Source organism: Hyperoodon ampullatus (assembly GCF_949752795.1).
Source record: "Hyperoodon ampullatus genome assembly, chromosome: 12".
Lineage (NCBI taxonomy): Eukaryota > Metazoa > Chordata > Mammalia > Artiodactyla > Ziphiidae > Hyperoodon > Hyperoodon ampullatus.
In genome coordinates, this window is record NC_136925.1 from 31,523,840 (window position 1) to 31,595,928 (window position 72,089).

The 72,089-nt window shown below is 40.4% G+C and overlaps 3 protein-coding genes across 4 annotated transcripts in view; 2 read left to right on the forward strand and 1 right to left on the reverse strand.

Annotated features, from left to right (window-relative positions):
• Nucleotides 1–378: 378 nt before the first annotated feature.
• On the forward strand, nucleotides 379–5,035 carry LOC307061383 (thiosulfate sulfurtransferase/rhodanese-like domain-containing protein 3). The gene is made up of 4 exons (XM_079716511.1): nucleotides 379–501; nucleotides 4,041–4,214; nucleotides 4,311–4,470; nucleotides 4,772–5,035. Exons 1-4 carry the CDS (start codon nucleotides 429–431, stop codon nucleotides 4,842–4,844), a joined length of 480 nt encoding a protein of 159 aa, XP_079572637.1. The 5' UTR covers nucleotides 379–428; the 3' UTR covers nucleotides 4,845–5,035.
• Nucleotides 5,036–9,627: 4,592 nt separating this feature from the next.
• Nucleotides 9,628–34,387, reverse strand: CCNC (cyclin C; the record flags this gene model as incomplete). 2 transcript variants are annotated; one of them, XM_079716368.1, is made up of 12 exons in its annotated part: nucleotides 9,628–9,682; nucleotides 11,433–11,551; nucleotides 12,386–12,465; nucleotides 15,265–15,332; nucleotides 16,104–16,195; nucleotides 16,874–16,909; nucleotides 17,807–17,862; nucleotides 24,379–24,430; nucleotides 27,213–27,282; nucleotides 27,484–27,568; nucleotides 28,418–28,524; nucleotides 34,356–34,387. In XM_079716368.1, the coding sequence occupies 12 exons, from the start codon at nucleotides 34,385–34,387 to the stop codon at nucleotides 9,628–9,630; spliced, it is 852 nt and encodes a 283-aa protein (XP_079572494.1). The 2 variants fall into 2 exon arrangements, with proteins under 2 accessions (XP_079572494.1, XP_079572495.1); XM_079716369.1 differs by lacking the exon at nucleotides 9,628–9,682 and adding an exon at nucleotides 10,526–10,577.
• A 36,108-nt stretch (nucleotides 34,388–70,495) lies between these two features.
• The window catches only part of PRDM13 (PR/SET domain 13), a gene marked incomplete at its 3' end in the record, with an annotated part of 7,463 nt that continues 5,869 nt past the window's right edge, over nucleotides 70,496–72,089 (forward strand). Inside the window, exon 1 of the mRNA XM_079716920.1 lies at nucleotides 70,496–70,687. Coding sequence (XP_079573046.1) covers nucleotides 70,544–70,687 — 144 coding nt within the window. The 5' untranslated portion in view covers nucleotides 70,496–70,543. The remainder of the gene's footprint in view (nucleotides 70,688–72,089) is intronic.

Consider the following 72,089-nt stretch of genomic DNA (forward strand, 5'->3'; position numbering starts at 1 on the left):
TCTTAATACTGACATCAGTTGAACCAGCTATGGGAGTGAAGAGCAATTCTTAGAAAAGTGCACATGTGCTTTGCTTTAATTCAATGCATGAGAATCCTGTTATGAAGTAAATTGGATAAATTTATTTACTTTATATATTTAAATATTATCTTTGTTATATTCTCTTTCCACTTTTAAACTTTGTCTCTCCTTAAAAAAATAATAATCATAAACAAAAAAGCAAACCCAACCCTTAGTTTCTTACCAGGCAATTTTAAGTTTTACAGCAGGGCACGTTTCCCTCCGCGATTACTCCTAGTGGCACTACCCGGTTCGGCCGGAGCCTGGCTGGAGGGCGCTCGAGAGCCCGGCGCGGTTCGCCGGGCGGCGGGTGGAGGAGGAGGACCAGGAGGAGGAAGTGGTTAGTAGCCACGAGGTTCGATCCGGAGATGAGGCTGCTGCGACTATTGCACTTGAGTTGGCTCCAGGCGATCCTCGGGTCCGCAGAGACTGCGCTCTGGGGTGAGCTCGGGGTCCCCGGGGAAAGGGAGAACGCCTAACCTCGGGCCCCTGGGAAGGGATGGCGTTGGTGAGGTTGATCGCTTCTTTTTTAAAGGCTTCCAGTTAAAAGTAAGACCCGGGGTTTCCCTGGTGGCGCAGTGGTTGAGAGTCTGCCTGCCGATGCAGGGGACGGCGGGTTCGTGCCCCGGTCTGGGAAGATCCCACATGCCGCGGAGCGGCTACGCCCGTGAGCCATGGCCGCTGAGCCTGCGCGTCCGGAGCCTGTGCTCCGCAACGGGAGAGGCCACAACAGTGGGAGGCCCGCGTACCAGAAAAAAAAAAAAAAAAAAGTTAGACCCAGTACACTTGGCACCTGGAAATGTAACACCTTGTTCCTTCAGATTCTGGGCTACTGGGGTTGCTCTCGGGGTATGCACGGAGAGGGGCAAACATTGCTCCAGGGAGCTCGCGTGGGAAGGCAGTTATAAAGGTATGGGTGCTTGACTGAGCAATGAAGGTCAGTTCGCGACTCAGAGAAGTGAGCTCCAGTTCCTGCCCGGAAGAGTCGCAATGAGCCCAGTCTTGCGAGTTATACTTGTGACCCACTAGAGGGCAGCACTCATGGGCTGATGAAACCTACAGTTACCACGTTAGGGCTGTAATAGTACCACCCCTAATTTTACAGCTGGCGAAACAGAAGCCAGAGAAGCGAAGGTGGTCAGTGGAGGAGGTGGGTCTAGAACCCAGAGCAGGCCTCCAGTCCCTTCTCTTTGCTTTACGTGCTGCCTCTCCTTTAGCAACAACCTTTGTGGATAAAGATACAGGGGCCCCAGCGTAACACTTTCTGCCCCGCCCCCGCCCCAGTTATTCCATTTTAACTCTTGGTACAGCCTTTGTAGTTGAAGAGGTGTCATTCCTGCAAATTATGTTATTTGGTTTTACCTTTAATCAGCAATCATTTATTGAGCTCCTAATCTGCCAGACGTCCTGCTGGGGATACAGTTTACTTTACCATTTTGGGGTTAGACACACACAAACCATCACCACACAGCCCAGTCGAATGAGACTGCAATGGAAAGGACTGAGTTGGAGAAGGTGTTAGAGAAATGGTGCCTGTTTCATTTAAAAAATTCTACTTGTAATACATGATTATATTCTCATTATATTAAAACAAACAATAAAGCACAGCATGAGTCCCCTTTATACACTCTCCCCAGATATGAGTATACATAAATATATGTACACATGAAAATACTACGTATGTTTATATAATAGATTAGCATATATATGAATATCTATAGTATCTATCTCTCTGTATATATACTATATACCATAGATATATATATACTATATACTATAGATATCTATATATAATGTGATCTACACTGTGCTTGCTTTTCTGTAATTTTTTTCTCACCTAGGTATTCAGAAGCTTTCTATGGCAGCACATATAAATCTTTTAACTACTGCATATATCCCCTACTATGAATTACCACAGTTTATTTAACTAGTCCCTTATTGATGGATATTTTGGTTTCCAATTTTTTTGCTATTATAAAAAGTTCTCAATAATTATCATTGTACATGCTTTTTTGTGCATATGTACAAGTATTTTACAAGGATACCTAGAAGTGGAATTGTTGTATCAAAGGGGAGGTGACAAGTGACATTTAACAGGGTCATAAAGGAGACTTAGAGTGCCAGGTAGAGATGAGAGAGAAAGGTATTCCCTTCAGAGGGAACAATGTCCATAAATCATGAAGGAAATGTGAAAATAGATATTTATTGTGCACTGTATAGAGTATTTAAACCTCACAGCAACTCTAAAAGGTTAAATAATATTATTCGATTTTACAAATAAGAAGCTAAGTACCAGAGAGTTTAAGTAATCTGCCCAGGGTCACAGAGCCAAGTGGGCAAGCCAGGATTTGAGCCTAGGTTTATCTGACTCTAAAATCCCTGCTCTTTCCACTATAAAAATGAGATTAGACCACATGTATACTTTTTTTTTAAATTAATTAATTAATTTATTTTTGGCTGTGTTGGGTCTTCGTTTCTGTGCGAGGGCTTTCTCTAGTTGCGGCGAGCGGGGGCCACTCTTCATCGCGGTGTGTGGGCCTCTCACTATCGTGGCCTCTCTTGTTGTGGAGCACAGGCTCCAGACGCGCAGGCTCAGTAGTTGTGGCTCACGGGCCAAGTTGCTCCACAGCATGTGGGATCTTCCCAGACCAGGGCTTGAACCCGTGTCCCCTGCATTAGCAGGCAGATTCTCAACCACTGCGCCACCAGGGAAGCCCACATGTATACTTTTGATGTGGCTGGAGGGTAGGATAATTGGGGCAGAGAAGGAACGAGGAGGAGGTTTGGTAAGTTATATTGGTAAGGGGGGGTTGAAGGACAATATAGAACATACTAAGAAGCTTGGACTGTGAATCCTGTAATGTAGGCTGTAGGGAGTAACCAGGTGAGGTTGGATTTACCAGTGTGGAAACAGCAAAATTGGAGTATATTCAAAGTTTAAGCTCAAAAAGTGAAAATTAGGTATAGCGTGTATTACTCTTGAAAATACCTCAAGAGAACCACACATCATCTCTCAGAGATTCCTAACAGCCAGTTTTTCTTCACTGTAGGAGCAGTTCACTGTTTCTTTGGTTGAGCATCAGATGAAGTGGTTAATTTACAAGTGGAGGCCATGTTGTACAAAAACACACACACACTACAGCTTTAAATAATTTGTGTGGAGTACAGACTCATACCGTGAGAGGCTTGGGGGAGCTGAGACTCATCAAGGGACCATGCTTGGAACTTCCCTGGTGGTCCAGTGGCTAAGACTCTGCGCTCCCAGTGCAGGGGGCTTGGGTTTGATCCCTGGTCAGGGAACTAGATCCCACATACTGCAACTAAAGATCCCGCATGCTGTAACGAAGATCCCACGTGCCGCAACTAAAAAAAGATTCTGCATGCCGCAGTGAAGATCCCGCAGGTGGCAATGAAGATTCTGCCTGCCGCAACTAAGACCCGGTGCAGCCAAATGAATAAATATTTTTTAAAAAAGGGACCATGCTTGCTTCAGGCTTTTGCTTACCAAGTGGAAAGACAGGAAATCCAGTCTTACTGATTACTCTTCCTGTTCTCCACACCTCCTCCCCACCCCACTCCTTGCTGAATCAGAGAAAGTTAAACGTCGGTTTAATATGACTCTACTATACAAGAAAAACTTAGATTAGGGTAAGATTTACAAACTATTTGCAAAATTCAGTTACCAAAAGTTGAATGTGTATTTATAAACTCTCCCCCCAATTAAAGGGCTTGGAGAGAGTAGAATATTGGAGGTGGCCCAAGACCAGCCATAAGTATGCAGGGCAGGAGGATAGGGCTGCATCTTACTGTTCAGTCAGGCTGTATGCAAAATATATACATCGATTATACAGTTTAGTAAAGTCAAAAGATCAATATGGTTAGCTGACTGGAACAATGGGGAAAATTCCTTTGACCTACCCTTTCCAGATATTAATAGAGATGTCATTTTGAAAGTACCTAAATTATTTTATTCTTTCCAGGTTTGAAGTCAATAAAAGGAAGCTGCAACAATTTTTGTACTGCTGTTTGTAAAGATGTCACTTATATGGAACTTAAAAACCTCTTGAAGTCCAAAAAAATTATGTTGATTGATGTTAGAGAACCATGGGAAATTCTTGAGTATGGAAAAATCCCCGGGTCTGTCAATATACCATGTAAGTGACATGTGTCTTAACTGATTCATTAGAAATATATATCCAGTAACTGACTGTATCTAAAATTTAACTGAAATTCTTAACATTCTCTTTCAGTGGATAACGTAGATGAAGCTCTACAGATGAACGCAAAAGACTTCAAAGAGAAGTACAATGAAGTAAAGCCATCCAAATCTGACAGTCTAGTGTTTTCTTGTTTAGCTGGAGTGAGAAGCAAGAAGGCTATGGACACAGCAATATCTCTGGGCTTTAACAGGTGTGTAGATGAAGGATAAAAATGGGTTTAAGAGTATGTATTGCAGTATTTCATGGGTATATTTTTATTGGCCTACTGAAGAATTTCTTATAATTACTATGTTAGCAATGGCAGGATAGACTATAGACTCTTATAGACTAAGAGTCTCTACTTTTCATCCTACAATCTTTCAAATAGGCTCAAAGTCTAAATAGTATGGTGAGAAGCCATTGCACCTCTAAATCTCTAAATTTATCTCTAAAGTTCCTATGAACCTTGTGCTGTAAAGCAGGAGAACTAATTATTTGATGTATGTTTTTAGTGCTCAACACTATGCTGGAGGATGGAAGGAATGGGCAACCTATGAATTTTCGGAGAAGAAACAAGGAAATTGAATTTTGGGATACAAGCTGGCCCATTCCTTGTGTACGTGCAGCCTAGGATAGTGGAATAAGCGAAAGAATCAAAATGTAGCCCTGGGACCACTGGTTAATGGGAAGGGGATTTTGTGTAAGTCAATTATTTGTTGAATCTTTTTCTCACCTATAAATTGGGAATACCACTTCCCCCTATTTCCAAAGGCTAATGAGGCTTGCTGTAATGTATGTGACTTGCCATGGAAACATAAGGGTTGGGATTCTAAAAATTAATTTTTAAATAGTTTAGTATAGTTCAATAGTATTCCAAAAGACCTGGCTACTTGTATTACCTAATCATAATGTGTGACCACTTCTGTTAATATAGTGTCTATACTCTTCAAAGAGGCTATGAACTAGACCAGTCAATTAAGACTTAACCTTAAAACACCAAGAATCTGGGGTGCAGAAAAGTAGGTGAAATATGAACAATGAAAATACAACATTAGCAATATCCAAAGACTTATGGCACTGTGACCAGCATGGTAGTGATATAATTTGCAGTTTAAAAACGTAATATGATCTATGGGGAAAGTAATCAGAACAGTGGTTGCTTCTGTTGAAGGAAGGAAATTAACAGGAAAATCAAGGAGGAAACTGTCTAGGGTGGTGGAAGTGCTCTATATCTTGATTGAGGTGTTGGTACTTAGGTATATACACTTACCAAAACTCACTGAACATTTTAAAACTATACATTATCTGTAACTACATCTCAATTAAAAATAATGAAAATAGAAAAAAAGTTTAAATGCAAATGACTCCCACTAGCATATTTCTTTGGAATGTTAAGTCCTACACTTGTTAGTACACTAGTGCACTGGTGAGTGGTAAAACAAATTTGTGCTTTCTTCCATCCATGTCTCTTCGGACCCATCTGTTTTTACTCTCATTTATATAGTCATTCAGAACATGTAAGGCCTGGCAAGTAAACTATAAGGACTTGGTTTTGTCCTAAATGACTTATTAAGCCATTGGAGAATCTGTGGTAGGTATGTGATATTATCACCTTGAACTTCTATTTCTGATATGTCAGTCTAGTTTCTAGCAAACTCCCTACAAGAACTAGAAAAGCTGGAAAATACACATAATACAGACACAGACACAGACACAGACACACACACACACACACACACACATTCAATGTTGGTTCATCCTCTACAGCTTTCCTTCTCCCAGGATCGTGACTCTTCAAATCCTCGCTGCCTTCGTAATTCTTTCATGCCTTTAAACAAATTTTATTTATATATTTATATAAACAAATATTACTAGGGCATATATATTAAGGAAGTGAGGATCCGAAGAGCCACAAGCTCACAGAGAAGAAAAGCTATAGAGAGTGAACCACCACTGAAGTACTGGGCCCAACCAGGAACAGGTAAATACACCAGGGTATAGAGTCTGGGGAAACACACCAGGCTTTTCCAGAAAGACAAAAAATATTCTAAAAGAAAGGAAATACTAAAGAACACAACATTATCTATGTATATGTAATATATACTGAATATGAGTTTAACAAAAATTATGCAATTAAATTGGGAGGATGATGGGAGTATAAGTCCCAGGATAGAACAAGTTTGGGGGCGGGGAGGGGGTGGGAGCTGGAAGTGGAGAACAGGAGGTGTGTGAGAAGGTAAAATCTTCATCTTCCAGAGTAGGAAGTTAAGAGATAATATTTACAAGTGAAAACAAAAAAAAAGCAAAAGCAAAAAAAGGGAAACTGCAGGGAAGCAGAGGAGGAGTACAGTAAAGTGTTTAAGAGCCTGGGACCTGCAGCCCAGATGCCCAGGTTTTAATAAGATATTAATCCAAGCTTTTGTCACTTACTTGTGACTGGGTAAGTTACTTAACCTTCTGTTCCTGAGTTTCCTCATCTCTGAAATGATTGTTCTGAGAATTAAATGACTTCATAATGTAGAGAGCTTGGAATATACTTGTCACATAATAAGTGCTCAATAAATGCTATAGTTATAAGCTTGTTACTTGGAAGTGTGGAAGTAACACAACAGCAGAGAAATGACTAAAAGTTGCTCTGGGGAGCAGGAATAAGAAGCAGGGAAAATGGGACTGGGACCTAACATCTTCCTTATGTCTTATAGCAACACTGTCCAAAAGAATTATGATGCAAGCCATTATGTGATTTTTAGGTTTCTTATACTTAAGTAAAATAGGTGAAATTAATTTTAATAGTGTTTTATTTAGTCCTATATATCTAAAAAATCATCATTTAAAACATGTAATCAATATAAACAAATTAGATATTTTACATTCTTTTGTTTTGTACCAAGTATTGAAATCCAATGTGTGTTTTTACATTTATAGCACATTTCAATTCAGACTAGCCACATTTTTAGTGTTCAGTAGCCACGTGTGGCTAGTGGCTATCTCATTGTCAGTGCAGCCTATGGTAATATTTGATGTTTAGAAAGAACACACATCATCAATGGCTGCTAAATCACAGAAAGAGACAACCAGCCATTATATGCCTCCTGATACGAGATACTTTATACAGTAGTCTATAATGGAAAAAAAAATTTGAGCCTGAACCTGATCAAGCTTTTGCATTCAATTACCAATTAATAGAAATACAGAGAAGAAAAGAACATGTTAAGTAGCACCTCAAGGATACACTCAGCAAAATACATATGGTGGGAAATTCTTAGCAGACAAGCAAACCAAAATGGGGAATTTTTAAAATGAAATAAAGGAGAAATCCATGAGTTTTAAAAGATTTAAAGGATTTATCAATGAATTGCATCTGTGGTCTTTATCTAGATCCTAAGTAGAATTATTTAATAATATTTATGATATTAATGAGATAACTGAAAATGTAAACACTGGATATTTGATATTACAGAATTATTTTGACTAACTCTTTTGGGTACAGTAAGACTTCTTTTGGGTTTTTTGGGGGTTTTGGTTTTGTTTCGTTTTTTAAAGAGCCATTATCTCTTAGGATTACACACTGAAATAATTATGGACAAAATGATATCTTGTATTTGCTTCAAAATAATATGCATGTTGGAGGAAGTGGTGGGAGTTTAGATGAAATGAAATTGGCCATGTGTCAATAATTATTAAAGTTGAGTGATAGGTATATGGAGGTTCATTACAATATTTTATCTACTCTTGTATATGTTGTGTTAAATTTTCTACTTAAATAAAAGGTTGAAAATAAAACTACTAGGCATATGTATTTCCAAAATAAAAATTTTTTAGAAATATAGGTAAGCTTAAAGGAAAAATTAGGGTTAAGTCAATGATTATAATATATAATCACTCTGCCCTTCCAACCCAAGCCCAATCTTAATTCCTTCAGACCTGAGGAGAGCTTTTTTTTCTTATTTCATAAGCCTAGGAGACCTACTTCTGTCATCGGTACTGACTTTATAATCTCTCTTTCCAGCTTATGTGATACTATCTACAAGGAAGCAGAACTCTAAAAGTCTGGTTATAAACCATTTGAAATTAATTACCCACTTGATAAACTATGAAGGCTTTAATACTTATCCAAAGGAAGAAAGAATCAGAAGACAACATAAGGCAGATTCAAAAAGATTAATTCAAGACATTAGTCAATATAGCTGGAGAATTTACTTTTATTCTTGCAGTTTTATACTAGGAAGTCAACATTTAATAATCCATTGTTCACAACTGATTTATAAAAAATTTTAATCCTTAAATTGTACATCAATATCCTATGATTCCAAATCTTATTTATCACTCTCCTTCAAGTCTGAAGAAAATGATCATGTAATTTATTAACTTCCACAGACAGCACAGTCCCACTGATATAACATTTAGTCTGAAGTCCTACACTCATATGAGAATTAAGAATAGCCAGTATCAAACTGGTCTGCAACCTGATTGTGTTCCTGGCTCAGGATACCTGTAGTAAATTTGTAAGTCCACACTAAGACACAAAAATAAACTAGGGTGTGTATGTCATATAAAAAACTTTTCACAGTAGAGTAAAAATAACATTAAAATGTTACCAAATTTCAATCATATTACGGTGTTTTATCCAATTAGCTTTCAAAATGCCTGATTAACTGAATTAAATGCAAATAACTGTATAGGATTTTTTTATGTTTGCCCAGCATTTCAAAATGGTTATGGAATATAACTTTTAAAATGTCAAAATATGCTATACATATTGCACTTTTCTGCTAGGCTGGGCTAGTATCCTCCATGGCAAGATACCAAAACTATTGAATAAAATACGCTTTAAAATCAATAGGTACTTGATTAATTTCCCTGAAATTATCATCATTATCAAAACCTTCCAGGATTTTGTAAGATTTGATTCCTTAAATACAGTTTCAAAGTTTAACTTCAGGAGGGAAAAAAAAAACCCTCATATATTTGACTTTTTATTTCCTGTTTTGGTCGCTCAATGACCAAAGAGAATTTTAAACAAATTATGCTTCATCTTTCCTGTCTTAATAAAAAGCAACAATTTCTATTATCCAAATTAAGAAAAATTATACTAATCAAAAGCTATTAACTTTCAAATGTCTATGTATGTCTGTCTGTAGGTCCCCTTAGAACCTTTCCAAACTTTCATAAACAATAGATTTTAATCAATCATGTACTAGAATCAAATTCGGTAAGGAAAAACTTATTTTGCAAAAATAAAATCACTTCCCAACATGCTTGACAGAAACAAGCTATTCATTTTCATTTGTGTTCCATTGAAGACATTATTGAAATCTGTCCAATGGTTTATTTCCAACTGGTCCACTACAGAATTCTTCGGAATGTTTTAAGATTGGCTGTAGCTAGAGTTCTGACTTCCATTTGGACCCTGCTCTCCTTCACTGTTCAAGTGGGGAAGAAAGAGATTTTACACCAATTAAAAGACTCGTTTTCAACACCCTGATAAACCTACTAATTTTTAAGGTTATTCCGTGTTACAACTCTACAAAACAAAGACGTTCCCAATTATAAGCCACAGATGTGGAAAAATTAAAATCCAGAAGACTAACATTTGGTTTTATGTTTTTATTCTTATGTAACTTAGTGCCCTCACACATAACAAGCATTCTGGAAGTTAGTGTCCATTACACTCAAAAATTTAAATTAGGGTATGGGATTTTGTTGTCATTACAGGTATCACTCAACATAGAGATTCGAGCTTCTTCTAGACAAATTTCCTATAAAATTAAATCGTACATAGAAAATCTTATTCCTACTAATTATGAAAATCAAGAAGTGTTCTTCCGGGCTTCCCTGGTGGCGCAGTGGTTGAGAGTCCGCCTGCCGATGCAGGGGACACGGGTTCATGCCCCGGTCCGGGAAGATCCCACATGCTGCAGAGCAGCTAGGCCCGTGAGCCATGGCCACTGAGCCTGCGCGTCCGGAGCCTGTGCTCCGCAACGGGAGAGGCCACAACAGTGAGAGGCCCGCGTACCACCAAAAACAAACAAACAAACAAACAAACAAAAGAAGTGTTCTTCCAAAAAAAATTATTGTCCAAAGGCAAAAAAATTATTGTCCAAAGGCGTAATAAAACCATACGTTAAGTACAGCAAACCTTTATAATTAAAAGTCAGAAAGAAATATGGTAATTTCCTGGAAAATGCTGAATATTTAAAATAAAAACTAAAACTGAAAATACCAGTAACTGTGGCAATAGGATTATTGCCTTATCTTGTCCATCATCATCTTGCAGCTTCAGGCCCTGCCACTAGTGAAGAATCACTCAGGGAATTTCTGCAAAAAATGCATCCAAAGGCAGCTGTTTGAATGACTGCCTTAAACAGCTCCTTGTATAAGTCAAGTATTAATTTTTTCCAAACGGCAACATTAACATATCAGATCTACAAATCTATCTTAATGTTATATAACTTATTTATTTTTCTTAATAAATGATTAAGATGGGTAGCATTTCTTTGTTTCCCTTCTGACCTTTTTTCCCTACCCCAAACGATCTGATGTACAGTGAGAGCTGAGAACCACTGAACTTAAATGAACAGATCCTATTGAAAAAAACAAAACAAACAGAAAAACACACAAAAAAACCCACCACAACAAAAAACCTTTTTAGAACAAGTGACTCATACTTAGCAAAATTATGTTACTGTTTGCAATGGATCTTTGAGTCACTCAAAAGCCAAAATTATTTATTTACCTTTACAATATCAGATCAATCATCTATGTTTTTTAAAAATGCTACTGAAATTTATAAATAGGATAACAGCCAGTAGTGGGGGGAAAAAGTCAAACTGACATGGAACTACTACAGAATTCTTTATCCCTGAATTTTAGATGAACTTGCCTCTCTCTGTTCTGTTTAAATTTATGTACAGTATATAATCATATGTTGAGGGATACCTGTAATAGACCTGCCATTGCATTAGGAAAGGTTACTTAACAGATGATCAGATTAATGTATTTTTTTAAATGAGACGTTCTCAATCTATCAAGTCACAAATTAAGAAAAAAGAAAAAATATGAAGTTTTGGAAGAAATTTTACAAAAACAAAACAACATAATCTATGAAAAATTATGATAATGCATATGAAATATAGAATTAAATAAAATCAATAACTAAAGTCTACAAAGTACCTGTTTGGAGGAGGTTTTGGTTTTGGCATCTTACTAAGAATAGTTGCCATCTCTTTTCTCTCATCAAAATTCTTCCACTGCTCATACAGTTTTAAAATAACCCTGATTATTTCCAAAATCTAGAAGAAAATATTTGAAAAGTTCTCAATGGCAAATTATCAAGCAACATTTAGTATACAAAGAACACACATCACATCCTAGACATCCCTTAGAAAACAGTGAAAAGATAGTCTCTATCCTTCAGATTAGGTTAGACAGTCCTGATAAATGTGAAAGCATATGTATGCTCAGTGTATCCTCATCCATCTCTGCAGTTGGTTTCCTTCTACCTACTGATATCTTAAACCAAAACAAAATAGTGAGGTACTAGGAATAGAGGTCTAAATCATGAAAGAGTATGCCACTTTAGAGCACACTCCTCTAATACCAATTGTTTCAAACAACTTAGTGGGAGGTAGTGCACAAAAGACTGTTTTGATTCTCTACTAACTACTCTGCACATGAGTTAAGGTGCTCAAAAACCGGCAGCTATACAAATCTGTCAAATCCAGTTTCCAAATTAGCCCTTCTTTTTCATCTGAGTAGACCTAACCTTGGATTGATTCTAGAACATTTCAGCAGAAAAGGTAGAAGGGCAAAAATCACTTTGTCAGGAGATAGTCTGTGTTACAGAAGTTTACAGTAGTCACTAGGTAGCTTTTAAAATAACCCTGGCAATTAGAGGCTACTTTGCAACCAATCAAACATAAATTTACCATTCTGTTTAATCCTAAACTGAAGAGAAATATAACCTAAATGGTCAACATCAGTTCTTCTTGCCAACACATTTCTTAACATTTATTTACCAAAAATATTCTTAGCCTGGCTAAGAATTTTAGGCTCATGGTAAGTAGATATGACATTAACTTTAAAATGTTCAAGTTATATTCAGTTAAGGGAATTTTAAAGATTACCTTCTCCATATCCACAGAAAGCTCAGCAAACCACTGTCTGGCATCTTTCTGCTGTACAACACAGGCTACATGCAGGCAAGCTGGAGAGAAAATGAGAGACAAAGGTCCATGTTTAACTGCAAACATGGAATGTATGGACTCAGAACAAGATATTCACTTAAATTTTTATGTGTATTTTCTTATACTCTTTTAAAAAATTATATAGATTCATATAATAGTTACCACTGACCATCCCATCAACTTAATCTTACAGGGAGGAAAAGTTACTGGGCTACATATGTATTAAGGTCCTTACATCTGCTCTCACTGTGAGCTAGTTATGATGCAGTTGCCTTGAGAAGGCACGTCAGAGAGGAAGAAGTCCACTGAGGAAATCAGAGCAGGGAAAGGATCCCTGCATAGCAGTACACAGTAGTGGTCAAAATGCACCCAAAAGTCAGAGTGACAAAACAAACAAACCAAAAAACCAGCCAATCAATATACTGATAAATTTCAACACTACTGTGTTTTGGTATTTCAATTAAAAGCAGTGTTGCCTCTGCTTTTTAAAGTTATTAGCGAATGATCAAGTTAGGTGAAAACTGGGCACCCTAGTACAGAGTTCAGTGTTGTAATCAAACAGAGCTGAGAGAAAAAAAAAAATGTAATGCACTGCATACAATGTAATTATATACATTACTTACAATATAAACTAACAAAGATAGTGAAAGAGCCCAAAGACAACAGTCTACATCATAAGTTTGACTAATATAATTCCTGCCAAGCAGCCTGCCTACCTTGATCCCACACAAGCTTGTTAAATGTTATATTCCCTGGTCTGGTTACCCATATGACTTTGCTAAGAATGACATTCTAGGCAAACAGCAACTCAAACGTGCACGGACATTCTGGTTGCCCCAAGTTAAAGAAAGCTATTTATAAAGTAGGGCTTAGGTTCAGGAAGGATTGAGAGGCTAAAGGACAAATTATAAAAACAGGTAATAAAAATACAGTGGAAAATGCCATGACAGGGCATACATAGAGCAAATTAGGGAAAGAGACATCCTAAACCCAGACTGAGGTGATGCAGAGAGTGCGGAGTTGGGGACGGTGTCACTAAAGAGATGATATCTGAGCCAAGTCTTTAAAAAAGGTGAGAGTGGGAGCAGAGAATGATATATACATAAATGGTAAAAAGAAGCTGTGGATTTTATCCAGAAATTGGGAGGAGCACTGAAAGATTTTAATTGAAGCACAAATTCTGCATTTTAAAAAGCTCTTTCTAGCTCAGTTTCTCAACCTTAGCACTACTGATATTATGAACTGGACAATTCTTTGAGACTGCCCTCTGCACTGCAGGATGCTTAGCACCATCCCTGGCTTCTACTCACTAGATGCCAGTAGCATCCCACCCCAGCTGTTACAACCAAAACCATCTCCCGACATTGCCAAAAATCCTGTGGGGAACAAAATTATCCCTGGTTGAGAACTGCTAGCCTTGCTCAAGTGTGGAGGATAGACTGGCTCTCTGAGAACAGGGATGCTGGAGGCCAACTAGCCAGGAAGGAGACTGCTGTGATAACCTGGATAAAAATGAGAAGGTGGCTATGAGATTACTAAAAAGTGTGGCACAACAGGTGTTGGTTACCAACTAGATGTAGGTATCGAGGAAGACGAAAGAGCCTAACTACTGGGTTTCCAACTAAGGTAACTAGTGCTATTCACCAACATAGCAAAGACATTAAAAAGAGTATATCTGGGGGCAAACTGATGAGTTCAGTCCTAATCACGAGTCTGAAGGCCAGTGAGATGCCAAAGGAAGCTATCCAAAAGGCAGAGATTGATATACAGGCCAATTTAGGAGCAAGATCTTGGTTAAATAAAGAAATTTAAATGTTTCGACACATAAGAGATAGCAGAAGCCACGGGCCTCAGTGAGACTGCCCGGGAAGAACAAAAATAGCAAGGATGACAAAGATGTGGCACATGGCCTTCCTACCCATGCAGATCCCAGTACTCCTTCCCACTGAACCCAGATGCCACTTCAGAATCCTTCCAGGGAGCCTCCAGTACTACATAAGTATAACCTATTTACCACCCCTCATGTAAGAAGGCGGAGAAACACTAACATTTAAGGGGTAACTGAATAAAGAGAAACCAACAAAAATTAGTCTGGACTGGTAAAAGAATGGGGGGGGAATCAAGAAGACAGAGTCATAGAAATGAATACAAGACAGAAAGGGAACAGAAACTAACAAGTGCCTAACATATGGCAGGCATTATTTAAAAGATAACTCGTTTAATTCTTCTAACAACTCTATACTGAGTTTTTAGGACCCTCCCCCAATTTTACAATTGAGGAAACAAACTCAGAAAGGTTAGATAATTTTCCCACAATTGTAAAGGAAGAAAAGTTTAAACCTAGGACCATCTGTTCTAACTCATGACAGTACTGCCTTTCACAGATAATAGAATGGTGGCTAACTTTCTCTCTAGCAAGGCATCAAGGACCACAAAAGGCTCCTTTACTTGACTGCTGAGGACTTAATTGGGCTCAGGAAATAAAAGAAGACCTAGTTATTTTATATAAGTTACAACTAGTATTAGAAGGCTTAATTCCAAACTTCTCTCGCTAAACAAACAAAAATGTTCTATTCAGACACTGGTTAAAATTATTTTAAACGATTAAAAAAAAAACTTACCAAAAAAGGGGGGTGGGGGGACAATAATCCTGATTTGTGATAGTTGCAGTTCATATTATTGAAAGTTCACATGCAAGGAATAGTCTATTACTTCAAGGAACATAAAAACATAAAGTACAATAGGGTGAAATTTCTTTTAGGATGACCTAAATAGGTATACAACAATTTAGCTACTAAAGGTACACCACATTTACATACCTAAAGCTATCATGAAAGGAGGATACAGTAGGCAAAGATCCGTTCTGTAGGTATCATTCACTATCCTCCTATAGAAATGTAAATCATATTATTACTGAAAGCAGAACTACCTCATATGACTGTACATTACCCTCCACAGAGAGCCAGATTTCCCCTATCTGTATATATTTATATCTCTTTTATATTACCGTAACACAGATACAAAGGTGAACAGCAAAGGAAAAAGGTGGATACATGAATGTGACAATGAATAAGCATATTTTAATGAATAAAATTACAGCTAAATATATTTAAAATTTTAAAACCTCACAATAAATTTTAATATAAGATAAACATTTTTCTAATTTTCCAAAAATTAGAAAATCAGATAGGAAACCAGAAATTATACAACGAATTAATATATATGTTGAATACCACCAAAAATATTCTGATTATTTTAAAGATAACATTTAATTTATTTTACGGAAATATAGTTGAAATCAATGTTGTGTTAATTTCTATTGTACAGCACAGTGATTCAGTTATACATATATATACTTTTTTCACATTCTTTTCCATTATAATTTAAAGATAACAATCTTAATTTTCATGTAAACAGTCTGTTTTTCATAAGAATCAAATTTTATTGGAAATATTCATCAAATAGATAATTTAAAGATCTATCATTTTAGCATTTATACCAGTATAGTTATTAGAATTCAACAAGCAGATATTTCACTCAACATAAAATATCTTGGGGCACTAGTTTAATTACTTTAAAAATACTAAACTTCATATTTAATTGTCAACCTTCCTAGCTAATAACATGTTACACTATGAATAACTTCTGTTCTAATTACCATGCAAGGGGAAGCAACATGTCTTCTTGGCCCATGTCCTGCACATACTGGAGCAAAGGTCTATAAGGATGATACACTATCAAGCAACAATCCTAGAAACAGTTTAAAAAATGTGTATGTATAAAAACAGATTTATTATAACACAAAAACCTTACCATTACCCAACTGATTTTTAATTGTGTATTTCAAAATGTATTTTTCTAACTCATGCTTGCTTCCCTCTTATTCTCTTAAGCAAGCAGTATGGCAGCCCTAAACTCTACTGTAATAGTGAAGGCAGTGCTCTCTCTGAAATATACCTTGGTAAATCGGTTGGCAGTCAGTCAGCATCCATTCCCTTAGAGACTCAAAGTGTCACATCTGCAACACACTGAAACCTCTTATTAGCCTATAAATCCGTAATTCCCAACTGGAGGAGCAGAATTCTGCCAAAGACATAATCTATCTTTAAATAACACCACACACATACACAAATTGTGCAAATAATTTACAGTGGTTTAATGTCCTGACTGGTTTGCTTGTAATCCTCTTAGTATAGTTACTATAGAACAGAAAAAATTTCCCATCCTAAGTAGTATATACAAACTATTTTACAAGCTTCCAAGAGCATATAGGTGATGATGCCACTAGGTACTATGATTTACCATCATCACATATCACTTGGATGGTTTTAAAATGCACCTCCCTACAATTATTTCTTTAAATTTATGACTTCACTAAATTTGAAAGTAAGTTTTACTCTATTAATCACAAGGAAGAAATATACTTACCATTAATTCTAAAAGATAGAATTCACATTCTAATATCTGTTAAAAAAAAGGATTATAAATGTCAACATGAAACCAAATTAGATAAGTCTACTTAGTCTAACATAAGAATGTAATTAGGCATTTATCAAAAATTTTCACTAAAATTGCTTTAAATCAAGAAAACACAATAGCTTATATGAGAATAAACATATGCTATAAACAATTACTTGTTATACAATGCATGCAACTGTGATTATGAAACATTTTAATCCTTGTAAGGAAAAGCCAGCCTCATATAAGTATTCTTATTACTTATTTTTATTTAAAATAATCCTGTATAAGCTTCAGATTTTCCAATATACTTCCCACTCAACAAATGCAAAAATGTAATTATCTCCACTTAACTGTTATTCTTGTTATATTACAAATTAATAATAGAAGAGAATACTGAAAATGAAACAAAAATACAATTTAAATAGAATTAAAAAATCCCTTGCAAGGTGGAAAAAGAAAAACATGCCTATTAAAATGGCAATAGAAATGCATCTTCTAAAATAATGTAAAATTTCAAGTATGGTTTTCATTCTGTTCCATTATAGTAATTCTCAACCCCAGCTGCACATTAGTAGCCACCTGGGAGCTTTAGAAAATATCAGTGTCCAGGTTTCAAGCCTGAAAATTCTGATTTAGTTGATCCAGAGAGGCCCTGACATCAGTATTATTAAAAAAAGCTCCCAACGTGATTTAATGGGCACCCCGGGTTGATAACCACTGCTACAAAGTATTTTTTTTAATGGTAGAAGCACTTTAGCTTTAATTTAGAAATAAAATCCATATTCTCGTAGAATCTGAAACTGCCATTTCTAGGAGACTATTCAGTTTATTTTAATATAAAATGTAGCTAGTTTACATACAGTTTTAACAAGTAGTTTTTATTTTTTACAATATACTTACATGGTTCATCCTATAAGGAAATTCCTTTGGAAAGGCATATGAAAATCTAGTTTTCACTGCAGAAAACAAACAAACAAACAAAACTTAAACTGAGAAAATGGGGAGTGAATAAACACAAAACTTCTTTAATACAATGTAAAATACTAGAGGTAGAGCTAAATCATTTCTAATTTTTAGTAGGAGCTCTTGAATATGCTTAGGGATGCAGATTTTTTTGTTTTCAGGCAAGGTGAAAGACTGAGTGGCAGAAAGCCCTAGGCCCCCATCTATATTACAATTAGAGAGTTTCAATGATATATTTAATATATTAAGAAAGAAGAGTTCTGCTGCTTAAAAACTAAAGGAAATGGAAAAAAAATCACTGGCTTTTATCATTTCTAAAATCTTTCCAGCTCTAGAATGGTATTGCTCTATTTAGTAATTTAGCTTAAAAGGAACATGGGTTATATATGTGTTCACAAGTATATATATATATATATATGTTTATATTTGTAAATATACACAGTTGACCCTTGAACAACACAGGTTTGAACTATGCATGTCCACGCATACACAGATTTTTCCAATAAATAGGTACTACATGAACCAAGGTTGTATATGTAGATTTTCCAACTTTGCAGAGGGTCAGAGGGTCAGCACCTCGAACCCCTATGTTGTTCAAGGGTCAACTATATATATAAATATTGGAAGGATAATACAACCAAAAAATGTTAACAGTAGTTACCTCTGAGATTTACAGATTTTTACTAATCTGAACTTTCTAAACTTTTTATAATAGGTATTTCTTTATCAAAAGACATATTTTAATAAAATCATGAATATATGTGCAAAGGTCTCTAGGACTTTCTTCATACCACACACAAATATATATACACGCACACCCTTAGTCACTAAGAAAGTACAAACGAAAAAACTGTTAATTAATCCTCTATCTCCTCAAAAATGGTAGGAATTAACTATTCTAACAGCTAATTTAGATAGGTAACATTTGCCAAGATTTGAAGCCTAAGCCATTTAAACTTGACATTAGGAAATGTCTACTTAACCTTTCCTTTCCTCTCCTTTTAGTTAATTTAAAAATGTACCCATCAAGGTTACTGAGTTTTACAAATACCCCCCCCCTTTTATAATTTTTTTATTTTTTGGCCATGCCGCGGGGCATCAGGATCTTAGTTCCCCAACCAGGGATCAAACCTGCACCCCTGCAGTGGAAGCACAGAGTCTTAACCACTGGACCACCAGGGAAGTCCCCACAAATCCATTTAATGTAAGCAAGATATGAAGTGTACAAGCAAAACAGGTACTTACATAATGTTAACCAATCAACAAGGTAAAACTATCTCTGTATATAAAGCAAATCTACATCCCTAACCCCTGGACTTTGACACCTAATTTACTGAATTAGATTTTACCTGATGCTGTCAACTTCTCTCCTATTCCATGATAAAATTGCTCTGCGTTTTGATTTTCTACTTCCTAATCCTTTTCTTCTGACCTGGAGGAAAATGCATCTCTCCTCTCTATTGCTACCCCTACCACTTGTGCATTTGCTTTCATCTACTCAACTGAAAGTCAACATTTTTCCTTTGCACCTTTAACTATTCCTCCTCCAATAAATCTGTCCTATCACTTACTAGTATGCTCAAATTTCCCTTAAAAGCAAAACAAATGAAACCTCTACCAAATTATATTCCTCTACTTTTTAAAAGTAAGACTCTTGAGTAGGCTGCCATGTAAGAACTCACTGAGAAGGAGGCTGTCTGGAGGCCAGGAAGCTAATCATGGCCAATCAAGGAACTGATCAAGGCAGGCACTTTGATCTTGGACTTCCCAGCCTCCAGAACTGTGAGAAATAAATGTCTTGTTTAAGCTGCCCGGACTTTGGTATTTTGCTATAGCAGCTGAAGCAGACCAAGACGCCCCCTCACCCAGAATCCTGTTGTGAACACGTTACGTTAGTATGGTACATTTATTATAACTAATGAACTACGATAGATACATTATTACTAACTAAAATCCATAGTTTATTCTGATCTCCTTGTTTGTTTGTTTTTTTGTTTTTTTTGCGGTACGTGGGCCTCTCACCGCTGTGGCCCCTCCCGTTGCGGAGCACAGGCTCCGGATGCGCAGGCTCAGCGGCCATGGCCCAGGGGCCCAGCCGCTCCGCGGCACGTGGGATCCTCCCGGACCGGGGCATGAACCCGTGTCCCCTGCATCGGCAGGCGGACTCTCAACCACTGCACCACCAGGGAAGCCCCTCTCCTTAGTTTTTAACCTAACGTCCTTTATCTGTTTTAGGCTCTCTTCCAGGACGCCACATTACATTTACTTGTCATGTCTCCCTAGGTTCCGTACGCTGTGACAGTTTTCCAGACATAACTTATTTTTGATGACTTTGACAGTTTTTAGGAGAACCAGTCAAGTATTCCGTAGGTTGATTCCCTATTGGAATTTGATGTTTAATGATTAGACCGGGGTTTGGGGATTTCAGAAAGAAGACCACAGAGGTCAAGTGCCATTTCATTATATTACAGCAAAAGTACATACTATTAATGTCATTTATCATTGTTGATACTGACTTCGATCACCTGGCTGAGACAGTGCTTGTCAGGTTTCTCCACTGTAAAATTATACTCCCACCTTCTTTCATAATATACACATTAGAAGAAAAGTCACTATGCATAGCCAACACCTAAGGAGTAGGAATTTATGCTTCCTCTACTTGATGGGGGAGTTAGCTATATAAATTATTTGAAATTCTTCTGTATGGAAGATTTGTCTCCCCCCCATTTATTTATTTACGCTATCATTTATTTATATCAGTATGGGTGCATGAATATTTATTTTATACTTGGGTTATACTTTGGGTTATAATGCAGTATTATTCTTTTTTATTTTGTTGCTCAAATTCTTCCAGCTTTGGCCATTGAAAGCTCTTTCAGTTGGCTCCTATATGTCTTTGACATACCCCCATTAATGAGGGGTTTGGTTTGGGGTTTTTTTTTTTGAGTACTTACTTACTCATTGGTACTATGAGATGCTCTAGGTCCACCTTGTATATTTCCTGCCTGATCACAAACCCAAAGGTCTGGTTTTTTTATTTGGTATACATCTTCTATGCAGCGAAAGACATTATGCAGCTCTCTTTCTTAAAAGGTATCAAGTCTCAAATTTCTATCACTGGCTTCACATTTTTAATAGGATGTTCTACTGATACATTTACACTCAGAATGTTGAAGAGTAAATCTAATTCTTTTCAGAACCCACTCATTCTCCTCTTCCAGCACCACCTTCACCTCCCAATGCCCAGGTATGAAACCTCAAATATCATTTTTGACTCTTCTTAAATCTTTTCTTTTCAAAAGCCCTGCTGACTCTATCATTCAAACCTAGCTTGCTTGTTCTCCTTGCTGGCTACCAAAACATTATTTTAAGGCTTCATTAGTGTTTACCTTATTATTTCAATAACTTAAAAGTTTTTTCCTACCTTAAAATTGTTAGCTTTCCTTCTTACAGCACCCAGTGGTGACAGTACTCACTACAGTTTGCCGTATATATAAAACTATTTCAGAAAGGGTTTTTTTCGTGAGTTTTTTTGTTTGTTTTTTGGGGGGTTTTTTTGGCCATGCCACACGGCTTGCGGGATCTTAGTTCCCCGACCAGGGGTTGAACCCAGGGCCACGGCAATGAAAGCACCAAGTCCTAACCACTGGACCACCGGGGAACTCCCGGTGGTTTTTAAATTGTGGTAAAATATACATTACATGTAATTTACCATCTTTAACCGTTATCTTTTTCTTTTAACATCTTTATTGGAGTAACTGCTTTACAATGGTGTGTTAGTTTCTGCTGTTAACCGTTTTTAAGTATACAGTTCAGTAGTATTAATTACATTCACACTGTTATGTAACTATCACCACCGTCCATCTCCAGAACTCTTTTCCTCTTGCAAAACTGAAACCCTATATTCATTAGGCAACAACTCCCCATTTCCCACTCCCTCCAGCCCCTGACAGCCACCATTCTACTTTCTATGCCTAGTAATTTGATTACTGTAAGTATCTCATATAAGTAGAATCACACAGTATTTACCTTTTTGTGACTGGCTTATTTCACTTATCATAATATCCTCAAGGTTCATCCATGCTGTATCACATGAAAAACTTCAAACTTTGTCTGTCTACTTCGACTCACACTCTCCTCAATTCATTTTACATAATTCTGCCAGAATCATCTTCCTAATACACAACTCTGGCATCACCCTCATGTTGAAAAATAAAGCTTTCATAGGTACCGCCACTGACAACAGAACAAGCTGCAGATTCCTCACTGAAGGCCATCTATTATCTGGCCTTAGCCAGGTAGGGGGGCTATTTCCCACTATTTCCTTACTCACCATTCACTGAATGTAACTCAGTAGCTTTTCCTTATATTGATCAAACTGTTCAGTGCTCCTAGACTACCTTTCCCCTGCATTTCCCCAGGTTCAAATTCTTTCTTCACCAAATTCTATTTAAGCCTTTTTGGATTCATCTAACAAATCAACTTTTCCCACTCAAAACATTCATTACATTCTCTGTTACTCTCTTATGCCACTTAGTTTCTTCTGTATTAATATTTGTATATTGATGTCTTATTTTCTTGTCCTTAAATTCTTTATCACCACTGCATCCAGTATGGTGTTTTCCAGTGATAATGATGCTGTTGTTGATGACAATGATAGTAACCACTACAGTTTACTGAGTATTATGAATTGAATTATCCACCCCCACCCGCCAAATTTACAGGTTGAAGCCCTAACCCCCAATGTGGCTGTTATTTTGAGACAGGGCCTTTAAAGAGGCAATTAAGGTTAAATGAGGTCATAAGCATGGGGCCTTAATTCTACAGGACTGGTATCCTTACAAAGAGAAGAAACACTAGGGATGCACACACACAGAAAAAGGGCCATAAGAGGACGCAGCAGTAAGGCAGCCATCTGCAAGCCAGGGAGAGAGGCCTCAGGAGAAACTTAATTTGTTGACGCCCTGATCTTGGACTTCCAGCTTCCAAAACCATGAGAAAATAAATTGTTGTTGTTTAAACCACACAGGCTCTGGCATTTTGTTATGGCTGCCCTAGCAAACTAACACACTGAACAAAGCACGGTTCTAAGAGCTTTACTGATATTAACTTATTTGATCCTCACAACAACCATATGACATAGATGTTATTAATATCCTCATATAGCAGAGAGATTATATTTTGCTTAATTTGTCATGTCAAAAGCACTGGGGCTGAAATTTGAAAACTAAGCTGTTTGGGTGATATAATACACTGTAAAATTTATGAAATAAGTAAAATAGTCTACTATAAAGTTCCCTATTCATTGGTAAAATGAATATGAGTGTGCCTTTTAGCCTTTGCATGAGAAATAAAAAACAAACCTTGGTAATAGGTATTTTACATTTTCAAAAATATACACCTTCTAAAAAATCTGGAAAAGAGAGACTAAAGTAAGAAGAAAATAAGGCACCTATAATCTACTCAGAGGTGAGCACTGCTAACATTCTGGTACATTTCCTTGAAGTCATTTTTCAATTTTTAAAATAATTTTGATTTTCCAGAAGGCAATTCAATACTTCACCAATGGGATATATTTGACATATTAAATTCTATGGCAAAACTGATTATTACTCTTCTATCCTCAAAATAAGATATGACATGAAAAAAGATTGAATTAGATTATTACACTCCTTTCAGAAAGGAAAATGACCCCCAAAACATGAAATTCTGGCTCAGAAACTTAATACAAAATGCCTCTGCCTCTTCTGTGTAAGATCACAGAAGTAAAAAAAAATAATTTTAATTATCTTTTGTTAGGTGATATCTTTTTGCTTAACCTATGAAGATGGAACACAGCATAATATTATTACCTTGTGTACAATACTTTACGATTGCTACTTTACAATGTTATTTCCTTTAATGCCATGATTCACAGGCACGTAAACCCCATGTTTTTAGGTAAAGAATTAAGGCCAAAAGGTAAAGCAACTTGTTCAAGGTTATACAGCTGCTGCTTAGAGACAGAACTGGTGCTTAGAATCAGCTCTACAAACTAAAGAGTCAGCATATTTTTCTGTGCCACATTTTTCCATAAAGAGTGAAAAAACACAATCCCCATCAAAGACATAATTACAATTGCTAAAGAAATAGTTTATTTCACCCACAAGAATGACACAATTGCTAGTTATTATGAAGCAATGAAGTACAATAAAATTGAAAAATAAAAATTCTTTCTTAACCTTATTATAAAATTAAGAGCCACAGAGTTGATGTTTTTGGCTCAATAGTTACTACCCATTTTTAGCATTAAAAGTAATGTCTTAGAGATAATACTTTAAGTGGTTTAAAAATTTTTTGTATTTTAAAATTTTTAGCCAAATACATTAGGCATAAAGGTGATCTCACCTCAGGAGATTTAATAGACCCAACTAATCTCTCATAGGTCTCATAAACTGAAAAACATCTATGTCCTATGGAGCTTTCTTTAGAATTACAATCTTAAAGCAAGATATATTTTTTGCACTTACATACAGAAGTAGCAGCAGAAATCAATCTTGTATTTGAGACTACTCCAAATTCCTAGAAAAAGAAAAGTAAACGAGATTAGGTACATAGTAACCCAATGAACCTAAGTATATCTGAGGTCTATTCAAAACGGAGCATTTCCTATATTCCTCCGATGTTTGCAGTTATCTACCTACTTGAGGAATGATGTACTTAAATCTCTAAATTTATGACCTTTCCTTAAAATTACTACACTTTAACACAAATGCTTAAATAATTTTATAATTTAATATTATTGGAAGGTACCAAATTAGAAACCAGACCCTGAAGTGACAGTGCCAGCTTTTTGCACTCAAATTAGTTTCCAAGAGTTTTTAGATTCTACACTTAATTGCCGGAATAAGTATTAACTATGCTTCCTTTCAGTTGAACCTGGACTACCAAACAGGTACTTCAGGGAATTTAATAATAAAACAGTTGAATCTCTGAAGAAAATAAACTTTAATATCACCAAAAGAACTCAAAAGACCGTACAAGCAATTATTTTTCTTTTCGGAGCAGGAAGACAAGAATGATTAGCATAAGACTTCGGATGTCAGTTCCCATTTCCTCTTTGAACTTAATATACTGCCACTGTAAAATTAACAAAAATTTATGAGGTGATCCACCTTACATATAGTCTCATTTAATTTGATTAACCTTATAAAGTTATTAAAGGCTTCTTTTTTTTTTTTTGGCCGTGCGGTGTGGTGTGGCCTGTAGGATCTTAGTTCCCTGACCAGGGATCGAACCCAGGTCCTTGGCAGTGAGAGTGTGGAGTCCCAACCACTGAATCACTAGGGATTTCCCCAAAGCCTTCATTTTTAAAGCTGAAAAATCAAGAATTGGTTCCTTAGCCAACAGAAGAAACTAAACTGAATACAGTCTGTTCAAAAACCTTCAACCTGAATCCTTATCTAACTGTGTGTGTTTGGGGAGGGGGGGATATGTATGCCTGTGTATTATTTATATTTGCATTTAAACCTCACACCATAATAACTGATACTGAAAATTAAATGCCTGGGACATCTTCTTAAATGCCATTTCAATACAATTCTCACACAACTGGACAAAACACAGAAAGATTTGGTCATAGTTAAAGATTTTTTAAAATGCTATAACCAAATATGAAAGGATACATCTTTTTCCAGGAATAATTCTTTACCCCAAATTCTTAAAGGAAAAACTTTCACCTAATAAATCAAAAAATAGGTTTCTATTCAGTAAGCCACGTAACAAAAGATATTTAACACACAAGACAAATTAAAACTCCAAGTTAATCTACAAGAGTAGAAGTTTATAAAGATTTTGTCTTGGTTTCTCATACTGGTTGTCCTTCATATACATAAAATTACATGGTAATATTTGGAAAAGCCACCCCATAGTACGGGCCTTTTATAAACACCTTCTTTTCCATTAAAGAACTTAAAAACAACAGCGCTGGTTCTGCCTCCTTAAATTACCACTTACAATTAAATTACATTTAATATTCAGGAATACAATTACTAATCTAAAGACATCATCTAAAAATAGAAACATATACAAAGGATTCATACTACTGAAGATTACATGGATTATTATGAAGACCAGTTAATAATATCTGCTATTATTATCTGGATTTAGCTGAGCTCTCTCAAAAATACTAAAAAGGTAAATAAGGTGAGCAGAGATTTGGTCTCAGCTGCAAGTTGCCATCTCTCTTCTCTCTCCCTCACCTAATTTCCCAGCCCTCACTACCCAAACCATTCCTCGTTAGAATATATACTGCTACAGCCACCTCAATCCTTGCTTTCCCTCTTGCTTTCCCTATGGCTTGTTAGCCAGCCAATCATCAGGAGGCAGGAAGGGAAGACAGCAGAACACAGGAAGCATATGAAGGAGAAGGAAGAACATCCTCAGGTTATAGTAGACAAGCTGTGGCATTCATGGAATACTCCTTAGTGCCAAACAATAAATGTCTCAGAGGCAGAAGAGCAAAGCGGTTAAGAGCATGGGATTAGGAACCAGACTCCCAGGGTTTAAATACTGGCTCTGTCACTTATCAGCTACATGAACTTAATTTCTTTGTGTCTAAGTTTCCTCACTTATAAAATGAGATTACAACTATGTAGCCCATAGTTTGTTATGAGGATTAAGTCATAATTTGTAAGAGGAGTCAGAATAGCACAAGGTACATAGTAAAATGCTACATAAGTGTTTGTTAATTGAATATACAGAGATATGTATATATTTCTTTGATTTTGTATAAATTTCAATATTTTATATAAATCACATTATTTTTACACAGTTAATGTTAAAACTGGGGCAGATTAACCAATACACGTTGACTATACTTTGATAAAGAACAGAAAACTAGGACTTCCCTGGTGGCACAGTGGTTAAGAATCAGCCTGCCAATGCTGGGCACATGGGTTCGAGCCCTGGTCCAGGAAGATCCCATATGCTGTGGAGCAACTAAGCCCATGCGCCACAATGAGTGAGCCTGCGCTCTGGAGCCCATGAGCCACAACTACTGAAGTCTGCACGCCTAGAGCCCGTGCTCCACAACAAGAGAAGCCACCGCAGTGAGAAGCCCATGCGCCACAATGAGTGAGCCTGCACTCTGGAGCCCATGAGCCACAAATACTGAAGTCTGCACGCCTAGAGCCCATGCTCCACAACAAGAGAAGCCACCGCAGTGAGAAGCCCACGCACCACAATGAGGAGTAGCCCCTGCTCACCGCAACTAGAGAAAGTCCACGTGCAGCAACGAAGACCCAACAGAGCCAAAAATTAATTAATTAATTTTTTTAAAAAAAAACAGAAAATTATTTCATACCTCTACTTTGGATGCCAAAAACACACATGTAGGAGCCATTAATACAGGATCTATACTCTTCAGAGAATACCTAAAATATGATTAAACAAAGTTAAATGTCATTCATATAGAAAAACACATATGAAAACAGAATTCATATAGAAAACATTTATATGGAAAAAAATCAGGACAACTCTATGGCAAACACATGATTCACTTATATAAGGCTCATCAACATTAGATAAGAGTTTCAAATAAGCATTAACATATTCCCAAAATAACACAGCCCTACCTGGCATAGAATCTCTTGAAATAGACCGTAGCAGTGGCAATAACTTGTTGTCTTAATTTAAGATGTTCACCTAATGCTTGGATAACTAAAAGAAAAATAATAAAGTTAAATGTATTTCTGAAATCATTATATTAACATTTAACAATAACTTCAATGCAGTTAAATCATGACTATATTCATTTTTAACAAAGAGAAAAACCTACACATGCTATAAAGCTCTACTTGGATCACAGTGGTCTAGTATTAAGATTGCAAATTTGTTAAAAAAAATATATAGGTACGCATAAACAATAACAAAAAAACAGAAACTGCCTCATAATAAAATCTATTCTTGAATCAAGGAGGTTAGATGATAGGTATTTCCCCTCTATCTTCTAAGTATTTTCAATGCTCTTCATATTATTACTCTTATTAGACCCCTATCAGTGTTATAACTACTGCTTAATAAAGTTTATAAAAAACCCAAAATGAATCCTCAAAACAACAGAGAGGTAGGTTTGCATAAAAGTGAACTGAGGGTGAGAAAGATCCTGTGACAAAGTTACCACGTGGCAGAGCAAGGATCTTTTAACTCTAAAACTCTTCCGTCCAAAGCAAACTTGTAAGATAGGAGTGACCAATACAGGATGTCAATCCAAAGAATCATTTATCCTCAAAGTACTTTGCTTTAGCCAATCTTAAATTAGGTTTAATGATGCATTATAAAGCTTAGGGAGATTAATATTTTAAGACCGTCTTGAGTGTCTCTGACATGTAAGATTCACAAAAGACTTTAAATCACTTTAAAAAAAGATACATGTTGTAAGAAGAATACACATGTAAATAAAAATGTAAAGTAGGGACTAAAACAGTTCATCACAAATTACTACAGAAAAACATTTTAATTCACAGGTAACCAACTGTACCAATTCAACCAATTAAAAAAAAACTTTACCATTTGTAAAAAATATCTGTAATTTCCAATACTCTTCTTCTGAGAGAAACTTTAAGTCCTTCTGGCGTTCCTTCAACAGATCTTGTTTATCCAAAATCCACTGCAAACTAAAAAAAGCAAAGATTCAGACATCCTACAGAAAATCAACTAACAAAGTTACAGGAAACATTTTAAGATTGAAGAGGTTGTTAATATTCTGAGAAGTACAAAATACAAGTAACCTTGAAAGACAATATTTTTCACATTTCTTGAAACTTTGACACTGAGAATTACCTCACTAATAAATGTAAATATGCCCTGAAAAAAATCTGCTCTAATCTTTTCTCTCTTCCTTCTCAGTCTACCTCTCCCCACCCCCACCTCTGTCACTATTATAGTGTATTTCATTGATTTTAAGACTGAAATCAAGATGCATCTTCAGTGATGCCTACCATTTTAATGGGCAGTAATGTTTACACTTTCTTAGTGATAAATAATGGTGAAATTGACACTGACTGATGATGCCTTAGATTTGAAGTATATCTTCTCTCAGGTGTTCATGAGTAACTAGAGTAATATTTCTACTTCACAAATTCCAATCATGTTAAAAGCTGCTTCAGAATTTATTTTACCAATAGCCTCCACCTCTTACCTAGTCTAGTCTATTATTTTTTTTTTTTTTGCGCGGTATGGGGGCCTCTCACTGTTGTGGCCTCTCCCGTTGCGGAGCGCAGGCTCAGCGGCCATGGCTCATGGGCCTAGCGGCTCCGCGGCATGTGGGATCTTCCCAGACCGGGGCACGAACCCGTGTCCCCTGCATCGGCAGGCGGACTCTCAACCACTGCGCCACCAGGGAAGCCCTAGTCTAGTCTATTTTTAAACAGACATGTAATTGACGTGATCCTCCAAAATGTTCTGCATCATGCTTTTGTCACTCAGTATGTCCTGGAAGTTTTACATCAATGAATTTTTTATTCAGCATCCTTTTAAATTGCTGCACAGCATTATGGATGGATCATGATTTATTTAGTTAATCCCTGTTGATAGGCATGTAAGTTATCTTTTTCACTATTACAAGTAATGCTTTAATGAACATCTTTGTAATTCACCCTTGTATATTTGATTGATATTTGGAATCATTTCCTAGAACTAATGGGTCAGTTTTGCTAGTAATTTTGATATGCATTGTCAGCTTGCCTTCCACACCAATTTCCATTCAGAGGAGTGACACATGAGGGTGTCTTAAAATACTTAACCCTACAGGTCACTGCCAATCTTTTAAATACTTTACAACTTAAAGGCAAATTAGTATCTCACTATTTTTTTTTTAATTTACTTCTAAGGTTAAACATTTCTCCATGCCTTTATTGGTCAAATATAGTTCTTTGGTACATCGTAACCCTAACATGACCATTTTTCTAATGGGATGGTCATCATTTTATGATTAAGATAATCTTACGATCTAAAATTTGTGTATTATGGATAAAAAAATCATTTCTTTGTCAAATATGCTCTAGACATTCCCCAAGTTTAGCATGATCTCTTGATATTTAATGATTTGCAATGCAGAAATCTGAATCACATATTTATTCAAATCTATAGTTTACTTTGATTTTGTGTTTGTCACACATGGGAAGGCCTTCCCTGATACAAAATGATTTAAAAAAAAATTCCCTCATACTTTCTAATATCCTTAAGGCTTTTTTCTTTCAATTTGTGATCAATCTGGAATTTGATACAGGGTAGAGTAGGGATCCAGCTAAATGTTTTGTTAGATGGTTATCCAAATGTCACCAAAGAATTTCAAGAAGTATAATTCTATCATTATATTTGGATCTTCTTTATAATTTCCTATTTTTAATTTGTTTTTCTTGTTCCTATGCCATCCTTTTTTTTTTTTTTTTTTTAATTTTTATTTGGCTGCACCGGGTCTCAGCTGCCGCACAAGGGATCTTTTGTTGCCGCATGTGAGATCTTCGTTACAGCATGTGGGATCTTTTTAGTTGTGGCATGCAGGATCTAGTTCCCTGACCAGGGATCGAACCCAGCCCCCCTCCATTGGGAGTGTGAAGTCTTAACCACTGGACCACCAGGGAAGTCCCTGAGATGCTATTTTAACACATAAAATTGAGTAATTAAAAACTGGTATGGAAAACCCCCTTGCTACTATTCTTCAGAAGATTTCTGGCAAGTCTAATTCTAATTATTATTCTAAGACCTGAACTTTAGAATCATTATATCAAGTCCCCAAAAAGGAAATTCATCCAAAATTTTCTTTGGGATTGCATTATATTTAAAGATCAATTAGGGAGAAATGGTATCTTTACAATGCTGGAATTCAAACTCCATTTATTAAGATCTTTATGTTCTCCAGAGAATGTAAAAATTTTCTTCCTACAGGTCCTGCACATTTCTGAAGTTTATTCTTGAGTATTTCATATTTTCCACTGCTATTGTAAATTATTTTTTTCCATCAACAGTAAAAGAAAGTTTTCTATTTTTACATGTTGTAACTGCTCATCTTATTAAACCTTTACTATTTCTAATAATTTTTAAATTAACTGAATTTTCTAGTTAATTTTATCTCCATATATTGATAATTTTGTCATTTTTATATCTCATTATCCTATCAATTACATTGAGAGTAGCATATTCGGAACAATGTTAAAGAAGCACCCTAATTTTCCTAATGTGTCACCATTAAATATCTCTTGTTAATGCTCTGATACGTTTTTATGATGTTAAGTAATCATCCTATTACTGTTTTAGTAAGAGCTTTAGTCAAGAATCGATGTCGCATTATATTAAGTGTCTTTTTAATTCCTTTACTGTTTACTAACAGATTTCCCAATATTGACTACATTTCTACAAAATCAATGTCATTTTTTATACTTTTAACATAATGTGGGACTCCGTTTGACAGTAATTTATATTTACATCAATATTTAAAAGTGACTGTTTTTAGTGCTATCTTGGCTAGATTTTATCAGTGTTATTGTGGCTTCATAAAGAGAATTGGAAAACTTTCTGTGTGAACTAGAACAACTTTAATAGCAGATCCTCTTGAAAGTGGGAAAAAAATTACCCATGAAATAATGTGGGCCTGGAGCAATTTTTAAAGAAGTAGCTCTCTGGTAACTTTGTTTTGGCTTTCAAATTTATTTTGAAAATGGAGATAACTCAAAGGTATATCTGCGATTATTTACTTTTCTCATTCCTAATTTTGTATTTCTGTATCATCCCTTTTTTCCGTTATTCAGCTAGCATAGTTTAGTCTACCGTTTTGGTTTTCCCTTCCAAAGAACCAGCTCTTATAATTTCTGACTATTTTTTCCCTTTTAATATATTAATATCAGTGTTAACTTTATTAAGTCTGCCTTCTATAGGTTTATTTCACTGTTCCCTTTTAATACTCTTAAGTAAAATATTTAATTTTTATTCTTTTTCAGTTATTCAAGATGTTTTCTTATAAATTTGGCTTTGCCACCTCCCATAGACATGAATATATATTGATCTCATTATGTTATTTCCTAGATAATATGTAACTGTTTTCAATTTCCTTTGATACAATAAAGTATCGAGTTGCTTTTGTAGTTTTAATTTTTGTTACCTGTTCATTACATCAGTCATCAGTCGACCAGCAAATGTTTAGTGTCCTAGCTTTACTGCATCACGATCAAAGAATGTGTTGTGTTCTACTTTAACTTTCTGGAAAATACTAGGATTCTCTCTGTTCCAGAATTATCAATTTCTTCTCCACAGTCATTTTATGTTTTTAAAAAGATAAATTTCACAAATATTTAAAAATTTTCCTCACAGCATGCAATATGGAAGATAAGCCAATTAACACCACATATCACCAAATTTAAGATTACACTGATTGGGTTTCCCTGGTGGCACAGTGGTTAAGAATCCGCCTGCCAATTCAGGGAACACGGGTTCAAGCCCTGGTCTGGGAAGATCCCAATTGCCGTGGAGCAGCTAAGCCCGTGCACCACAACTACTGACCCTGCCTGCACTCTAGAGCCCGTGCACCACAACTACTGACCCTGCCTGCACTCTAGAGCCCGTGCACCACAACTACTGAAGCCCGCGCGCCTAGAGCCCGTGCTCCGCAACAAGAGAAGCCATCGCAATGAGAAGCCCGTGGACTGCAATGAAGAGTAGCCCCAGCTCGCCACAACTAGAGAAAGCCCTTGCGCAGCAACGAAGACCCAATGCAGCCAAAAATAAATAAGTAAAAAAAATTTATTTAAAAAAAAAGATTACACTGATTGTAAGACTCACCATTATTTCATATGTTACTAAGAAAAAAAATTGTCATGCTGATAGCAGAAATGTTAAAATGGGCAATTTAAAGCCATGAAAACAGCATACTTCATGTCAATTTCCCTCTTTCACCAAAATCACCTAAAACAATGGCTTTCATAATCTTTTTGTTTTTACCGAATTGATTGTCTTGTCTTTCATATTTGTCACCTTTTGCAGATGAGGGACTCCGTGATTCTCAAGGGATCTGAGTAAGACAAAGTGGCTCCTTCCTCCAGGGCTATTTGAATTGGGAGGCAAAGACAGTTTTCCAAAAAAGCACATTTAATATTACAGTATTTTATATTTGAAAAGTGAAAAAACAATTGGTTTTATAAAACAGATCCTGGCCCCCTTTTGATAAGCCGACAGTAAATGAAAGCATAATGAGAATGCTTATCAAAAGGGGGCAGGATCTTTTCTTTTTTTAAGTTGAAAAAGGGCTGTAACTTCTGATAATCAACAGCTAACTACCTGTCAATTCTCTCAGCTTCTTTCAAAGTTTTCCAGAATACCTCTTCTTCACTACAGAAATTTTCCATATTTTAATTTTGCCCAAGCAAATATTTCAGTGAATGAACACAGTGCAAAATAAAAATATGATCAGAAGTAAAGCTTCTATAGCATCACACCTCCACAGAATCACTTATAGCAAGAAGAAAACCTGCTTTTCTGAAAACAGGTTTCAAAGCCCATTGTTTCTTTTTTCTAGTGCAAAAGGCTAAAAAACCGAATGAACAATATAGGAATCCATCTTCTTCGCACTCAAAATTTAGTTACTAATGCTCTCTTAGCATTAAAAATTATTTACACTAAGATATCATATTTATCAGGTTCTGTTCGTCTTTCACGTATACAGTGTACAGCCTACCCAAAGTTAAACAGATGTATTTAGGGAGAAATGTTTTCACTATTACTCTAGCTCTTCCATGGTACTGACAGAAACAAAAATTCATGAAAAAATGTTAAAGACATTGGCAAAGTCCCTGGAAAATACATTTTTAAAACAAAATATGAGACACAGACTAACGAAATGGACAAATGTTGAGAGCACCTGTCCTATACCTTACAAACATAAAACTCCACCTAGGTTTAAGGTAGTGGCAGAAAGCGGTTCATGAGCAGAAACAAGCCTGACTCCCTCCTCTCCTCGGAGTAATATTAAATCCGCACAAGACAGAAGATGAATGACAAAAGATTACGATGCCGACCAACTTTAGAAATACCAGGCAAAAGCGAACCACAACTGTCCTGAAGAGCCAGCCTCACAGTTCTATACTGTGTCACATTTCCCATACCTGTGCCCATCCCATCCCAACCCTCACCGGCTCCGCTCCTCCTCCCCCCGCCCCAACTCCTCGGCCTAGCTAAACCAAGAATCAGAAGTTCAACTCCCGAACCTTCCTTCTCCGGAGACTGAACCCCCTTCCCTCCCCGCAACAGATTTTCCCCCCAACGAAACCCGGCCAGGGGGCGGGGTGAGGGGAGTCGTCCGAGAAAAGCTCATCACGCTTCCGGCCGCCGCCGCTTCCCGGGAGACTCCGCGGCGCTCGGGACATGGGCCGGGATCCAGGCCAAGGGGAGTCGCAGGCCCCGTCCACACAGCACCCTCAAGAGCCAGCCCCGGACAAGAAGACGGAAGATCACTTACTAGTGGGAGCTCTGCCAAAAGTTCCCTGCCATGGAACACAGCTTGCCCTGATAAAAAAGCACCAGCCGGCGGAGCGGCCCGCGGAGCGACCATAGACCCAGCCCTCCCGGTAACCGCGCTCCTCGATCTGATCTGCACGGCTCCGCTCCGCGGCGGCGACGGTGAGAGGAAGAGGAGGGCACCCTATTCTCCTTGACGCCGGCCGGCAACGCTCTACTGTGTAAATCAGTTCCTATGCATAAAAGTTCCGGCCCGCCCCGCGGTAGCGGAGGAAGCCGGCGGGGAGGAGACAGACCTTGGAAGCCCTGAGAAGGGAGACGGGAACTGGCTCCCACGAAGGCTCGCGGCTGTCGGGAGGCTCTCGCGAGAGTTTCGCGTGGATTTTGGCCAGACCCCGCGCGGTTCGGTCTTCTGCTGCAGCTCCAATTCGTCGAGAAGGGATGAAATGGGCAAAGCCGACGCCCTGTTCGGGCTTTCGTTATTGCGTGGTTGCAGGCTTCCAAAGCAGCACAATGGCTTTGTATTAAAATATACGATTTCCCGACTTCAATTCTTCCTCCTGTGTTTGGAAAGAGACATAAAGATTATTTTGGCCTCAAAGACCTACCAAAACCTACCGGCACCAAGCCGAATACGTTCTTAATGGCGTTCTTTTGGAATGAAGCGCAAACTTTTAGAGCAACAATGTTTTCTTTTAATGTTAGAGACTAACAGTTTTGCAGAACAGCCTAAAACATTTTTCCTTTATTACATATATATGTATGTGTGTATATTCACATATGTGTACCAAATGGAGAAACATAGAGCCAAAAATGCAGTAATTTAATTTTACGCGATGAAATCTGTATTTCACATTTCTATTATCGTAACATTGCATTTATTGTAAAGCTGCTAATCTAATAATTTGACACACCTGAAAGTTGTACACAGATGATCAGTGTTCTGAGGTAGCTTAAGAGTATTTTCCACACTGGTGGGGGGGAACCAATTAGGTTGTGAAATTGAGTATGATACGCATTTTACTAAATGAAATAAAATATCAGGTATGTCAGAAATAGCAAGGGTATTATTTGAAAATTTTGATTCAGTTATATATGTATATGTGTACTAGGTCAAGATGTGAAATGCATTTTAGTAGTTTAACATAAAAGTATTTTATGTCACATGTCATTCCCATAAAGTCTGATGTGGATTAGACTGCTCTCATTGTTGGTTCTCCTCCAGATCTTCAAGGATCTAGTATATTTCCATCTTTCAACTACAGTTAATCTTTGAGCAACAGGGCTTTGAATTTCAGGGGTCTGCTTATAGGTGGATTTTTAAAAAAATAAATACAAACTACAGTACTACACGATCTGCGGTTTGTTGAAGCTTCTGATGCAGAACCTGTTTGAGGTTGGTTGAATCCTCAGTTGCAGAACCGAGAATACAGAGGGCCTCCTGTAAAGTTATATGCTGATTTTCAACCGCTGGGCTGGGGGTGGGAGAGCTCTGGGCCGCTAACCCCCGAGTTGTTCAAGGGTCAACAATACTCCATCTTGGATCTTTGATGCCAGGTTTAAAATCTTTCTAGAGAGAGTGCAGAGGACTCTCACTGGGGCTTTTAATCAATGATAAGCGACTTGAACCTGAAACAACGCAGTCACTTGTCTTATGACCTGTTGACCAGAATAGGCACATGCCTCTAACTTAACTTCAAAGTAGGCTGAGAGATGTAGGGAGCGTGTAGCATGACTGATTAACACTACTGTCTGCTACACTGCAAATCATAGTCAAGAAAGTTTGAAAGGCAATAGCTGAAGAAACACCAGGCCACAGGCTACTTACAGAAGTTCAGAATTTCTTCTACTCTCTGAGTTTTTGGTCAGCCTGATGTCTTTCAGAAGATAAGGATACTGCAACAAAGTAGCATTGTTCAGTGATTTTTTTCCTGTGTGCCCCTGTAACACTTAGTTTCTACCACTAGACTAGCATTCTGTTTCATACCTAATTCTGCACTCTTCTTCCCACAAAACTGTGAGCCCCTTCATTTTTGTATCTTCATTAGTTCTGGGCATAACACTTACTAGGCACAGCAGATACTGGTATTTGAACCTGACTTATACAATGGGGGGGTGCTGTGTGCTTAAAGAAAAAAGAATATAATATTATGGACAAAATTAGGTTGAAAAGTGAGTGCAAAAGAATGAAAGAAAAAGAAATCACAACAAAGTACTAGAGGCTTGGAGATTCAGGTTGCTTCCTTTTGTGAACTTATAGGCAATTTACCAGAAATGCTGCATAGAAATGCTTCCTGTGTGCAACTTGGTGTCTGCTTCCTACCCAGAACTCCAAATATCCAGCAGCCTGCAGTGCACACAGTGGCTGTGCAAGTCAGGGGCATGAAGCTTAGGCTTCATTAGTTTCAAAGTAAATCGTCTCTGAGGGACCCTATAAATGTAGGTTGAATTGAATTGACTTGAACCAAAAGCAAATTCATTTTAGGATACCTCTGGTGGAATAGAGCAATTTACAAAGGCTGTTAGAATGCCTAGATACCTCAGCTTACCTGGATGCAAAAGATGATGAGCCATGTTAGTTTGCTTTTTTGTTTTCTGATACTTTTAAAAAAACTTTTCTTTATGATTTTAGGAGTATTATTTCTCAGTCCTCACTACCCATATAATTTAAACTCACTGAAATCAATCAGTCTTGTCCCTTCTAATTTATGCTTTGTGCTTTTCACATAGGGATGTGAACAGTAAATTCTTGGTACTAATACTGATTATCTTGTGACAAGAAAGTATTTATCATTTATCTTGCAGTGCTTTCTCCAGCAGCATGAATACTATTTCTTGGAAACTAGAGCCTAGAAATTTGGCAGCTGTATCAAGCTTACTTAGCTAGTTAGTGTCAAGAACAGCTAGAATACAGTTCTGATTTCCAATGCAATGAGCTTTTCACCCAGCTATACAGCGTCAATAAAACTGTGATGACCAAAAGTACTGTAAACACATTATTCTAGGAGCATCCCTGGTGGCGCAGTGGTTAAGAATCCACCTGCCAAGGCAGGGGACACAGGTTCGAGCTCTGGTCCAGAAAGATCCCACATGCCGCAGAGCAACTAAGCCCGTGCGCCACAACTCCTGAGCCTGCGCTCTACAACCCACGAGCCACAACTACGGAGCCCACGTGCCACAACTACTGAAGCCCACATGCCTAGAGCAGGTGCTCTGCAACAAGAGAAGCCTCCACTTGCTGCAACTAGAGAAAGCCCATGTGCAGCAACGAAGACCCAAAGCAGCCATAAATAAATAAATAAATAAAATTTATATTAAAAAAGACCCACATTATTCCAGGTTCTTAGTAGAGGTTTCCCTTCCCAAACACTATTATTGGAGACTATCCATTCACTTTTAATTAAATTACTATTGTAATTTGCTTGGTACTAACAGTCATCATTGTGAAAATATCCTCTATCTAGTCATTCACTGTGCCTCCCTTTATTTTAATTCATGGATATCTGTATTTGTTGACGATGTCTAAACCTCTAACTTATGGTAAACATACTAGTTAAGAACTCAGTCTCTAAACTAGACTGATTACTTGAACCTTCAAGTAATAACCCTGCCACAAACTAGTTGTGTAACTGTCTTAGCTTTGACTGCTATAACAGATACCATAGATTGGATGGCTTAAACAGAGACATTTATTCCTTATAATTCTGGAGGCTGTGAAGTCCAAGATCAAGCTGCCAATAGATTCAGTTTCTGGTGACAACCACCTTTCTGGCTTGCAGGTGGCCACCTTCTGAGTCCTCCCATAGCAGAGAAAGGACACTGATCCCATCAAGGGGGCCCCACCCTCATGACCTCATCTAAACCTAATTAATTCCACAAAGCCCTTCCGCCAAACACCATCACACTGAAGATTAGGGATTTAACATGTGAATTTGGGGGTGACACATATGTTCAGTCTATAAAAGTAACTACTACTGGTCAAACTACTTAGCCACTCTAACCTCAGTTTCATCATCTGTAAAAATAGGTTTAATTGTAGTTCCTAAGTCATAGGGTTCTGATGAAGTTTAAATGAACCTTAAATGAAACTAGAATAGTGCCTGGTACATGGTAAGAGCTCAATAACTCTTACCCTTTACCTTTTTTTTAAACTCAGTTTTTATTATTTTAAAAAAGTTTAGATTCTACAAGCTGGACTATAAAGAACTTTGTTTACAGAGTTAAGGAAAATAGTGCTACTTTGATGCAAAGAAAGATGTACTCTATCTCTTAACACTAACCTTAACACTTTAATGCATTTGTACTCCACAGGGAAAATAATCGAATGTGCTGATTTACAATGTGCCAGTTTACTCATATCATTAGTCATTTGTTCTGCCCTGTACACTCCTAGGTTTGGAACACCCAAACAATTTGGGGGATTCTGGAATTCAGTTAGTCTGGTTTCGGTTAGTCTGGAATGACTTTTGAGAGAACACAATGTGTCAGTTATAAATGTTAGAGTTAGAGCCCAAATATCCCTATTGTCTGAAAATTCTCAGGACCAGGAAATGGAACATCTCCAAGAAGACTGTCCAGAACAAAAAATGTCCAAATAATTAATAAACATTTTAAGCTCAGTCAAGGTGAACCAACTAGGGAAGCTTGTCTGGATTGTGATTGTAACTAAAAGTTTACACCAAGTTATTGTATCATTTTGCTTAAAAAAGAAGGTATTTAAGGAAGGGAAATTTGTGGAATATATAACTGGAAGTCAGGAAGATCAAATTTGGCAAGGTGTCTGTTTGTTTATTACCATAAACTTAGTGATGTAAATAACAACACAGATTTATTATCTTAGTTCCAGTGGTCAGAAGTCCTAAATTCATGGGTCTCACTGGGTTAAAATCAAGGTGTCACTAGGGCTGTGTTCCTTCCTAAAAGCTCTAGAGGAGAATCTGTTTTTCTTGTCTTTTCCAGCTTCTAGAAGTTGCCCACAATCCTTGGCTCATGGTCCCCTTTCATTTTCAAAGCCAAGAATGGCCAGTTGACTCTCACATAGCATCACTCTGACACTGACTCATCTGCCTCCCTTTTCTACATTTAAGGTACCCTGTGATTACTACACTGGGCCCACCTGGATAAACTAGAATCATCTATTTTATTTATTTTTTAAATAAATTTATTTATTTTTGTCTGTGTTGGGTCTTTGTTGCTGCACTCGGGCTTTCTCTAGTTGTGGCGAGCGGGGGCTACAGTTCGTTGCAGTGCACGGGCTTCTCATTGCGGTGGCTTCTCTTGTTGCGGAATACGGGCTCTAGGTGTGCAGGCTTCAGTAGTTGCAGCGCACGGGCTTAGTTGCTCCGCAGCATGTAGGATCTTCCTGGACCAGGGCTTGAACCCGTGTCCCCTGCGTTGGCAGACGGATTCTTGACCACTGTGCCGCCAGGGAAGTCCCAATCTCTTTATTTTAAATCCAGTTGACTAACAACCTTAACTCTATCTGCAACCTTAACTTCCTTTTGCCATGTAACCTAACCTAATCGCAGGTTCTGGGGATTAGGATGTGGACATCTTTGGAGGGGGTGCATTATTCTGACTTCTGCAGTGCCTTCAGATTGTTCAAAGGCTCTGGCTCACAGAGTTAAATATCTAGGCTCTTCAAGAGGTATGTGATTAGAATAGAAGTGAATGCCTCAGAGTGATATAGCTTGATAGCACTAACTCCTACTGATCTGATTGTATAGTTACCAAGCAATCTTCCAATAATAATTTGGCTTTTCACATGGATTTGCCTATAGAAATATAATCCTCTGAGCAGTGAACAAAGTATCTGGTCAATTTGGTAATTATTATTATCCTCACAGATTAATAAATTTATATTGGCCTATTTTTTTTTTTTTGCGGTATGTGGGCCTTTCACTGTTGTGGCCTCTCCCGTTGCGGAGCACAGGCTCCAGACGCGCAGGCTCGGCGGCCATGGCTCACGGGCCCAGCCGCTCCGCGGCCTGTGGGATCTTCCCGGACCAGGGCACGAACCCGCGTCCCCTGCATCGGCAGGCGGACTCTCAACCACTGCGCCACCAGGGAAGCCCTATATTGGCCTTTTAATATATGAATTTCTGTGTGCTTGATTAGTGTGTGTCCAAACCTAAGAGATGGTCTAGACTTGGTAAGCTGGCAGCTCAGGTTTCTGAATCTGCAAGAATAAAAGGCAGATCCTCAGACCCTGAGGAAATCCATCTGTCTCAGTGGTCTTCCCAAATGATTGAAATCTGACTTTAATATACTTTTCTCTTCAAACTGATACTCAAAGTGGATCTCATTATCTGGCTGTGGACTGAATGCTCTCTTAACTGCTCCCACCACATCCGTTATCCCTGGAACACTGACCAATTTCCTTCCATCTTTTCAGTCATTCTTATTTCAAATCTGTATATTTTAATTAGATGCTTTTGATTGCTAATGTTACTTCCAGAAATTTACAGTTCAATATAAAAAGAAATATGGATTGACACCAGAATTGTAACTAGAAAACTATACAGGATTGAGGCAATTTTTAATTGTCTTTTTGAGCTAAGTTTCATTTTATACTTTTCTTAAATTGAAGTATAGTTGATTTACAATGTTGTGTTAATTTCTGCTGTACAGCAAAGTGATTCGGTTATATATACATATATATATACACACACACATATATATATATGCACATTCTTTTTTAAAAAAATACTTTTTCCATTATGGATATCCATAGGATATTGAATATAGTTCCCTGTGCTATACAGTAGGATCTTGTTGTTTATTCATTCTATATATGATAGCTTACATCTGCTGACCCCAACCTCCCACTCCATCCCTCCCCCAACTCCTCCTCCTTGGCAACCACAAATCTGTTCTCTATGTCCATGAATCTGTTTCTGTTTCATAGATAGGTTCATTTGTGTCATATTTTAGATTCCACATATAAGTGATATCATATGGTATCTGTCTTTTTCTGACTTATTTCACTTAGTATAATAATCTCTAGTTGCATCCATGTTGCTGCAAACGGCATTATTTCATTCTTTTTTATGACTGAGTAGTATTCCACTGCATATATGTACCACATCTTATTTATCCATTCATCTGTTGATGGACATTTAGATTGTTTCCATGTCTTGGCTGTTGTGAGTAGTGCAGCTATGAACATAGGGGTGCATGTATCTTTTTTTTTTGCATGTATCTTTTTGAATTATAGTTTTGTCTGGATATATACCCAGGACTGGGCTTGCTGGATCATATGGTAGTTCTATTTTTAGTTTTCTGAGAAACCTCCATACTGTTCTCCATAGTGGCTGCACCAACTTACATTCCCACCACCAGTGTAGGAGAGTTCCCTTTTCTTCACACCCTCTCCAGCATTTGTTATTTATAGACTTTTTAATGATGGCCATTCTGACTGGTGTTAGGTGGTACCTCATTGTAGTTTTGATTTGCATTTCTCTAATAATAGCAATGTTGAACATATTTTCATGGAGGCATACTTCTCTCTGTATGTTTTCTCTGTTTCCTTGTTCCCAGCTAGCCTGTATTATCTCCCCATTCTGTGTCTACTTCCTAGTCTCTGCTCATTGTAACTTTAATTTTTGTGCTCTTCAGCTTTTCTCTACATCGTGAAGTTTGAGCTTCACTTCCACTCTACTTCATTCTCTATTTCTTTTGTTTATTTGTTTGTTTATATAGATAGAGGTCACACACACAAAATATTTTTCTGGGACTCTACACAGTTAGGGGCAGTCCTGATTAGAATTACCATGATTGGCTTGGAGGATGGTCCTTAATCTTGACTGTATTTTAGAGTTACTTGGGTGGTTTCTAAAACATTGTATTTCTCAAACTTTACTTCCAGACCAAAATCTTCTGTAGAACGAATGTACACATACATGTATTTATATGCCTGTTTGAGCAAGGAGAAAAACATGGAAGAATATGCTTCGACATTAAAATGATACTGGGATTAGTGGGATAGTTAGAACAGGGCCACTGCTAAGATATGGTGTCTTGGGCAAAATTTTTTGTGGGGCCTCTTTCTGTATTAACATTCTGATTAAAAGATGTTCTCCACTGGAAACTGCAAGGTTAAAAACAAAAAGAACTGTAGAAACATTGTACTCTGGTTTGTAAATTGGTTTCTCATAAGAATATAGGTTAACAATTCTGAACCTGCTTTACATGTATGCTGAGGTTGAACAAATAAGTAAATGGATAGTAATAATGGGAGCCAGGTTTCTTACTGTCAGAGAAAGAAGTTACACACAATCAAGGGAGGAAGGCTAGACGGAACTCTATGGTAATGAATGAGAGTCAGAGATCACAGAATTAACTCTGTTTAGCTTATTATATACACAGACATATATATATTTGTACACATGGATTAGTATGCACATATATATTTCCTAGTCTGCCTACTGAGAGAAGCTAAAAGCAGTGACACTCCAATTGCAAAGAGCTCACTCACACCAAATCTTGGTTTCTAAATACTATTCTCCAATAAAAGGAACGCAGGATCCTTGGAGAAATGGCTAATTCTAAGGCTGAGCAGGGGAAATACAAGATGATCCTGAGTCACACTACCAGTAAGGAAGGAAGTGCTCAAAAATACAGAAGGATGGGGGCTTCCCTGGTGGCGCAGTGGTTGAGAGTCCGCCTGCCGATGCAGGGGACACGGGTTCATGCCCCGGTCTGGGAAGATCCCACATGCCGCGGAGCGGCTGGGCCCGTGAGCCATGGCCGCTGAGCCTGCGCGTCCGGAGCCTGTGCTCCGCAACGGGGAGAGGCCACAACAGCGAGAGGCCCACGTACCGCAAAAAAAAAAAAAAAAAAAAAAAAAATACAGAAGGATGAAAATATATCAAAAGGACACAGGAGTCAACCTGAAAAAGACCCCAATAGCCTAAGGTGGAAATATTTGAGCAATAACAACAACAAAATCATGTACTATTATAACCCAAAGAATAAAGTAAATATCCTGAATCCATACTGATACAAATGTTTACTTCAATAAATAAATGGGTAAAAAGAGATGTCTTCCTTAGTGAAGAATGTGTGGCAGGTGTATTATGCTTATGAGGACAAGGCTGTCAGACTGAGAATGACAAAACTAAAAGACAGGGGAAAAACTTGGTTCATTGTGGAATTAACCCACTCTCAAGAACCTGCCTCCAGACTTCTTGTTATGTGGAAATAATAAGTCGCTTCATTGTTTAAACAACTTTCAGTTGCCATTTCTGATATCCACAGACAAGATTATCCTAATTGACACTGAAGGAGAGAGAAGAAGGATTAGGACAAAAAACGTGGTGTGGCTGTAAGCACAGAGTTTCCCAGGGCAGGAGGAAATGGCCAATCTTGTACTGACTCTGAAATCTTATTTGCTCTGGGAAGACCTCCAAAACAAGTTCCAACTGTCGTTCCGGTGCTCAGTTGGGCACTTCCATCACATTAAACTGCACTGATTTTATTTGTTCTACTTCTCAGAAAATAGAATAAAACTTATTTGTGACTTGAAATTAGGAGGCATGGATTATACTTTTTATATATTCTTTGAGGAAACATCTCCAAAACTTTTCTGTTCAAAGACATTTAAAATGCTGAAAAGGAGAAAAAACAGCATGATCTCTTTAAATTTGCAACTTAGAAAAATTGTAGGAACTGAACTTGGAAAATAATTTTTTATGTTAATTATTAAAACAATGGGAGCAGGAAAAAATGGAGAAAGAAAAACATTACCATATTTTTCTTTTCCTTTTTCTTTTTCTAATGTGATAGGAGGGAGGAAATCAAGGAATACAAAGCATAGTGAAAAGCTTTAAATGATCTTATGGAAACTATTTAATAAGAGATGATTAGTGGCAACACTAGAGGCAAGAGATTCAGGCATCCATGGCTAGTAAGAGAAATGCCTTGGGTAAGCTGATTTAAAAGTTTTCCTTGTGTGACTTCCCTGGTGGCGTAGCGGTTGAGAATCCGCCTGCCAATGCAGGGGACACGGGTTCGAGCCCTGGTCCAGGAAGATCCCACATGCCGCCGAGCAACCAAGCCATGTTCCACAAATACTGAGCCTGCACTCTAGAGCCCATGAGCCACAGCTACTGAGCTCATGTGCCACAACTACTGAAGCCCGTGTGCTCTAGCGCCTGCGTGCCTCAACTACTGAGCCCATGTGTTGCAACTACTGAAGCCCTCGCGCCTAGAGCCCATGCTCCGCAACAAGAGAAGCCACCGCAATGAGAAGCCTGCGCACTGCAACGAAGAGTAGCCCCCAATCGCCACAACTAGAGAAAGCCCACACGCAGCAACAAAGACCCAACGCAGCCAAAAAAGAAGTTTTCCTTGTGATAAACCATAATGGAAAAGAATATAAAAAAGATATATACTTATATCTGAATCATTTTGCTATACAGCAGAAATTAACACAGTATTGTAAAATACTTGAATTTGGTGAGCTCATGCTCTATTGCTCTCTCTCCGTGCACATTGTACATTTAATAATGATTAGAAACACTTAATATGAGCAGTCTTTTAAATGCACATTTTTGAAATACAGAAATCCTTATTCAGCTGCTGGGTAATCAATTCTTGATCTTCTATCTCCATAAAATCAAATTCAGCTACCTGAAATAATAGTTAATAATAGTCACATGTACATATTTTACTTAATCCTATTAACATGCCTATTAAGTAAGTATTATTATGCTCTTTTTATGGATGGGAAAACTTGGGCTGAAAGGTTAAACATGAGCCCAGATCTACAAATGTGGTATGTTGGAGCCAGGCAGGATGCAATACCAGTCTGTGAGTCTAGAATGGGTATGACTTCTGTATTATACCAACAGTGCCAAGAAGGAACAAACCAGAATAACAATACCTGCTGGGCCTACTTTCCAATGTTGGGACCACATATGGAGGCGGTCTTTGGAAAACGTGATTTGTTGAACAAATGAAAGTCTTTACAGTCTCAAATTCTAAGTTCAAAGAGGCCCATTTGATAGCGAACCCACTCCTTTGGAAAAGTCAGCTCAACCACTGCTACACAGACTTGATCATGGTGTAAACCAAGCTCAACAGCCCACCATAAGCCTAGCTAATAACTTCACCCCTTCATTGGATTCTACTTCTCTGAACCTATTTCTCCGATTTTTTTATTTGATTCTATCACCCCTCCACACAAACTAATCAGCTTCTTTTCCAAAGTCATTTTCTGGAGCTGAAGAGAAGAAAGTATATTATGACATTTTGACATCTTAAAAAATCTTTCTGGCTGGAGAGAGACTGCCCCTATCAGGGCTAGCCAATTCTTAGAGAATGCAAAGGGTCCGAGGAGATGCATGCCTCTGATATGTAAACGAACGAATACAGAGCCATCATACCTTTGCAATCTGGCCCATACACCCCCAGAGGCAATATTCCTCTGCCTTAATCCTCACAGGGCTAGGTGCCAGGCAACTAGGCACCACCCCTATGATAGGGACAGAGTAAAGGACAAAGTAGTGATTAAATAGTTAATCCCCCTAGGGAATCGTGAGTAAAGAAAAAAGTATGGAAGACCCCTGTAAGTTAATGATCACTCAAGAAAGCAGGTTTGCTTAACAACAAAACCAAGCAGACTTGCTTAGCAACAAAACCTGTGCAGCAGAAGCATGAGACATGCCCCCAAACAATAAAACAGTGGTGGAATGAGACCCCCATCCTGCCCAGCGAGGTCAGTAAGTTAATGATTCCTAGGACATGCTCCTCTGCGCACACTAAAAACAAAAATATAAGGGAAAGGTGACATTATACTGAAATTTGAGATGATTTACCACATTTCAGTATACGTTACCGCCTTTTTGGTCATTTCCATTGTGCCATGACAGTCCCAGTTTGACCACGTAGGGACAAGAAAACTCCCCTGCCCGATGTGGAGGAGGAACTGATGATGGAAGCTTGATGTCTACTCAAGAATGAGGAGGAAGGTGGTCTTCTTCCCCTCCCCACTTTTCCTTTGGTTCTCAGGGCAGCACTCCATTGCCTGCCTGCTTGTAAATCTCACAAGTGTCCTGTACTAACAAACTCTTTCCTTACTTGTCACCCTGCGTCTCGCTGAATTCTTTCTGCACCGACACAGAAGAACCTATGCTCAAGTGAGTCCAGAAACGCATTCTGTGGTTTCAGCTATAGCCTAAAGCTCAAGGAAACTATTCAAACTAGCCAAACCTAAATTGTTCACCCTGCCCTGCCTTACCTTTCTCACAGGAACCCTAATAAAAAGTCTGCCCTGAACATATTGCTCACTCCTGCCTTTGCCTCATGATCAAGATCTGGTGTTGCTTCTGTGGCCCTGTGTGGTGAGCTGTCCCTCTTGTTTCTAGGGAAATCGTGGGTAACATTAAACTTTTCTTTCAGTGGCACTGACCTCTCTGTGGTGTTACTCAGTCCCCTTTATAAATAAGACCTAGGCACAGACCAGCAGGTCTTTTCAAAGCCAGAAGCTAAAGTACCTTAAGAGGAAGAAGAGTACTTAGTATTATCAAATAATGACTTCCACTTCAGGGCAAGGTTATCAGGACATATTTATTTTATGATTCTAATTCCTTTATTTGGCAGATTTTGATCTATGTTAAAAGAAAAAAAAACAGTGCAGAGTTCACATGACTTAAACTCACAATGCTTCTTTGTGAGAAGGGAAAATAGGACTTGATGTTAATTAACCCCAATATTCTTTTCGTTTGTTTCTAATCATTGAACTGCTTGGGTACTCACCACCCCCTTTTATTCACCTTATTTATTAAGTCTTTGTCTTCTTTGGGTGTTCTTCCAAGAGACTAGAATGACAGATTATGTTTAGAACTTAAAAGACAAAGCTCTCTCCTCAGTATGGAAAATATATACTGAACATCTTAGTTCACTTAGGCTGCTGTAACAAAATACCATAAGCTGCATGGCCTAAAAACAACAAACATTTACTTCTCACAGTTCTGGAGCCTGAGAAGTCCAAGATCAAGACTGGGGACAGATTGATGTCTGTTGAGAACCTGTCTCCTGGTTCATAGACAGCAATTTTTCCCTGTGTCTCTCTTCACATGGCAGAAGAGGAAGGGGTCTCTCTGGGGTATCTTTTATAAGAGCACCAATCCCGTTCATGAGGGCTCCACCCTCATGACCTAAGCACTTCCTTAAGGCCCGCCTCCTAATACCATAACATTGGACATTAAGTTTCAACATACTAATTTTGGAAGGATGCAAACATTCAGACCATAGCACTGAATACCATGAGAAAGTAGGTAATTTGCCCATTGAACACATTAAAGAAGATCCCTTCAATCATCCCTAGAGACACAAGAGGGAGGGGATAGTTCTCGTTTTATCTCCCTGGTCCTGTTTTCCTTTCCCGTCCTTTTTCAGATGGTCAATGGGAAGGTTGTTCAGAGGCGCTGCTCTTGATACCTGATTTTTTTTTCATTCATTCAGCCAACTGGAAATAAAAGCTTGCTGAGGCCAGATGCCTCGTTTGTGTTGTTCACTTCTGTATCGGTACCTGGCACATGGGCACATAGTGGGCGCTCAACAAATACCTGTTAAATGAATGAACCATTCATTTTATTGAGCTTCTGTGTGCCGGTACCACTCTAGGAGCTACGAATAGGGAGGTAACGACTACACTGCTATTCCTGTGGAGGCGGGAGCTAGAGAACAAAAACAGACGCGCTAAGTGTTCTGCCTAAAGGAGGGAGAGAACTCCGGGCTGAGACCAGCGCAAGGCGGCGCTCGGTGGCGTGCACGCCTGCAGGGTCTGGCCTGGCGCTCCTCTGGCTCCAGCGGCGCGGACCGATCTGCAGCGCCAGCAACAGACCCGGGAGCTGCTTGAATGCCAGATGATTCCTCCCGACGGACTAGTGCCCGGACGTCCCTCTCTCGCTCCCAGACGCTTCCCGGTGCTCCGGGGTTCGGCAGCACACACCTGTCGTCCCAGCTGCGGCTCAGGCCTGCGGGACTCCAGGGAGCGATGCTCCCCCCATCCCCAGGCTGCGAACCAGAACAGCGGCGGAGCCCCCAACAACCCCCCAAATTCTTCACTGCGACCTCACCTGCTCCGCTTTTCCCAAGCCCGGGGAAGTGCGTGGGGCGCAGCCTAGAGGGCAGCGGCGGCGCTGCACCGCACCGCGCTTCTTCCCGCCGGCCCGCGCCAGGTGCAAGGGGGCGGGGGAGAGGGGGCGGTGGTGTTTCCTAGAGGTGCTTTCACTTCGGTCCGGGCAGGGTCAAATCGCGGCTGTGAGGCTTCCTTTTCCGGCCAGGGTTAGCTGGAGCCAGAGAAACCCTCAGTGCTCAGGGGCCAGTCTCACGGGCGGAGTTCCAGAGTGAACTTGAAATTCCCCTTGTGTCTTAAACCCTCAACAGCTGCAAGAGATCTGGAGGAGGGAGAGCGGCTGCCGCGTCGGAGCTGGCAGGGGGACAGCAACGGCAGTAGCAGCAGCCAAAAGCTGGGCGCTGTGTGCGTCTCCAACCTGCCCGTCCTCGGACACTCGGGAACGTACTAACCATCTTTTAATTAAGCAAAGAGCTCTGAAGCCCTGTTACTTCTGCCTGACACCCCCAAACACTGCCAGCTCTGCCATTGTTGTGTAGTGAATTCGCGTGGGGTGGGGGGTGGGGGGAATGGGAGGGAGGACTACCAGAAGAGTTAAACTCCCACCGGGAATACTTCATCTGTACCCTCCTGCCACTTGTGTCTTACTTAAGGATAATGTTGGACATCACCTGACAATTTCAACATTTTCACCTACAAAATTTTCCAAAAGAAAAGTCTTCCGTCTTGGTAAGCACTCTTTCTTGTGTTTCGTAATATACAGAATCATACTGCCTGCCCACTATGGGCACAGGAAACCAATCACTACCTTTTACAATCACAGTTTCATCAATTTTCTGTATTTTTCCTTAGGATATGAATATTTATATCGACTACAGGTTTATTCAGCTGTAGTTGTAATTCTTTTACTAAATGGACTTAATTTTACATTCAAACTTTTTAAAAAAAGTAAACAACAATCATGACAAAAATAGTGTTTGGAGTCTTCCTGGTCTTCCTCCAGGCAGCACCAAGCGCTTGACTTTGGTCCATTTTTTTCGAAGTATCAAAACCTGGGCCAGGGCTTCCCTGGTGGCGCAGTGGTTGAGGGTCCTCCTGCCGATGCAGGGGACACGGGTTCGTGCCCCGGTCCGGGAAGATCCCACATGCCACGGAGCGGCTAGGCCCGTGAACCATGGCCGCTGATCCTGCGCGTCCGGAGCCTGTGCTCCGCAACAGGAGAGGCCACAACAGTGAGAGGCCCGCGTACTGCAAAAAAAAAAAAAAAAAAAAAAAAAAAAAAAAAAAAAAACCAAACAAAAACAAAAAACCCTGGGCCAGACAGACATGAGCCTGGGACCATGCAAGTGAATTGGACAACATATCTTGTGCGTGATCGTGCCTTTGTAACGGTCACGAAGCTCTCCAGACATCGTGAAAACTGTCTATGTAACAATTACCTTGCAATGCTCCTGAAAACGTGGGGAAAGATGATATTTGACGGGTCTGGGAGGGCTTAGCATGATGCTTGTCAAGCACAAGTAAGCTGCCCCACGGTACGTGCTCATTACAGCATGAGTGGTGCGTGAATTAACCTAGGGTGCTCACACCAAGAGGACGGTTACTCCAACTTTTACAGACAAGTCTGAGCTCCTGCTTCTCTTTTATTATCATTTATGTCTTTATCTGTAAAAAAAAAAAAAAAAAAAAAAGCATTTAAAGGAATTATAAAAGGCTTCCTACCTTGGAAGTCCCTCGCCAGCCCGGTACAGTCATGGCGGTACCTGCCTCGCTCCGATTTTGGTACCCAAGTCCCCCAAACCCGCTCTAACCTTCATGGAGCTGTGCGGCCGCGGGATCCGGAGGCCCGGCTTGCTGCACCCTGCGCTGTACAGGTTAGAGGCGCTCGGGGCTGGGGAGCCTGCGGGGCGCAGGCGCAGAGCAGGATGAGGGGCGCGAGGGCCTGACGGTGATACTGCTCAAGGAGCGGGCGGGGTCCGCAGACCTTCCGCCCAGCTCCGCCCGCCCTCAGCCTGCAGCTCCAGGAATCCGCCCTGAGGCGCGCGGGTACGCGCGCTTCCGCCACTGCTCTGTTGTCGCGCGCGACTTTCCAGGAGCGCGTAGTCCCAGGGCCACCGTGACGCAAGCCGACCACTAAGAAGGCGGCGTGAGACGTCCACGGAAAGAGGCAAAGGTCCAGCGCGGAGGTCTGGGGTGAGCCTTTCCTCTTCGCCTGCACCGGAAAAAAGCCTGGCTCGCCGGCGGGTCCAACCCCAGGAGGAGAGCCGAAGGACTCCGGCGCCCGGTCCTTTCCAAGCCCCGGAGGAGACCAGGGCTCTCCTCCTCCCCGGGGCGCCGGACGTGGGGCAGAAGCCAGACCTCCCGTTCTTCTGCGCCTGAGTCCGGCTGTCGGGTGGAGCCCTTCGGGTCACCAGGGATTGGGGCGTCCCTCTTCGGCGGCCGGGGAGCGGGCCTCGGCCGGACCCGCAAAAATCCCCAGCGTTCCTCCTCCAAAAATCCCTCTGCTTTTCTGCGGATGCCCGAGGTCAGACAGTTTTTCCAGGGGGCTGAAGGACCACATGGGGGAATTGATGGAGTCTAACGTTTCATTCCACTCTCACGTCTGTGTTTGTAAAAGGGCACATGAATAGAGCTTTCTGAACCTGAGCGTCACTTTGACGGAATAAAGTAAAATCTCATGCCTTGAGCAATCAATCATTTCTTGTCGGAGTTGACCCATTTAGTCATTGGAAATCCGGCTAAATGCACTGCTCCAGAAAGAAAAATCTTTTTGAGATTCCAGCATTCACTGTAACATTTGGTATGGCCAGAATGTAGAATCGATTGTTTGAATATATTTTCTAAGAGTTGCAATGTTGTTACAAATTTCTAATTAGTCTTTGAAAGACCAAACAATGCCGAAAGGTAAATTAGTTGCAAGCACAGGAGGGAAACTATTAGTTGGAAAAATTAGTTTAAAAAGCAAATGAAAACTGGTCCCCTTTTAAAAATATTCTCCCATCAATTTTCTTTCTTTTATTTCAATCCCCAGTTTGCAAGAGGAAGAAGAAAAGCGAAATACCCACATCTCACACTTAGATTACAGATACTGGGACTTCCCTGGTGGCGCAGGGGTTAAAAATCCGCCTGCCAATGCAGGGGACACGGGCTCGAGCCCTGGTCGCGGAAGCAACTAAGCCCGTGCGCCACAACTACTGAGCCTGTGCTCTAGAGCCCGCGAACCACAACTACCGAACCCCGCATGCCTCGAGCCCGTGCTCCGTAACAAGAGAAGCCACCGCAATGAGAAGTCCGGGCACGGCAAGAAGAGTAGCCCCTGCTCTCTGCAACTAGAGAAAGCCCGCTCGACCCAACGCAGCCAAAAACAAATAAATTAATTAAAAATTTTTTTGATAGATTACAGATATTGTTGCCAAGTTACTCAAACACCCATTTCTTTTTTTCTTTGATGTGGAGGTCTAATTGCCTAGGCTTAAATAGTTTGGCAGAAACCTTCCTTAGGACAGGACTTTTCAACAGTAGAAACCCCGGTTCGTTAAAATTTATATATCTACGCTAAACCTTCCTTGATTTTCTCAGATGGAACAGATATACCAAGCAAAATAGAACAAATCTACTAAGCCTAATTGGGAATATGTTTTGGAAGGAATAAGTTTATGATGCTGAGAGCAAAAGGTGTTCTTTCCTCTTTAAGGTAACACCATTTTATGCAAATATCTTCTTTTAAAATGAATATTTCAGTTGGCCAGATCTAAATATCTTTAGTCTTTATTTGGTAATAAGTAAATTTATTAATAAATTTGATTATATTCTTTTAAAAAATATTTATTTATTTATTTGGCTGCACCAAGTCTTAGTTACAGCAGGCAGAATATTTTAGTTGCAGCATGCGGATCTAGTTCCCTGACCGGGGATCTAACCAGGCGCCCTGCATTGGGAGCGCAGAATCTTAACCACTGGACCACCAGGGAAGTCCCAATTTGGTATATTCTTTTTTTTTTTTTATTAGTTTCTGCTTTATAAAAAAGTGAATCAGTCATACATATACATCTGTTCCCACATCCCTTCCCTCATGCATCTCCCTCCCTCCCACCCTCCCCATCCCACCCCTCCAGGCGGTCACAAAGCACCGAGCTGATCTCCCTGTGCTCTGCGGCTGCTTCCCACTATCTATCTACCTTACGTTTGGTAGTGTATATATGTCCATGACTCTCTTTCCCTTTGTCACAGCTTACCCTTCCCCCTCCCCATATCCTCAAGTCCATTCTCAAGTAGGTCTGTGTCTTTATTCCTGTTTTACCCCTAGGTTCTTCATGACATTTTTTTTTTAATTCCATATATATGTGTTAGCATACGGTATTTCTCTTTCTGACTTACTTCACTCTGTATGACAGACTCTAGGCCTATCCACCTCATTACAAATAGCTCAGTTTCGTTTCTTTTTATGGCTGAGTAATATTCCATTGTATATATGTGCCACATCTTCTTTATCCATTCATCCGATGATGGACACTTAGGTTGTTTCCAGCTCCGGGCTATTGTGAATAGAGCTGCAATGAACATTTTGGTACATGTCTCTTTTTGAATTATGGTTTTCTCAGGGTATATGCCTAGTAGTGGGATTGCTGGGTCATATGGTAGTTCTATTTTTAGTTTTTTAAGGAACCTCCATACTGTTCTCCATAGTGGCTCTACCAATTCACATTCCCACCAGCAGTGCAAGAGTGTTCCCTTTTCTCCACACCCTCTCCAGCATTTATTGTTTCTAGATTTCTTGATGATGGCCATTCTGACTGGTGTGAGATGATATCTCATTGTAGTTTTGATTTGCATTTCTCTAATGATTTGGTATATTCTTAATTTTCATTTTCTCCCATGTTTATTGTCTTGGGTGCCGAGAATAGGTTAGGGCTTTGAATAAATCACAACCATCTTTAGTTCACAGATTCTTTCCAACTTGGAAGAGGGTGTAACCTTCTTCCTGAGATTAAGCAATATTTACTCTTCTTTTCCATAAGTTATCTCCTTGGCCTTCCATTGTAATAATGGGAAGCCTTGAAAATTCATTCTCCATTATATAGACAGTATGAAAGAAGTAGGAATGGTTTCAGTGGTCAACACACATACTGAATTTACTTTATTTTCCTTGTAACTATTATATGGAGTCTAGTTAATTCTCCGCTCTCATCATCTACATCATGTAAAATAATCAAAATTAGAATTTTGCGGGTAATGCTATCCAACATTTAAAGAATATCAATAATTTAAAAAAAAATTTTGGATAGCTGGTCAATTTAGCCTTGACTGAGTAGCTATGGTTCCTTAAAATTGAATAAAATTCAAGAAAATGTACCTTGTATCTTCAGTATTCTCATTTGTAAACATTTTGTCACATTTTATAACTCTTTAAATATTTCAGTTGTTTTCAAGTTAAGCCTTTAAATTGTTTTTCTCTAAAACACACCAGGATCTTGAGGTGTTTCTATAGAGGGATATTATTGGAAATAATAACCTGCTCTGAATTTATGCCTGTGCTTTGATGACTTTAAAGTGACTTTGCATGGGATTCCCCCCGTTTTTGGTATAACTTGTATGTTGTAATGAGAAAGGAAGTATCTCTCTTTTCTTGGACCATAAAATATCGAGATCAAGGAGGATCAAATGTGCCTAGAGAAGAGGAATGAAGAGGGGAACAGAAGTAAGAACCTGTATCTCTGAGATGGTCACCTGTTCCAGTATCAGTAAGCATAAATTCAAGACGTCCTGTGGGATTTTATTTAATTCAGCAACATAGAACCTAGAAGAGACCTATTTGCTTCTATATACATATGTTTTATTTCATAAAAGTATATGAAGCTTGGGACCTGGAATCTCTAGATGTCCCTTTGGTTCTGAGATCCTTGGCTTCATGAAACACAATACAAATGGCTTTTAGGAGTTGCCTAGTAACTACGTTATGTTAGTGTTTTGGTAAGGCTGTGTTAATGGTTGCGAGTTCAGCAAGGCTTGGGAGAAAAATTAATGATTGCTCAGTTCAAACTAGACCATAAACTCTCTTGGTTTCAGACCCCAGAATCAAAACTCTTTACATGAATGCATCTAAAAGCTCATTTAGATCCTGGTCACCCAAATTGACTGGGGCCCCAGTGCTGCTTGCAGGAGAGCTGATGGGCCATGCTGTCAGCCTCCATCCCTGCAGCAGGGGACTGCAAGGGATAGGGTCAATCCCTCTGACTTCCAAGAGGAGGCATGAGAGGACCAAGATGAAAAGGGATATTGCTTCTCTCACCTCCTCCCTTTTAAATTACACTAGAAGAAGCTTGGTGAGATGGAAAGGGCAGGCTGCACCTCTCATTGGTTATATGGCTTTGAGCAAGTATGGCTACCTCCTATGCCGCAGTTTCCCTTTATAAAATAAAAGAGGTTGGACTAGATGATGGTTAAAGCCTCCAGTTTTGTGATTTGATGAGAGATGAGGAGGAATAGTGTTAGGGATTGAATTGTTGAGCCTGTCTCCCAGTATGCTACAAGTTTTCAGGGATATATTATCAACCATCCTGATCTAACTCTTAATTAACTCAGCAGTTGTCCCCTCCTTTTTCTTGCACCATTAATATTTTCCTCTTTTGTGAATTATTACCATCATTGTACAAGCCTGCTGTAGTATCTACCAACTGTCCCAACTGTTAAAAAGTCTTTGATCCCATATCCTCCTCCAGTTACTACCATATTTCTCTGATTCCCTTTATAGCAAAAATCATTCTAAAAGTAGCTTATAGTCACTGTCCCTGCTTCCTCTTCTCCCATTCTTTTTTGAACCCCACCCTATCAGACTTTCACCCCCACCAGTCCAATGGAAACTTCTGCCAAAATCAGCAGTGACCACCATGTTGCCACATCTAATGGTCAACTCTTAAATCCTCAACTTACCTGATCTCTCAGCAGCATTTGGCAGAGATCATAATTCTTTTTTCTAGAAACTTCACTTGACTTCCAGGACACTACTCTTTTAGTTCTCCTACTTCATTAGTTGTTCCTTCTGTCTTCCGTGCTCACCTCTCTGACTTCTAAAAGTTGAAGTGCCCCATTGCCCAGTCCTTGGATTTTTCATCTCTATATGCACTCATTCCTTTAACAAGCTCATCCATTATCATTATCATGACCTTAAATGCATACTGTACACTGATGACTTCCTCATTGACTTCCCAGTATCTACACTGACAACATCTCTAGCCTGACTGCTTTTCTAAATTCTAAATTTGTATATTCCAACTATCTTCTTAACTTCTCCTCCACTTGGATGCTACTGAACATCTCAAATTTGATAAAAACTCGTGTTTCTCCCCAAGTTTCTGCTCCTTCAGTCTTTTTCATCTTAGTAAATGGCAAATCCATCCTAACCATTTGCTTATGCCAAAAACCTAGGACATACCCTTGGTTTCTCTTTCTTTCACATCCTAACCCAATCTTGGTGGTTCCACCTTAGAAACATCTCCATAAGTTTGCCTCTTCTCATCATCACCACCACCGTGGTCCAAGTCATCATCATCTCCCCTGGATATTGTTAGAGTCTCATAATTGGTCTCTGCTTCCACCTTTGTCCCCTTTAGCTTATTGTCCATATTGCAGCCAGTGTGATACTTCTAAAGTAAAATTCCAGTTGTGTCACACCCCTGTTCAAAATCCTATAATGATTCCCCATATCACCAGAGAAAAATCCACAGTCCCTAACATGACTCAAAAGGCCCTATATGAAATGGCCCCATTATTTTCTCTCTAATCTCATCTCTTACCACTCTTCCCCTCACACACTCTGTTCCAGTCACACCGGCCTCGTTATACCTGGAGGTTACTAGGTACACATCTACCTTAGGGCCTTTGCACATCCCCCAGATACCTCACACGGCCTTCTCCCTCATTTCCTTTGAGTCCCAAACTTCATCTTATCAGACAGACCTTTCCTAGCCATCCGATATAAAATAGCACCTTCCTCCATTAGTCTTTCACCATTTGCTTTGCTTTATTTTTTTTCATAGCACTTATCATCTCAGATATTATTTATTTATCTAAAGGCAGAACTGCTCTAAGATTGGTTAACTCAGTGTCTCAGAATGGCTTAATGATAAGTCTCTGGCCTCCTTACCATGTTGGTTTCTGTCCTCAGGTTTGTTCCCTCATGATTGATTGTAACTATTCTAGGAATCTCATCCTCACACATTCAGAGACAGAACTAATGGGGCTCTTACCTTTTGAACACCCTTTTAAAGATCAAGATACAACTTTCCTATGTATCTCTAGAAAACTTACCCTCTTGTCCTTTTGGCCAGAATTGTTTCACATGCACATTTCTAAACCAATCACAAGCAAGAGAAAAGCGACTGCCATATTTGATGTAAACTAATCTTGACTCCAAGATTTGATGTAAACTAATCCCAGTTCCTGGGATTTGGAGGGACTTAGCATTCTCTAAAGAACTTGACCACTCAGTCTCCCAAGGCATTAGAAATAGGACCAAAAATAAACAAATGGGACCTAATCAAATTTATAAGCATTTGCACAGCAAAGGAAACTGTAAACAAAACAAAAAGACAATCTACGGACTGGGAGACAAACATCGCTAATTATTAGAGAAATGCAAAACTACAGTGAGGTACCACCTTACACTGATCAGAATGGCCATCATTAAAAAGTCTACAAATAACAAGGGCTGGAGAGGGTGTGGAGAAAAGGGAACCCTCCTACAGTGCTGGAGGAAATGTAAATTGATGCAGCCGCTATGGAGAACAGTATGGAGGTTCCTCAAAAAACTAAAAATAGAATTGACATATGATCCAGCAATCCCACTCATGGGCATATATACAGACAAAACTATAATTTGAAAAGATACATGAACCCTATGTTCATAGCAGTACTATTTACAATAGCCAAGACATGGGAGCATTGTAAATGTTCATCGACAGATAAATGCATAAAGAAGATGCGGTATATATATAAAGGAATACTACTCAGCCATAGAAAAGAATGAAATAATGCCATTTGCAGCAACATGGATGGACCTAGAGATGATCATACCAAGTGAAGTAAGTCAGAAAGAGAAAGACAAATACCATATGATATCACTTATATGTGGAATCTAAAATATGACACAAATGAAATTATTTATGAAACAGAAAGAGATTCATGGACATAGAAAACAAACTTATGGTCACCAAAGGGAAAAGGGGGTGGGGGAGGGATAAATTAGGAGTTTGAGATTAGCAGATACAAACTAATATATATACATATATATATAAAATAGACAAACAACAAGATCCTACTGTATAGCACCGGGAACTATACTCAATATCCTGGAATAAACCATAATGGAAAAGAATATATAATACACACACACACACACACACACATATATGTAACTGAATCACTTTGCTGTCCACCAGAAACTAACACAACATTGTAAATCAACTATACTTCAATTTAAAAAAAAGACTGAAAGAATACATTAAAAAAAAGTACTTGACCATTTTTATACTCAAAAGTACTTGACCACTTTTTTTTATTAGCAAAAAAGAAGTAGAGACAACGGCTGTCGGGTGGACATCTTAATAGTGTTTTCCACCCTTGTGATCCACCAAAACCCCCGTTTTCTTGGCCATCTCTTATAGGTTGTGCTCTCACATTTCTAGGCAGCTGATCATTTGACTCAAGGCAGTTTCCCCCCATTTGTCTCTGTTGTATTTAATTGTATTCACTTACAGGATGTTTATCTATTATCTGTTGCTGAATAGCTAACAGCCTTGAAACTTAGTGGCATAGAACAACTGTTTTTTTTTGCTCTCAGTTCTGCAGAATTTGAGCTGGACTTATCTGAATGGATCCTTTGCTGGTGTCACCTAGGCTTATTCAAGTGGCTGTAATCGTCAGTGGGCAGCTAGGGGCTGGGTCTCTCTCTCCACGTGATCTTTCATTTTTAAGGAGACTAGATCAGCTTCTTCACATGGTAATCAACAGTGCACCAAAAGGGCCAGCTCCAGTGTGCAAATACTTACCAAGTTTCTGCTCGTGTCACATTTGCTGATGTCCCATTGAGCAGAGCAAGTCACATGGCCAAACCCAGAGTTTTTGTGAGAGGACACTATTCAAGAGTATGGATACCAGGAGGTTTGGTTCATTGGGGATGATGATGTAACAGTTTAGCACAGGAGATGAACCACTGAAGAGAAAAGAAACATCACTGGAGGAATTGTGAAAATCCAAGAGCCATTCTTTTGGGTCTGCTATACAACTTCTCTCAGCTCTGACTGAGTGAAATGAGAGGGCCAAGTCTGAAGAATAAAACTTTTGCTGTGTATGCTTTATTATATATTTTTTAAATTAATAAGATTTAATTATCTAAAACTGAATTCAAATATGGATGAAGGCAATAGAATCAGGGACAGGATAAAAATGAAGCATCTTCCTAGATATTTTACATGTACAAAAGCAACCAAGCTTTTTCCTAATTTATTCTCTATTGGTTTTATTTTACCCATAATCATTGGGTTGTGAAAATGAAAGTCAAGTCATTGTTAAAACAAAAACCAGAAAGTTGTCTTCAATTTGTCAACTTCATTAATAACCTGGCTACATTTCCTGAAAAGACATGTCCTTTCTGCTCTCGTATAATTATGAGGGAGTAAGTAGCTTCTGATTGCTGTTCTTTTGTTAAACCACTCTTTTTGTGGCCACTGAAATGTCTGTTAAGTCACCATGGAAGAGAAAAATATTTGCTGAATTATATTTTCCTTATGAAGTACTAAATCCAGATGCTGTCTTGGCAGAATCCATCTCTCCCCATGTTTTCAGTCCTGGTAATCAGCACATCATTTCATCTGTCTCTGTTGTTCAAATGTAAAGAATTCTTTCTAACAGCCTTTCTCTCTCCATCCCTCCTTCCCTTCTCTTCCTTTTCCTCTCTCCTGCCCCTTTATCATCTACTTCTCTCTCCTAGTTTCTCTTTGTTATTATTCCTCTCTCTAAAATCAACTCAATTCTTCACATGATTTAAAGTGAAGCAGCTGAAATTAAATAAAGTCCTCTGTTGTCACCATCAGTGGTAAATTGTACAGTTATGTCCTTTGGTTTGATCTTGGAAACTAGTAAGAGTATCTCCTTCACTGTTCATTGATAAGAACCTGTTTTTACATCCTGCACTTAACACAGTTTTGCATTTGTTGCTTTTCCCTGAGAAGCCTAAAATTTGTCACACAACTGTTTGATGTTAGGAATAAATAAGTAAAATTTGAAAAATAAGAAACTGAGGAAGATAGATGCTATGCAAATAGTCAAATGTCTTTTATTAAACAGCTACTAAAATATATTTAAACTTTGGCTCAGCTGACAATGTGCATAATTTATACCATAGACCACAAATCCATGAATGCATGGCAGTGTTGTACTGGATTCAAAGGATGTCTTAATTTAAAAATATTAAGTGGCAGTTTTCAGGAGAATGGTTCCTGTTTTAAAATAATTTGAAGTTTTGTTTTTATTGTCCAGGTATTTTGAGTAAAATAAAATCAATGGTGTTTCAGTTTAAAAGGTTTACTTATTTATATATCTCTTGAATATAAAAATTGACCCACGGGCTTCCCTGGTGGCGCAGTGGTTGAGAATCTGCCTGCTAATGCAGGGGACACGGGTTCGAGCCCTGGTCTGGGAGGATCCCACATGCCGCAGAGCAACTGGGCCCGTGAGCCACAGCTACTGAGCCTGCGCGTCTGGAGCCTGTGCTAGGCAACAAGAGAGGCCACGATAGTGAGAGGCCTGCGCACCGTGATGAAGAGTGGCCCCTGCTTGCCACAACTAGAGAAAGCCCTCGCACAGAAATGAGGACCCAACACAGCAAAAATAAATTAATAAAATTTTAAAAGGCAGTCCCTCTGCAAAAAAAAAAAAAAAAAAATCGACCCAAATTACAAGTAAATCTAAAAAGGCAATTCATTGATAACACACACACACGCACATACACACACACACACAAAGCCAAAGCCCCAAAGGAGACAAACCAACATCTTCCAGTTGTCCGTAGTACCACTGAGGAATTGCTTTCAGCTGTGAGTAATAGGACCCTCTTCCCTTCTCCTCTTCCTCCTCCTCCTCCACACACACCCAAAGTAATGGTTTAAAGACATCAGTGTTCATTTTCACCTAAATGAAGTCCAGACATAGGTAATCCAGGTTTGGTGTGGTGGTCCCATTAAGTCATCTGGGATCCTGCTTCTTCTATGGGCTTTGGTAGCTGTGGCTCGCGGGCTCTAGAGCGCAGGCTCAGTAGTTGTGGCGCATGGGCTCAGTAGTTGTGGCTCGTAGGCTCTAGAGTGCAGCCTCAGTAGTTGTGGCACACGGGCTTAGTTGCTCCGTGGCATGTGGGATCTTCCTGGACCAGAGCTTGAACCTGTGTGCTCTGCATTGGCAGGCGGATTCTTAACCACTGCGCCACCAGGGAAGCCCCTGATTTCTTTTAAGGGAAGGTATTTGTACCAATAGAATGAATGTAGGACATTTATAATTGACTTAAGTGCGGAACACATTTGGTGGTTTCTGTTTCAACTGAGAGTAGGAGTAAGAGTTTTATTTAGTGCCACGGGATTAACATTTTTGACTGTGAGAGCTTTGGACACTGTGCCTGTGGGTTCTTTAGGCCTGGTGGGGCACCACTGTAGCTGTGACGATTCCAGATGGCCATTTAGATCACAGACTCTGCAACTCAACACATTCCCTCTGGCTCATCCCTCGTACAGCTTCTTAAAAGATCATAGAACCAAAGAGCCTATTTTTTTCCCCACGGATTTCAGTGGGCTATTAGCAACATATACATACCCATTGCTTGCCTCTGATCTCCTCTGCCTTACTGTTTTTTTTAAAATTAAATCTTACTTTAAAATAACATTTTATTTTGGAATATTTCCAGCACATACAAAAGTAGAGAGAATAGCATAATGAACCCCATGTTACCATCACTCAAATCCAACAGTTATCAACTTACGGCCAATTTTGTTTCATCTATACCCAGTGGTTCTCCCTGGGGGTAATTTTGACCCTCAGACAATGCCAGACATTTTGGCAATGTCTGGTGTCATAATTAGGAGAAGGATTCTATTGTCATCTAGTAGGTAGAGGCCAGGGATGATGCTAAACATCCTACAATGCACAGGACAGCTCCCACAACAAAGAATTATCAGTCCAGAATGTCAATAGTGCTGAGGTTGAAAAATCCTTATCTATACCTGTACCCGCTGCCCCCAACCTTAGAATTACCTGAAGCAAATCCTAGACATCATATTTAATCTTTAAATATTTTAGTGTGTATTTCTGAAAAATAAGGACTAAAAAATTAAACATACTACAATTACTCCACTTGTAATTAACATTACTCTCTCATGTCATTAAATATTTAGTCAGTTCTAGGATTATCAGGGTGGAATCTGCAATGCCTTTTATGGCCTAGTCTTGAAAATCACACACTGTCACTTCATTACAAACGAGTTACTAAATCTGACTCACGCTCAAGCCTCCACCTTTAGAGGGGAGGATTGTCAAAGAATCTGTGGACATATTTTTAAACCATTATATCCTTTAAGTCTCTTTAAATCTTTTTGATTACCCCTCTCTTTCTTATTTCCCCTTGCAACCTATTTGTGAAAAATAAAAACAGGTCATTTGTCCAGTAGAGTGTTCCACAGTCTGTTTTTCTGACCGTATCCCTGTGGATTTGTTTATCAAGTTCATCTGTCTTCTCTATTTCCTATTATCAGAGAACTCAGATACAGGTTTAATTTTGTTTGCTTGCTTGCTTGTACTGACAAGTCTGTTTCATAGGCAGTGTTGCATATTACCATTTGGAGGCTTGCTCTTTGTGATGCTAGTCATCATTGAAGATCATTGCCTGCATACATTATTCCATGAAGGGTTGCAGAACAATAATATTTGAGTTCTTGAACTCTTCATTTATTAGCTGGAATATGTCTATAAAATGAGGTTTCCCCTCATGCATTATTTGTTGCCCTGAGATATGCATGACTATATCTTATGTGACTGCCTGCCTAAGTGGCCTCTGGTGTCAGAAGTCCTGCTCCATTTAATTTATCATGTACAATTCCCAGCCTAGCAGTACAGTGTCATAAGTATCATTAAAAAATATTACTAACTAACATTCTTGAGTACATCCTCTGTCCTGAGTTCTATGCTAAGCACTTTCCATCAACATCTCATAATCTTCTCAACAACGCTGTGAAGTAGGTCTCCTTATTACTCATATTTTACAGATGAAGAAACTGAAGAATAGAAAGTTTCCTTTTGCTAAAGGTCACACGGTTAGTAAATGTCAGAGGCAGGATTTGAATCCAGGCAGTCTGACTCTAGAGCCCACTCTCTCAATCACTAGGACATCCCATGATAATTTAATGATCCTCATGGAGAAGAGCAGATATGTGAAGTCAGTTACAACTTCTGAATATAATGTGGTCAAGTGAAAATAGACTGGGCTTTGAACTCAGAAGGTGTGGGAGGAGTTCTGTCTATTATTTGTTATGTGACTCTAAGCAAGCTGCTTAACTCCTCTGAACTTTTCTCATTGGTAAAAGATAAATAATAAAATCTACCTCACAGGGCTTCCCTGGTGGCGCAGTGGTTGAGAGTCCGCCTGCCGATGCAGGGGACACGGGTTCGTGCCCCGGTCCGGGAGGATCCCGCATGCCGCGGAGTGGCTGGGCCCTTGAGCCATGGCCGCTGAGCCTGCGCGTCCGGAGCCTGTGCTCCGCAACGGAAGAGACCAAAAGAGTGAGAGGCCCGCGTACCGTAAAAAAAAAAAAAAAAAATCTACCTCATAGTGTTGTTATGATAGTTAAACCTAACAGCCTGTTTTGTGTTGGGCATGTAAAAAGTTATAAAAATGTAAGTGTGCTCAATAATAAAAAGACAACACAGTTAAAATGGGAAAAGGATTTGTATAAACCTTTCTCCAAAGAAGATAAACAAATTGCAAGAAGGACATGAAAAGATGATTGGGCATTAGTCATTTAGTCATTAGGGAAATGCAAACCAAAACAACAATGAGATTTCACTTCACCCCCGCTAAGATGGGTATAGTAAAAAAAGGTAGATAATAGGAAATGTTGGAGGATATGAAGAAACTTGAACCCTCATACACCACTGGTGGGAATGTAAAATGGTGCAGCACTTTGGAAAACAGTTAGACTGTTGTTCAAAGAGTTTAACATAGACCCAGCAATTTCACTCATGGGTACATATCCAAAAAGAAATGAAAACATGTATGCACACAGAAAGCTGTGTGCAAATGTTCATAGTGGCATTATACATAATAGCAAATTAGAAACAACCCTAAGGTCTATCAGCTGATAAATAGATAAATAAAATATGATATATCTATACAATAAAATATTATCCATACATAAGGAATGACATACTGATGCATGCTACAACATAGATGAACCTTGATAAATTATGCTAAGTGAAAGAATTCAGTTGCAAAAGACCACATATCATATAGTTCCATCTATATAAAATGCTTATTCTTACAGCATAAGCAAACCTTTGGAGACAGAAAATGCACTGGTGGTTGCCTATACCTAGGAAATTTGGGAACATATGGGGAGTGATAGCAAATGGGTATGGGCTTTCTTTTGGGGAGGGGATATGAGAATGTTCGAAAATCAGATTGTGGTGATGGTTGCACAATGCTGTGCATATACTAAAAAAAGAAAAACCCACCAACATTGATTTGTACAATTGAATTGATTTGGTTAATTGTATGGTAAGTGAATTATATCTCAATAAAACTGTTTAAGAAAAATGTTTTGTATATATGTATAAAAACGTACCTTTCATAACCTTACTTAATTTTTATGTTGTGATCATATATATATTTGAAAGCTTTTCTGAATATGAATCCCTACCATAAAATGAAGTCCCTACTATAAAATTCAAACATGCTTTCAGGAAACTAAAATGTATCACCATTTGGTCATGGACACAATAACATGAGCATGAATAACACAAGCGATGGCATCGCATTTTCAATCAAACACATAATTCGTGGTGACATTAGGAGAGTACACAGGATCCTACTAGTGAACCTACTAACAGTTATTCAGAGATGCTGGTTATGAACCTGAGTTTGATTTTTAGTTGTGACATTGAGCTGGGCATTTTTATTGTTCTGTTCCTATTGCTATCATAATGACCATTTGATGAACTTCCGTCACTCACAGGTTGTCCTAGGGATTATACAGGTATCTGCTAGGATAGCTTCCTCCCATTATGCACCACTGGATCATGATTAAAGGAAAATTCTGTCTCCTGAACATAGGTTTATGTGTTCGTTCTTCAGGAGGTGGGCTCGCTTGGGGAGAAGGGGTTTTAGGCCTGTGGAGGAACTGAAGAGAGAAAAAATGTTTGACTTATGGCTCACTAATGGGGATTGTTCATCTGTCACATGGTCATCTTCTTGGCCCAGACAGCCTCCTTGTAACTGGAGAACTCACCTTCCCACCAGGCAGGAGGCAGGGAGGGGGAAGTGTCCCTAGAGATATTGAGTTTGGGAACCTAATTTTGAGTAGAAATTTATTACAAAAACCACTGGTTATTATTCCTTCTTCAGGTCCACACATCAACTGTTTTTCTTTTCTCCCTCTTTTTTCTCTTGCCCCACGCAGATTTTAAAAAAAATTAAATCTTAAAATAATTTTTAATTGGAAACACATTCTTTTTTTGGGTGGGTGGGTGGGAGATACATTCTTATGGTACCAAAATGACACCTAAAGTGAGAGGTCCCCATCTGTCCCTGAGCTTAGAAACAAGGAAATTCAGATAATCTGTGCTCCCCTTCACTATTCTTTTGTGTAGTGTTCATCTGTCATTTCTGGCTTCCCTGATCCTCAGGGGCTAAAAGAGGCTGTCACTGCGCTCTTCTTAGACAACTGTCCCAGCCTCAACTCAGAAAAGGCCTAGTCTCCTTCAGCTCAGAAACCCAGCAGCCACCTTGGAGTGGAGATTTACAAGAGAATATACATCTATATACACATCTGAATGTATAAGAATACTTATCATTATGCCTGTGTTTTAACAGTGTGTGTATATTTTACACATACATCAGCAAATATTTTCATTGACTTGTTTGGGTGTGAAGTTCTCTTTAACATACAAAAGAAGATACTTTTGTTTCTTTTGACTCTTCCCCCCCATTCAAATACCAAATTATTCTTATTATTGCCCCAAGAGAGGGTATTTTTTTGGGGGATGGGGATGGGAGGCAGAGATAAAGAGAAAGAAAGCCGAGCTCTTCAAGGGTGGGGGTGGGGGGGAAGGGGGGAAAACCGTCTGGGAATCTCAAGAACATCTTTATTTCGCCTTTTAACTCTCCGCCTTTCTGATTAAAGAGTTCAGACCCGCTCCCCCGCCCGCGTTCAATTATCCGCCAGCATCTTTTCTCAGAAGCTGTCACCACCACTTGCTGAACCACAGCCCCATCCTGAGCCATTAGCCCGGTTCTTTTCCGTTTCGCTTTGCTTTCCTCAGTTTCTCCCTGCAAGCTTTATAAATCTCCTTTGGAGGAGGAGTGTCCAAGCGGGTGGAAGTCTGAACACAATGCAACCTGAGAATTTCTGTCACTCTCTGCATATGCTCCTAAGTGCTTTAATCCCAATTAGGGGCGGCTGACACACGGTCCTATTCATTCCCATCAGCTCTTGAATACATTTGCCTAGAAATGAACTTCACAAATAGAGGCGCTCCTAAATGTGCCCAACAGCAAGGAAAATCGAATTGAGTGCGGGCTCATTCGGCAGCGGCAGGCAGAGGAGCGTTGAATGTGAAGGTGCCCCGAGACATTGCAATTCAGCAACACAGCTCGCTGACTTTTCTTTGCACCATGTCAACCGAAAGAACCAAGAAATAAGTTGGGGAACTCCGGTTAAAAGGCAACTTGAGAGGGACTCTGAATACTTTTATTGAGCCGCTTCCAATGAAGGACTTAAAAAACAACAAAAAAAGGCACCACAAAACCCACCAGGGGCGTCCCGGCTGAGTCCTGGGCGCGCGTTTGGAGCCCCCCGGCCGCAGCGCACCCATCGGCCTCGCAATTAAGGGGAAAATGGCCCCGTCGCCGGAGTGTCATCTGGTGGCGTTCCCACAGCTCGTCGTCGCCGCCGCCCTATTCAGACCCGGCTTTAATGTCCCACCCGCGCCTCGGGGGCCGCGCAGCCGGTCCGCGCTGACCCGCTCGCCCGGCCGGCGCGGACACCCGGGGGGGCGCGGCCAGGCCACCTCCGGCCCAAACTCGGTGGAGACCCAGGCCTCTGCCTCCGCCCGGGTCTCGCCTGCTGTCCTTGACTCCGCACCGCTCCCTCCATCCTGGGGTTCGGGACTCTGCGCGCGGGCCAAGGAGTGGGGTGGGGTTGGTGACTCCCCAACACCCGAGTCCTCAAGGCCAAGCGCCACGGAGGGGGTGAGCAGCCAGCTCCGCCGCCCTGGGGATTCGAAGCCCAAGGACTTTGAGCCCGGGAGACCTGCAGCTCAGCGAGAAGTCCTGCTGGGGCTCTTTCCCTCTAGGCGGAGCCCAACAGGGTCACACGTGCGCGGCGCGGCAGCTTTTCCAGCCCGGCGCTCCGGCGGCGCTCGCAGGCGCGGGCGGGGGCCGCCCCCTGGCGCAGGCCCGCTGAGTGCAGCGGCGCGGTGGGACTGGGCTCCAGGCGGGTTGCCCCTGTGGCGGAAGGGCCGCTTCTTTCCCGCGCCCACCCCTGTTTAGGGGCAACCTGTAACCCGCGCGGCGGCATTGGCCGCGCGGTTCCGCGGTGGGCCGCCCCCAAACCCTCCTGGCCCCGCACCTCGGCGCAGAAGAGATTTCACTTTAACGGGGCCTCTGGACGTCCATTTTCAGTCCATAAAAAAGCCAAGTGGAATGTTTTGATTGAGTCTCAACATTGTCTTTGAATAAGGCTGAGACCATGTAATTAATGTGTCTTTTTAATAAGGGACAATACGGCCGTTCAAGCTATTTAATTTCATTTAATTTTCCATCCCATTTGCTGCACAGTCCGCTTTTACTTTTAACACCCAGTCTTTCACGGCCCATCTTGCTCCACTGGGCACATTAGATTGGTTTCACCCTTGCTTTTTAGGGGAGGAAAAATAAAAGAAAATGTGTTCCTTTCCTCCTTTGTGGACAATTTATTTCACTTGGGGAACTTCAACTCTGAGCCACAGGACAGAATAAAACTGGGCGAGCTGGTGTGAATGCCTCTGGCGCAGTCCCTTTCTTCTGGTGGGGCTGGGAACCAGCCACAATTGGCTATATTAATAAATAACTTTCCTCACAGTCGGCCTTTACATGGTCCTATTGATAAAATTGTTCGCGTGTCGTTCACGCTTTTTCACTCATTAAGGAGGGCCGGGGAGGAGCCCCGAACCCAGGCCCCGCACTCGCCCCTTCCCGCTCGCAGTGCTGGTAATTTAAACTGGGTGTCATCCTGGAGTCGCCAGGCCAGAGGTTAGAGGGACATGTTCATGGCTTAAATTTATTGCCCTCCAACTCTTCGGAGCGGCTTCCTCTCCTCCCCTCCCCCGGCTTTTGCCATTCATGGGCAGCTGGATCAAAGGCTCCCTCCTCTCCTTCTCAGGCAGCCTTCGCGGCCCGAAGAGAGGCAATTGGAGGGTTAAGAAGGAAAAAAAATCAGTGGTAGCTCCCTCAGAAAGTGGCCCTGGGCACGGTGTGGATGCACGGTTAGAGGGACCGCAGTGTATGGTCACCCAGACCCGCCGAGCGGCTCTTTTCTGCTCCAGCTGCCTCGCCTACACAGGCCTTGGAGTTACCACCTAGCGGCCATCCGTGTGTCACCACCCCGCCTGACTTGTGATGCTTAGACTTGAGACCCTTGACCTGGCTTGGATTCTCTTATTAGGCAAACCGCGAGTTTTGGAGCAACCTAAATCCATTCACTCTACAAATCATTGCTGTTGACCTTCGCACTAACGCTAGTGAATCGCAGAATGGAAGCCAAGAGTCTGCATCATCATTCCCATTTTACGGATTAGGAGACTGAGGCTCTGAAGTAATTCCTCGAGGCTTGAGTGATGGAGCACAGACTGAATGACCCCCATTCTCTTGACTTTGTCCAGTACTGCGAACTCAGGTCTCCACCGAAGGGTGCCACACGTAGTTTCTTTGAGGGCTTCGTGGGACGAACTGTTAAATTACAGGTGTCGCCACCTTGCGTTCTGCCGCCGTTGTTAATCAGAGTCATCCCTGCCAGTGGCCTAAGAACCGCAGTTTCGCGGGCAGAGCCTGTGGAGATTTCGGCGTGGCGGCAGCGGGGCGTCCTCTGCTCATCTGTACAGTGGTTGGGCCTCCAACACCAGGCCCGAACACAGAGGCATTCAGTCCTCTCCAGGAATACCACGTCGGGCTCGTGTCCCGGTCCACTGGATTTGGGAAGTGGCGCTCGGGGTGAGCAGCACGTGGCAGGTGAGGGCAGAACTGTCACAAATATCTAATGAATTCAATCACTCGCCTAACTTATGAAAATAATTGTCCCCACGCAAATCGGAGGTTTCCCTAAAAGAAAACGAGGAACATTCTAGTTTAACGAAGTACTCGTTCTCCTAGCTTATGAACTGGGCTAAAGGCAGAGGTTATCAACGCCCACCTCGCCCTCTTTTCTGTGACCTTTGCTATAGTGCTTTTCCTTTTTTTTTTTTTTTTTAAGGAAAAGCCTGGTGTGTTGGTTCTGGGGAAATTAGCCCCAAGGAATCCATCCTCATTTTAAACTTAAAAGCGTGCAGGACTTAGAGACACCGATGTAGAGAACAAAGTATGGACACCAAGGGGTGGGGGGGAGACAGTGGCGGGGGTTGGTGGTGGTGGGACGAACTGGGAGATTGGGATTGACATATATACACTAATATGTATGAAATAGATAACTAATAAGAACCTGCTGTATAAAAAAATAAAATAAAATTCAAAAATTCAGAGAAACAAAAAAAGCGTGCAGGACTTGAGTCATCGGTTGGTGTGCAGGGGAGACATGATTAAAAACTCAGCCCGCAGAACCCCTCTTCAAACCTCGGGTGCGGTCAGGGCACGCGAACCCCCGCAGCGCCCGGTCCTGCGGCCTCTTCCCATTCTCCAGAGCAAGTGCGGCCCTGGGGTGCACCCGGGAGCAGAGATGAACAACTGACCTCGTCTCCCAAAATTAGTCCGGACGGTTCATACTTCGGGGCGAAAGTGGACACAGGGAACGGTAAAGCGGTTCTAAATAGAGGACTGGCCTGAACCCAATCCCCTGAAATGGTAATACGGCTGTTATTTAAAAAGTGTAGGTATTTTCTGGTGTTTTCCCATCAAGTACCTGCCTAATTTCTGTATGGCACACGCCAGAAATCAATAGAAGTTAACAAGTCCTCCAAACAGTCCCCATCTCTTTGTTTAGTCTCCTTTACAATAAAGCCAAGGGGAGAGAATTAAAAATCTTTGAAGTAGACCAAGGCTCAAAGGAATCAGCCAAGTAGACTTAAAGTAGTCACTTATTTCCCAAAACTGGTTTGTCGGTGAACAATAAAAGGAAGTAAAATTTATGGAGAAATTATACAGTGGATTTGTCACTTAAAATATCGTAACTGTCTCGAGGACAATGCCCCATGCTGAGGATTAATGGTCCCGCCGGACCTTTGATTCACCAGCGCCTTTTCTTCGCCCTTGACAAATTGGATTTTTAGGAATGGGAAGGTCGCCTGGACCATTGTGCGCCAGCCATTCAGAGGCCTCGATTATGCAGGGGGCTGAGGGAACCATTCCATGTGACCCTCTCGGGTGGGACTCTGCAGCTGCTCTGAAGCGCAACTCTCTCACCAAACTCCGCGCCCTTGCGCTAGCGGTGCCAAAAGGCGCCCGCCCAGATTGAAAAGGCGAAGTGCCTGCCCGGCCGCGTCACTCCGAGGGCGGAGAACGCACGTCGGGGCGCGGCTCGCTAGCTAGCGCGCCGCTCAGGCTCTGTCGCTCGCGCCCTGCCGAGGACCCAGTGCGCCCGAGCGCCTGCCTGGCGGCGGCGGCAGCAATGCACGGAGCCGTTCGCGCTCCGGCCACCAGCGTGAGTGCCGATTGCTGCATCCCGGCCGGCCTGCGCCTCGGGCCGGTGCCTGGAACCTTCAAGCTGGGCAAGTACCTGTCAGACCGCAGGGAACCTGGGCCCAAGAAAAAGGTATTAGCCATTCCGACCTCCGCCCCCTGCCGTTCGTTCGCCTTCCCTTATCCCCTCCAGGAAAGGGGTGGATAGGGCCAGGGGAGGAAAGGGGTGACTGAGTCGTTACCTGCCAATTCTGCCAGTTGGAAGGGGACTCCGATCATTTCCCACAAGTAGCACTAGCCGAGAGCTGGACGTGGGCCGGGCTAGGGGAGAGGACGTGGCTGAGAGGGGACAGCCCCCGGGTGGGGTGCGTGGGGCTCTTTACGTGCCGGGACCACTCGGAACCCCCGATTTCCCCGGAGCGCTGGGGTGTTCTTCGCAGAGGCGCCCCCCTCCTCCCGCCGCATCTCTCCTCTCTTGGCAAATGTACCTTTTCTCTTTTATACAACTCACAGGCGCTGAGGACTTTTCTTACCTTCTGCCCTTCAATGAGCTAATATGAGGCTTAAATTTGCCTTCAAATAATTTGATCTCATCGTCTCCGAAAAATTTATCCTTGGATACTCTCAGTTCCTAGAACCTCCCCAGGTGTTTCCTTCCGCGGGTGTCTGCTTGCGGGTTCGGGGTGAATGGAGAGAGGGTGCGCCAGGTGGTGGCTCTGACGCAGACTCCGAGGACGAGGAGCGCCCACCCGCGAGGGGCACCGGGGCTGAGCGCCTGCAGCCGGGCTCGGAGGGGCCAGAATCGCAGTTGGGAGGCGTCAGGGCCAACCCGCCCGCACCGACTTCCCGAACAGCGTCGCGAACCCCGACCAGAAAGAGGCTCTAACAGGCCCCCGCCCGCCCCGAGGCGTCTCAGCGGGCGAAGGTCGGCCAACTGCCACCGGGAATGAAGGCAGGAGTCCTGTGGCGTGGGCAGGGGTGACTGGGAAGAGGACCTTAGACTACAGCTTTCTTGTAAGGAATTGCTCCGGGCCCGGTCGACGGGACCCGCATCTGGCTCCTCACGCAATCATCCTCTTCCCCAGAGTAGTATAGCCGGGCTCGCCGTGCACCGCCCCATCTTCTTTAAACGCGCTTTAATTGCTTTTAAATGGCCGGCCAGCGCGCAGCCGCTTTGTTCAGACAGTTTCGCCGCGGGGCTCGCGGGCACCTCCGCGTTTTGGTGCGGTGCCGCTGGAATGCGGAGGCAAGAGAAGAGGCGCGGGACACCCTGCGTTCTGGGACTGACTTAGAAACGTCTCTAGCCCGGTATCGGGGCTACTCTTAGAACAGCGAGACGGAGAGCTGGGGCGGGGGTGGGAGACGTCTTGGCACGAGATGTGCCCAGGCACTCGGGCAGGATGCTTTCACTCCTCGTGCTGTCAAAGTGGGACAAGACGGGCGGGGTCGGCGGGGGGGGACTGTTATATTAGCCAGCCTCCCCTCTTCCTCCCTCCCCCAAGCAAGGGTCCTAAGGACTTACTCTCCTCCCAGCA

Bases quoted from the DNA above. Each gene is read 5' to 3' on its own strand.
- LOC307061383 (XM_079716511.1), top strand. From the start codon at position 429: ATGAGGCTGCTGCGACTATTGCACTTGAGTTGGCTCCAGGCGATCCTC. The intron at 4,215-4,310 runs GTAAGTGACATG...ATTCTCTTTCAG, and splicing joins CGGGTCTGTCAATATACCAT to TGGATAACGTAGATGAAGCT. The intron at 4,471-4,771 runs GTGTGTAGATGA...GTATGTTTTTAG, and splicing joins ATATCTCTGGGCTTTAACAG to TGCTCAACACTATGCTGGAG.